At 52.5% G+C, this 66873-nt stretch overlaps 22 protein-coding genes across 22 annotated transcripts in view; 9 read left to right on the top strand and 13 right to left on the bottom strand.

Annotated features, from left to right (window-relative positions):
- AYO20_08823 (hypothetical protein) overlaps nt 1–779 on the bottom strand; it is a gene marked incomplete at both ends in the record, with an annotated part of 1424 nt that extends 645 nt beyond the window's left edge. The window contains 3 exons of the mRNA XM_022647098.1: nt 1–346; nt 404–508; nt 567–779. The exon at nt 1–346 is cut by the window's left edge and continues 37 nt beyond it. Coding sequence (XP_022496923.1) covers nt 1–346; nt 404–508; nt 567–779 — 664 coding nt within the window. The remainder of the gene's footprint in view (nt 347–403; nt 509–566) is intronic.
- Nucleotides 780–3255: 2476 nt separating this feature from the next.
- Nucleotides 3256–5005, top strand: AYO20_08822 (hypothetical protein; the record flags this gene model as incomplete). The annotated part of the gene is made up of 4 exons (XM_022647097.1): nt 3256–3384; nt 3440–3510; nt 3564–4138; nt 4206–5005. The coding sequence occupies 4 exons, from the start codon at nt 3256–3258 to the stop codon at nt 5003–5005; spliced, it is 1575 nt and encodes a 524-aa protein (XP_022496922.1).
- A 1271-nt stretch (nt 5006–6276) lies between these two features.
- On the top strand, nt 6277–7122 carry AYO20_08821 (hypothetical protein; the record flags this gene model as incomplete). Its single annotated transcript, XM_022647096.1, has 1 exon — nt 6277–7122. The coding sequence occupies one exon, from the start codon at nt 6277–6279 to the stop codon at nt 7120–7122; it is 846 nt and encodes a 281-aa protein (XP_022496921.1).
- Nucleotides 7123–7983: 861 nt separating this feature from the next.
- On the bottom strand, nt 7984–10236 carry AYO20_08820 (hypothetical protein; the record flags this gene model as incomplete). Its single annotated transcript, XM_022647095.1, has 1 exon — nt 7984–10236. The coding sequence occupies one exon, from the start codon at nt 10234–10236 to the stop codon at nt 7984–7986; it is 2253 nt and encodes a 750-aa protein (XP_022496920.1).
- A 4051-nt stretch (nt 10237–14287) lies between these two features.
- Nucleotides 14288–15337, top strand: AYO20_08819 (hypothetical protein; the record flags this gene model as incomplete). Its single annotated transcript, XM_022647094.1, has 1 exon — nt 14288–15337. The coding sequence occupies one exon, from the start codon at nt 14288–14290 to the stop codon at nt 15335–15337; it is 1050 nt and encodes a 349-aa protein (XP_022496919.1).
- A 211-nt stretch (nt 15338–15548) lies between these two features.
- Nucleotides 15549–19504, bottom strand: AYO20_08818 (hypothetical protein; the record flags this gene model as incomplete). Its single annotated transcript, XM_022647093.1, has 3 exons — nt 15549–15866; nt 15913–19282; nt 19332–19504. The coding sequence occupies 3 exons, from the start codon at nt 19502–19504 to the stop codon at nt 15549–15551; spliced, it is 3861 nt and encodes a 1286-aa protein (XP_022496918.1).
- Nucleotides 19505–20600: 1096 nt separating this feature from the next.
- AYO20_08817 (hypothetical protein) lies at nt 20601–21722 on the bottom strand (the record flags this gene model as incomplete). Its single annotated transcript, XM_022647092.1, has 1 exon — nt 20601–21722. The coding sequence occupies one exon, from the start codon at nt 21720–21722 to the stop codon at nt 20601–20603; it is 1122 nt and encodes a 373-aa protein (XP_022496917.1).
- A 416-nt stretch (nt 21723–22138) lies between these two features.
- On the bottom strand, nt 22139–23143 carry AYO20_08816 (succinate dehydrogenase [ubiquinone] iron-sulfur subunit, mitochondrial; the record flags this gene model as incomplete). Its single annotated transcript, XM_022647091.1, has 3 exons — nt 22139–22462; nt 22519–22670; nt 22726–23143. The coding sequence occupies 3 exons, from the start codon at nt 23141–23143 to the stop codon at nt 22139–22141; spliced, it is 894 nt and encodes a 297-aa protein (XP_022496916.1).
- Nucleotides 23144–23888: 745 nt separating this feature from the next.
- AYO20_08815 (hypothetical protein) lies at nt 23889–24770 on the top strand (the record flags this gene model as incomplete). Its single annotated transcript, XM_022647090.1, has 1 exon — nt 23889–24770. One exon carries the CDS (start codon nt 23889–23891, stop codon nt 24768–24770), a length of 882 nt encoding a protein of 293 aa, XP_022496915.1.
- Nucleotides 24771–26757: 1987 nt separating this feature from the next.
- On the top strand, nt 26758–31230 carry AYO20_08814 (hypothetical protein; the record flags this gene model as incomplete). The annotated part of the gene is made up of 1 exon (XM_022647089.1): nt 26758–31230. The coding sequence occupies one exon, from the start codon at nt 26758–26760 to the stop codon at nt 31228–31230; it is 4473 nt and encodes a 1490-aa protein (XP_022496914.1).
- An 894-nt stretch (nt 31231–32124) lies between these two features.
- On the bottom strand, nt 32125–36704 carry AYO20_08813 (hypothetical protein; the record flags this gene model as incomplete). Its single annotated transcript, XM_022647088.1, has 9 exons — nt 32125–32266; nt 32333–32430; nt 32497–32532; nt 32672–33223; nt 33278–33456; nt 33602–34016; nt 34076–34632; nt 34690–36410; nt 36469–36704. 9 exons carry the CDS (start codon nt 36702–36704, stop codon nt 32125–32127), a joined length of 3936 nt encoding a protein of 1311 aa, XP_022496913.1.
- A 3057-nt stretch (nt 36705–39761) lies between these two features.
- AYO20_08812 (hypothetical protein) lies at nt 39762–40253 on the top strand (the record flags this gene model as incomplete). The annotated part of the gene is made up of 1 exon (XM_022647087.1): nt 39762–40253. One exon carries the CDS (start codon nt 39762–39764, stop codon nt 40251–40253), a length of 492 nt encoding a protein of 163 aa, XP_022496912.1.
- Nucleotides 40254–40854: 601 nt separating this feature from the next.
- On the bottom strand, nt 40855–42364 carry AYO20_08811 (hypothetical protein; the record flags this gene model as incomplete). The annotated part of the gene is made up of 2 exons (XM_022647086.1): nt 40855–41736; nt 42176–42364. The coding sequence occupies 2 exons, from the start codon at nt 42362–42364 to the stop codon at nt 40855–40857; spliced, it is 1071 nt and encodes a 356-aa protein (XP_022496911.1).
- A 1079-nt stretch (nt 42365–43443) lies between these two features.
- AYO20_08810 (isocitrate dehydrogenase [NAD] subunit 1, mitochondrial) lies at nt 43444–44541 on the bottom strand (the record flags this gene model as incomplete). Its single annotated transcript, XM_022647085.1, has 2 exons — nt 43444–43531; nt 43583–44541. 2 exons carry the CDS (start codon nt 44539–44541, stop codon nt 43444–43446), a joined length of 1047 nt encoding a protein of 348 aa, XP_022496910.1.
- Nucleotides 44542–45346: 805 nt separating this feature from the next.
- On the bottom strand, nt 45347–47164 carry AYO20_08809 (hypothetical protein; the record flags this gene model as incomplete). The annotated part of the gene is made up of 4 exons (XM_022647084.1): nt 45347–45506; nt 45571–46018; nt 46068–46660; nt 46713–47164. The coding sequence occupies 4 exons, from the start codon at nt 47162–47164 to the stop codon at nt 45347–45349; spliced, it is 1653 nt and encodes a 550-aa protein (XP_022496909.1).
- Nucleotides 47165–49465: 2301 nt separating this feature from the next.
- On the bottom strand, nt 49466–53521 carry AYO20_08808 (hypothetical protein; the record flags this gene model as incomplete). The annotated part of the gene is made up of 1 exon (XM_022647083.1): nt 49466–53521. One exon carries the CDS (start codon nt 53519–53521, stop codon nt 49466–49468), a length of 4056 nt encoding a protein of 1351 aa, XP_022496908.1.
- A 1686-nt stretch (nt 53522–55207) lies between these two features.
- On the bottom strand, nt 55208–55954 carry AYO20_08807 (hypothetical protein; the record flags this gene model as incomplete). The annotated part of the gene is made up of 1 exon (XM_022647082.1): nt 55208–55954. One exon carries the CDS (start codon nt 55952–55954, stop codon nt 55208–55210), a length of 747 nt encoding a protein of 248 aa, XP_022496907.1.
- Nucleotides 55955–56257: 303 nt separating this feature from the next.
- Nucleotides 56258–57114, top strand: AYO20_08806 (hypothetical protein; the record flags this gene model as incomplete). Its single annotated transcript, XM_022647081.1, has 2 exons — nt 56258–56373; nt 56427–57114. The coding sequence occupies 2 exons, from the start codon at nt 56258–56260 to the stop codon at nt 57112–57114; spliced, it is 804 nt and encodes a 267-aa protein (XP_022496906.1).
- A 423-nt stretch (nt 57115–57537) lies between these two features.
- On the bottom strand, nt 57538–58362 carry AYO20_08805 (pre-rRNA-processing protein PNO1; the record flags this gene model as incomplete). Its single annotated transcript, XM_022647080.1, has 1 exon — nt 57538–58362. One exon carries the CDS (start codon nt 58360–58362, stop codon nt 57538–57540), a length of 825 nt encoding a protein of 274 aa, XP_022496905.1.
- A 626-nt stretch (nt 58363–58988) lies between these two features.
- Nucleotides 58989–60912, bottom strand: AYO20_08804 (hypothetical protein; the record flags this gene model as incomplete). The annotated part of the gene is made up of 5 exons (XM_022647079.1): nt 58989–59404; nt 59470–59867; nt 59921–60629; nt 60686–60766; nt 60816–60912. The coding sequence occupies 5 exons, from the start codon at nt 60910–60912 to the stop codon at nt 58989–58991; spliced, it is 1701 nt and encodes a 566-aa protein (XP_022496904.1).
- A 1996-nt stretch (nt 60913–62908) lies between these two features.
- On the top strand, nt 62909–64510 carry AYO20_08803 (hypothetical protein; the record flags this gene model as incomplete). The annotated part of the gene is made up of 1 exon (XM_022647078.1): nt 62909–64510. One exon carries the CDS (start codon nt 62909–62911, stop codon nt 64508–64510), a length of 1602 nt encoding a protein of 533 aa, XP_022496903.1.
- An 806-nt stretch (nt 64511–65316) lies between these two features.
- AYO20_08802 (hypothetical protein) lies at nt 65317–66603 on the top strand (the record flags this gene model as incomplete). The annotated part of the gene is made up of 1 exon (XM_022647077.1): nt 65317–66603. The coding sequence occupies one exon, from the start codon at nt 65317–65319 to the stop codon at nt 66601–66603; it is 1287 nt and encodes a 428-aa protein (XP_022496902.1).
- Between the last annotated feature and the right edge of the window lie 270 nt (nt 66604–66873).

Raw genomic sequence — 66873 nt, 5'->3', positions numbered from 1 at the left:
GCTTAGCATTCGGAACTTGTACCGATCGCATCATCAGTGCTGGTAGGAGCACGATTCCTACGTCGATTGCGATATCCACGGCTCGCACTGCCACCTGCATCGCATATTGATCGATGCAAGTCTGTGCGTCGGGGCCTGAGCTGGGGCCGAGTGACCAACGGTTTGGTGAGCATTGAAAGGCAACGACGAAGACGCTGACTACTCCCCAGAGTGCAATGCAGCCGAGCATCCCATAACAGGCAAACATGATGGCTCGTAGCGGCTTGATGGCAATGATAAGCAGAGTCACCGCTGCTTTGGCACAGGCCAACGCCAGGATGAGAAGAATGTTGGAAGCAAAAAACAACTGATGGCACGTCAGCCACTTTCTAACACCACGATTCGCAGCCACAGGAGTGCTTACTTTGCTAAACTCAATGAGATCCGGTTCCTGAATCGCAGTCTGGTGTCGACCCAACCCCTTCTGAGCGGCAAGGGAGAGGGAAATAGTTTGGCCGTATGCCAATGTCTGCAGCAAAGACGAATTAGCAGACTGTCCCAGCACGTTCCAAGGAACATGTTCGTACAATAGCCGCAAACATTGCAATGTCATTCGCACCAAAGTTTCGAGTCGTGGCATATCTCGTCCATAGTTTGACGCCCACAGTCAACGAAGAAATGACGAGCAGGGTCACTGCCGTGGCCAGGGCGATTGGACCACGATCCTTTGGGGTGATGTCTTGTAATGGAGGGAGGAGGGGTTCATAGATACCACCTTGACCAGTATCGCTACCAGACATGATGAGAGTGACCGTCCTGCGTGAATAGACTAGATACACTCTCCTTCGAAAGTCCTGGTAGCAGAGGAGTGGACGACCCCAAGGGGGAGGCGAGGATATGGTATATCTCTGCCGGCCAAGCTGGGCGTCGCTGTTACTTGGGATCTTGGAAACGAAATGCACGGTATACGGAGCAGTCAATGCCTCAAAGACGCCCTAGCCGATGGCCCCCGTTGCCCAAGCCTACTCCGTACAGCAAACACGTGAAGGAAAAAGAACTGGCCAATCCACGACCCTGGCAGGTGTCAGGAACAGCGCTGCTAATGCACAAGGGAAAGGGAAAACAATGCGACGAGCATGGGCCGTTCGCCGGGGGCCGCCACCATTGATTCATTTCCCGGACTAGGTGACCAGGCCAGAAAGATCCCCCGACCCTTCTGACCGACTTTGAAGCGAATGGCTCAAACGGGCTCTGCACAGCAAGGCTCTATGTAAGGGTATGTTCTGGACTCTAGACATGTTCACTCGCATTGCTCGCGGCGAATTCCATGAACTGCCAACGGTGACGAAGGGTTTTCTCGTCCATGTCAAAGTTGTGACAGGGCGATAGTCACAACGTTATCATGGGTCGTAATACTGTTGACTTCCCACTCTGGTGATCCAGCCACTTCAGCCTCTCAGCATCAACAAGGCACTTCACCCATGAGCGGGGGCTCTGGACTGGTCTGCAAGCTGTCTCCATTGCTTGCCAGGCTCGCTTGCGCCAATCCTCCGAGACGACTGGCGAGAAATTGCTGATCATTTAGATCAAGCACGGAAAACCATTGCGGTTCAGGGGCTATTTGAGCTGGAAAAGGCTTGCGAGGCAACGAATGACCAAGTTCACAACCAGACTCATCACACAGCTTTGCCCATCAGCTCACCACAACGGTGGCGATCCCATCGCTCGAGGCAAGGACAGGCAGATAACAACTGTGACTTTCTGTGATTTGAGGGTCAAACATGCAAGGCCCACATGCAGCCAACGCTTCTACCTAGTTCAGGCATGCTGCCCAGAATCTCTAGGAGATTTCAATGAAAGCAGAGTTGTATTTCGCAGTGATGGCATGAGGCTAGCGGGACAAAGCGGGCCGCTTGACACTGTCTTGACCGATGGGAAAACCCCAAGGACGACCGACCCTGGACGCTCGCTACCCTGGTCAATGATAGCGCGGTCGAAAGAGGGAGGCTTGCAGTAAGCCGCAGGATCGCAATACGAAGAAGGCTTGCGGCATATTGGGGGCTCTCACTAGGTGGTATCCCAGATGCCAAGTGCCATCTCCATGACTTTTAGGGACCCCGAGAGCCGAGAACAAAGATTTACAAGTACCGAGTAGTTTGACATGAGTTGCAACACAAAGATAGCGGTGCCATGACCTGAAATTGATGGACAGGCAGCCAATCCCAAGCTTGAACTGGATAAGAGCCTGAGGGGTTGCAAAACTGGTGGTTCTTGGCAGCAGAAAGCCCTAGTCCTAATACGGTATGAACTGGCTGATCGACACAGCCGGGGAACAAGAATCCGTTTCCACTCTTTAAACTACCGCGGCCCGCCCCCTGCTCGATCCTTTGGTTCCCCGCCCCTAGTTTGTCTGTGTCTCGACCTTGTCTGTATCTATCCCGGCTTATGCACCTAATTGGGAGCCATCAAACCACTGACATTCTTGCCGAGAGTCGCCAAACGACGTCTGGACGCAGACTTTCCTGTCAGTGATCCTTATCATGCTTGTCTACCGAGTAGTCCTCTTGCGCTGGCCATACAATTCGCCAACCCATGCTCGGACCATGCATGTCAACTTCCCCTTCGAGTATGTTGTATTTTTCGCGTTTCCGGCAGTGGCCAGTCCCCCGTCGACAGGGTCTACTGTGGTGGTGAAACCCGGAGGCGCAGAAAAGATACCTCTGAGCACGCATCTGGAGTCTGTACTCGGGATATGGGGTGGGGAAAAGTCGTACCCACCTGCACCCTCTACAGCGAAGCAACCCGATCCATCCAGACAATCATGCAGTCGTGCTCCTCAACGGCACCCTGCTTGTGCCACCTGCAGCCAGGGATTCTCTATAGTTCAAGTCGCCGTCTGTTCTGCCTCGAGACACTCTCAGTCCAATTGGTGGGATCTCCCCAGACAATCCATCCCCTCCTCCAAGCGAGCTTTCGTTGTCAACACGAGGTATGAACCGGCCGATGGCTTTTGAATTCCACCTCCCCCTTATCAGCCTACTGCGTACTTTGGTCCATTCAAACGTCTCACCTCTCTACAAGCTACACGCTTGTTCGCTGTTGCGTGGCTTAGGCCCAATCTCGGCAAACTGTCCACGTTTTTCAGGGGACCATCGGCAAGCCATATCCTGCAGGCCATTGAATCTGTCACTCCTTCCATTTCTCTACCTCTCTTCCTTCTTCAACTGCTTCTTCCTCTTTTCTTCTAGGACATTTCGGTAACTATCTGCATCCAAGATGGAGTCCCACGAGATGAGCCCGGTCAAAGGGCCTCAAGTCAACATTGAAGATGAGAAGAGAGAGTTTTCAACGCAGTATCGCGGCCAAAGGACTGACGGGACTAGAAACACGTCGACGAGAGTCCGAGTAGGTTTCCTTCACTCACAAGGACTTGACTGCACAAGGCTAAGACCATTCGCAGAGAATTTTCAGCTTCGCTCAGATTTTCTTCTTCGCCCTCAGTTATATGTCGTCCTGGGAGGCCATTGCGTCGTATGATTGACATCTTCCTCTTCACTGTCTGGATACAAGCTGATCGCAGATAGAAACATTGCATACTTCTTCTGGAATGGCGGTCCTCGTTCCGTCTCCTTTGGCTATTTCGTTGTCATCTCAGGTGTGCTGTGCCAGGTCGCATCCATGGCTGAGATGGCTTCGGTACAGCCAATCGCAGGCGCGCAGTACCATTGGACTCACTACCTCGCGCCTCCATCTCACAGACGATTCATCACCTGGATGCAAGGCTGGATCACCTGGTTCTCGTGGATCTCACTTTTGGCCGGCGTGGCCAACATCGCTGCCCTCATGATTCAGGCACTTGTCATTGCCAACTATCCAACCTACATTCCACACGGATGGCATGTGACCTTGATCATCTACGCCCTGCTTCTTGTCCAGGGATTGATGAATCAGTACGCTTTTTGGACAATTCCCTGGATCGAGTTGCTCTCCGGTCTGCTGCACATCATCATGTGGGTGGTCTTCGTGTCGGTGTTGGTCACACTCGCTCCCCGCCACACGGCAGACTTTGTCTTCTTGGAGAAGTCGGCTCTTTCTGGGTGGAACAACGAATACATCTCATTCAACCTTGGGATGCTTACCGCCACCTGGGGTTTCGTAGGTAAGTTACATGTAGCACACGCCGAGAGATATGTGCCAGTTTCCGGAAGCTGATTGAGTGGCTACAGGTTTCGATGGAGCAGTCCATATGTCTGAAGAAGTGCGAAAGGCGCGACACGCAGTACCGAGAGCCATGTTCTGGAGTATTGTCATGAACGGGGCGCTCGCATACGGGATGGTGCTTGTCTTCCTGTTCTGTGCTGGAGACGTCAACGACCTGCTCTCCTCGGGATATCCCCTATTGCTCATCTGTATCAATGCGACTCAATCCACAAGGGCGGGCTCGGCAATGGTGGGCCTATCGATGATCGTTACTCTCGCCTGCTGTCTCGGCAGCATTGCGTCTGCATCTCGATTGACTTGGGCCTGGTCTCGAGATGGAGCACTCCCCGCCTACTTCTCGTACATCGACCCGAAGCACCGCATCCCCGTCCGCTCGGTCTGGCTACCGGTCTTCATCGTCATGTTGCTGGCGCTCCTCAACGTCGGCAGCAGCGTCGCATTCAACGTCATCGTGGCGCTCTCAACTCTCGGCCTGTACCAATCATACCTCATGGCCATTGCTTGTATGATCTGGGCACGGTACAGAGGGAGGGTCGAGCCCCCTGGATGGTCTCTGGGCCGCTGGGGCATTTACATCAACATCTTTGCGGTCATCTACTCAGCCTACATCATGGTCTTCCTGTGCTTCCCGTCCTTCCTCCCGATCAACGGCTCCGACATGAACTACGCCCTCCCGATCAACGCCTTTGTCCAGCTGGTCGCTCTGGCTCTCTGGTTCCTATGGGGCAAGGCGAACTGGAAAGGTCTCAACAAGGACGTCGTGGACGCCGTCGTGGCCGACTCGGACCGCAACACCAAGGATTAAAATGCACAAAGTCTCCGGCCTCGACGATTGGATTATACATATATACATGCAAAATTTTTTACCCGCCCTTTCTTGCGCAAAGGGGCTCGGTATGAATCGTGGGCTTTGCTCGCCGGCGTAGAATCGAAAATCTCTCCCGCCTAGTCACACTCGTTTTGATACTCACCTGGTGTTACCTATCGACTGGGGGAGTTTTTCTGGGGGCGAAAAGTTTGGAAAGTGGGCGCAACAGCGCATTTTGGGCAAATTTTCGCCAGATTCAGTCAGTTGTGTTCAGCAGCAATAGAAGAAAAGAAAAAGAAAAGAATGACAATTTATGTACATAACATACGTAACGTACATACAATGGACGAAACTGATCGGCTGAAGTCGGTTCTCTCCTGAAATGCTCTTGATCTTTTCAAGTCGACCCCATCAGGCGCCAAACCCCAAATGTCTTGAAGTGCCGGAGGAGGTACTGATGCCTTTTAATCGCTGTCGTACTGTGATCATACCGATTGCCGGTGCTATTGAGATACACGGACACGGTACTTCGATAGACCTCCGAATGACCGCGGTACAAGCGCCGAGAGCAAATCGAAAAAAGAGTGACATTCCAGCCTAGAAACCCTAGATTTTGGGAGGTGTAGGATGACGACGCCAGAGGAGTGAGAGATAATATATGCAAGTAACACTCTGTATCCGGCCCGAGTTATATCTCAAAGCGACGACCATCACTCTATGGACGGCTATGCACGTTGCGGATAGTCAAACAACACTGTTTGGGTGTGTTGCCCGCCTAGCACGAACAGACACAATTCTACGTCGTATAATTGTGGAATATCATCGTTAGAAGAGGTGGACTAGCACGCGAGGCCTCTCTGTCACCAGTTTGTGAGAGCACCTAAGAAAGTTTGTCTCGGTGTGCAACAAGGCTGTGGGAGGGTTTGCGCTTGACGAGGCTGAAGCCTCCCCCAGGACCAAAAAAAGTCCCCACAGAAATAATCCCAGACTGCGCGCACATCATCCATCCACCACTTGCTGCGGAGTCGATTTGGACAATTGACTGGCACAGTTCTCCACCAGAAATTTTAATTTTCGTGCGCCCTCCTACCCACGCAAACCACGACAAACCTACATTGCACAGTATGCATCACCCTTGATCGACCACGTCGTTTGTGCCTGTGGCACTTTAAACAAAAGATTTACAGAAAACGTCCCGGGGAGGGAACAGGGAAAGTCTCGAGAAATTCCCACTTTCTCCGCGTCACCGCCAAAAAAGTATCGCAATCATGTCTCGCCCCGAAGACCTCCTCCCGCCGGACCTGTACTACAACGACACGGCCTCGGCCAAGTACACGACGTCGTCGCGCATCCAGTCGATCCAGGCCTCCATGACGCATCGCGCACTGGAGCTCCTCGACCTCGATTCCCCCTCGTTCATCCTCGACGTCGGCTGCGGGTCGGGCCTGTCGGGCGAGATCCTGTCAGAAGAAGGGCACATTTGGGTGGGCATGGACATATCGCCCAGCATGCTGGACATTGCGCTGCAGAGGGAGGATGTGGAAGGGGATTTGTTCCTGGCGGACATGGGCCAGGGCGTCCCCTTCCGCGCGGGCACGTTTGACGCCGCCATCAGCATCTCCGCGGTGCAGTGGCTGTGTAATGCCGAGACGAGCGGCGTGTCACCCGAGGGCCGGCTGCGGCGGTTCTTCGACGGACTCTACGCGTCGCTGCGCCGCGGCGGCCGCGCCGTCCTGCAGTTCTACCCGAAGAACGACGCGCAGCGGACCATGATCTCCCAGGCGGCCGTGCGCGCCGGGTTCGGCGCCGGCATTCTCGAGGACGACGGCGGCACCAAGAACGTCAAGACGTATCTCGTCCTCAGCGTCGGCGGGGGCGACATCACCGAGCGCGTCAGGAACATGGATAACGTCGACATCGAAGACGGTAGACGCATCCGGGAAGCCAAGATGTCCACGGCGCACAAGGGTGGCGGAGGCCGGCGCGGGGCCCCGGACGACGTCAAGGGCAGTAAGGCGTGGGTGATGAAGAAGAAGGAGAAGATGAGGAATAAAGGCAAGGTAGTCAAGACGGATTCGAAATATACCGCCCGGAGGAGAGGGCCCAAGTTTTAAAGCATCATCACCATCACCACCCCCTCATCTACTATGGCCACGGACCTCTGTCATCGAACAGAACGAACGAACGAAGGAACCAAGCAGGACAGACTTGCACACAGGAGTAAACGAATGACGAAAACCACCTCTTGACGAAATACGACTTTGACGATACCCACCCCCACCTCAACGCGAGGAGGGCGAGGGTGTGGAACGAACTTATGGACCTTGTGTGTCGCGAACGCGGTCCTTTTCTCTCCGCGTAAGCCAGGCCAGGCTAAAGGCTTCCTGAAAATACGGAGTTGAGAGGGTCAAACGCTCCGTGTCTGATGCATGAAAAGGACGGTACTCGATGGATGCTTGGTGCCGGGTTAGAACATCCGTCGAGTCCTTGAATCATACGCATGCTATCGTGGACAAAGGCTCCACAACGGGCGCGATGGCCTTTACTTGCGAATGGCGAAATCATGGCGATCCACAAACACTCGACCAAAACACCAAGAGAAAGCATGAACAATGGTTACTTCAAATCTCCGCTAATGCCCAGAAAACATGATTCGTTCGGGATTCTTCTTTCCAAACGCCTTCTATCCCTTGGCTCGCTTTTTGTCCCAAAATGAAAACCAACCTGCAATGCTCCTGTTTGTTGAGACCCGACATGACGATCCTGACCCAATCGTCCAAAAGCACTATTGCACGCGCAGCCTTGCTTCCATGCAGACACAGCCAGATTTTGGTACAGCGCTCTCGAGTATCAATGTATGCGGACAAGCCAATGCCTCTGGTCAGAAAGTATCCTGATCAAGCAGGAGATGCTACCGATCTTCTGGCTCAAAGATACAATGATCGATTCCTCTTTTCCTCTCCCCAGAGTTCACCTTAATCACTTTCCTGTTTGGCGATATCCACGCCGTTTTCAGGCGACTGGTTTTCCAAGACTGTGCCATCTGAAAGCGCCCGGGCTGACAGGCCTTGAGAAAAATCGTGCTCATTTTCGCCAACAGCAGCTGGGACCTGTTGCTCCCCAACCTCCGCGGGAACCGGGATGCTGTTTCCATTGTCGTCAAAGCGTACACCACTTCCAACACGTATATTTTTGAGCTGCTCAAAGTCATCTTCGACCACACTGCCCTCAGACTTACGCTCAGAAGTCAAGCCTTTGGTCCTGCGCCAGCCTGTTGTAAAGACCTTGCTTCCTGATATGTCAAATTTCGGGAATGGATGGGCTTCCGTGTTGAAAACAACGCTTTCGAGAGGAAAGAAATCGTCATCCGAGAAGAGCAGATAGAAATATTTCAGGGTCTCGGCCAACCAGAAACTTTCCATGTTATCGCGCCGTTTCCTCTCTTTGACAGGGTTTTCCATCACAGTGTCCAGGGAGGTGTAGGCATAAACCTGGCCTGTCAATTCATCGACGACTTTGGTGTGCTCGCGGAAGGCTTCAAACATTTCCCACCCCCACTGCCGGTATTTCCTGTCCTTGGTAATGCGGTACATGTAGAAGAGGGATTCGATTGTCTCAGGTCGTTGAAGATTGTGCACATCGTTTGTGTGAATATCGTAGTCATGACGCCAGTCGGCATCGGCATCGTCGGAGAGCTCGGCAGCATGTGGCGGTCTCCACGCTGAGTCAACATGTCCGCGCCATTGCGGAGCGGGATTGTCGGTATGGAAATAGCAGATCTCGGGGGCGAGGCCAGTCGGAGTGACCTTGTACATGCCCCAGCACGTCTTCATCAATTCCTCTGCGAGCTTAAGGTTCTCGTCATGTTTCTTTGTCCACGTGCTCCCCAGTCTGGCCTTCGCTTGCTCAACCGTCTGTCCTTCGGTCACTGCTAGGGCTATGGTACCAGGCATGAAACATGCTAGATGATCCATCTTGGCTGTCAGAGGGGCGTTGAGTCCACTTTGCCTTTCGGCCAGGATGGTCAAGGATGCGTGTTCGGAATAAGTGATCAAGTGTTTCTTGACGCCTTCGAGTGCCTCTTCCCACATATCCAAGTATACATCCTCCACGCTACCCGTTTGAAGGTACTGTTTAATCAAATACTCGTAATAGCTGTCGCCGCGAGATCCCAGCCGTATATTCACGCCCCGGAATTCGCCCGTGGCAGGGTATATGTAGATTGGTAAGAGACCATCTTCGCGTTTTTGGGATTCGATGACTTCAATAACGTGCTCGGCCTTCGTCCAGTAGATCGGCTCTCCCGTTATTTTTGCAAGGTATTTCATCTCTAGTTGTAGAGTCGCTGCCTCCGCAGTAGAGGAGGCCCCTCCATCCACGTGCGAACCAACCCCCCGGCTGGTGTTTAGGTTCACAGACGCATATGGGATCCCTGAAGGTGAATCGTAGGCCCCAAGGAGACGGTCGGCAAGATCCGTCGCTTTCTCGATGTATAGGTCCTCTCCAGGTTGATTCACGTCGTCGTCCCGCTGTGGTGCAAGATGTGGGAAAGTCGTTGATAGGTAGTATGCTGATAGTAAACCGCCGAGCATGCGGATAGTTGTCTCAAAGGTGTTGACTTCGTGATCGGCAGTGTAAGAAAGCGACGTAGATATCCATTCTCGTGCTTTGGCGACATGCGAGGTCAAATTCATCATCATAGCCGTATCCAATGCGTCCACAATGATCCATCCCATGCCACCTTCAACCATGTTCTTCCCTTTTCTCGAGAGAGGGTGGTATTCATCCATGCCCCAAGCATATTTTTCATACCCTTCCCAGGATGTCTTGAATACCTCTTTTACGGCCTCCCTCTGTTCTGACCAGTCTTCGGCGTGGAAGAAAGAATGTTGGTGGTCGGCTGGATCGTAGTACTGGTGGGAGCTCCATGGTAACCATCCCACCCACCAGAGAAACAGTAGTGATGCGGAACAAATCAATGCCAGCACTCTTTTTGGTCGACAGAAACCTCGTCCGCTCCGACGACTTGAGGGGAAATGCGGTTTATCTTTGTACATGGGCAGACCCCTGTCTTCGCCGAAGATGTCGTTAATCTTGGATGTGATTCCACTAGCGGGTCCTCCTCTTGCATGGCCATTACTGGTTTGCTTCTGCCGCCAGTATGTGTCTTCATGCGTGCGTTGAGTGCTGCTGAACGAAGGAACATTCTGGGGCACCTGGAAGGACATCGGGGGGAGAATCGAACCGGCCGAGTCTGTGCATGTAGTTCGTGGAACAGGTACGGGGGTGACAGGAGCGATGACGGGGTTGTCAGCAGGATCGACGAGCCTAGAAATACATTATAACAATCCAAGAAGACTAGGAAACGGTCTATTATACAAGTTGCACAGGTGCCATGTGGCTCGTTTGGGAGATGATGAAGTGGCTCGCAAAGTCTCCTTGGAAAAGCCTTGGCTGCCCCATGTTTACCTACACCCAGCGGACTGGTATTTACAACACTAATCAAAATCCCAACATCGTTTCCCGCATAGAGAAGAGGATTTCTCAGCGTGACCAGATCTTCCTCCATTCCAAGAAGACGGGAAATGTTCTTCTTTTCGAGTGGCCAATAGGGTCGATCAGTCCGCAGATGACGAAGATGGCGCGTACTTGCTCTTTTAACGGTTGCGGATTCTCTGCATCAACGCCTTTCCTGACTGTCAGAGCAATCGCGTCACTGTCATGGAGAGTGGGAGGATCGTTGAGCTTGATGTCCCCGGCTCTCTCGTTCAAGAACTTGTACGATGCGGTAGAGAGGGAGGTTCGTGCTGTATAGACAAGGCAATCAGAATTCGCGAACGAAGAGACAGTTCTCGTCCACTTTACTTGTACAGGAATCCGCGTGGAGGAGCGTGAGAAAAGAGTTTGGTGGAGTATGTATTGCACTCTGCAAAGGCTGGTATGCCCCCTACCACGTTGAATACATGCCAACCTGGACTGCTGCACCTCTTGGAAACCCGGCCCTCCTGCCCCCCGTAGATTTGTATCTGAATCGGTTGTTCGTAGCGCTTGATGCCCCCATCTCCTGAACCTTCGACAGACGTCCGAACCTTCCAGAGTGAGACCCTGCCGCCATGAATGTGTTGTAATTTTGCTTCCCATTCTGCTTGGCCGAGTGCTGTCTGCAAATGTGCTGGATTACCTGTTCATCCCGCTGCCTTGCCGATTTCCATCTTCTTAATTGCCCAACCAGCATTGTCCTGCTGGCATTTCCGACCATCACATCCGCTACCACCACCGCCATCGTGTTCTTCTCCTCGTCCCCTCCACCCATCCTGAGACCAACAGAATATCAAGTAAAGTCTGGTTGTCGCCTTGCTGTGACTCCTCCTCTTTTCACACTTTCCTGCAATTCCTTGAATAGTCGGACGCGTTCCTCTTGTGTCGTAATATTCCGCTGGAGGGTGAGCGCGGCGTGATTGTTCCGGCCGGTAGGTTTGTTGTCTTTGCCCTTTCCGAGTCTCATTACTTCGCAATATGCCCATCCTCTCTTTTGCACCCGTCGTATGCTCCACATGATCCTCACTAGGCATGCTAGGTGTCTTCGGCCTGACGTCTCAGGCCACGCTCTTTTGCGTTTTGTATTCTCGGTCGGCGAGATGTTTCTGCATCGTTGGAAATCCGGGTTCTTGTTCCGGTCAGGGGCAATATCCCTTCACGGAGGAGGCATCACACGTACATCGTGTTTGATCCCTCTTGCCGATGTACCAAACCATCCCACGTTGTTTGTCTTGCACTTTAGCAGGCGATGAGCTGACGATGGATACTCGAAGGCGGTGAATGTGTATGAGCTTCTGATTCTGTTTGAGTTGGTTCAGTATCTCGACCTTGCTAGCGATGGGACCTGCTCACAGACCCAAAGGAGACGAAGTTGACTGCACAAGACTGTCTGGTAATATGTCGCGGGACAGCACATAGCCATCACAGAGTGTGGATATGCCTGTGACTGAAAGTTAGCAAAATGGGAACACAGTATGGATCTTCAAAGATATCAATGAATATCTGCCTCGAGCCGCCTTGGGGCTATTTGTGATGTGCCATGCGATCCGTATCCGTAGCGGATGTTGCTTCCAGGGATTTCTGATCTTGCTGTCTGCGGTACAATTTTCAGCCCATGGTACTCGGACCGATGTGGAGACAGAGGGGACTTCGTGCTTGTTGCACAGTAGAAGCAGTATGCTTGCCCATTTTGGATTGCTCAGGAAATTTCTGATACAAGAGAAACGCTGTCTTTGGGAGAGCCGGTCCAACGTCAGTTCGCCAGCGCGCAACTGCGTAGCTCACAAGCGTTGTGAGAACTGTCACTGCCGCTACTCGCGGAGACCATATTGTTGGCTTGTGACAGTTCCAGTTGGTTGGGTTCCTGTCGGATAGCAATTTGCAAATGACGAACGCGATCTTCGCAACATAAATGCATTGGCCCGTACGGGAATGGTAAGAGATGCTCTTACTCACCAGCAATATGAGGGATTTATTTGTTTTGCATTCGGTCGCTTGGACCCTTGGCTTTGAGTAGGACGGTTCGCCTCATATATGCTGGTGGCCATTTAGGGAGACGGAACTCCTGATCTCATCTCCTCTTGGATTAGTCCTCTTGGACTTGACCCTGGTGCCTTTGATCGGCTTTCAATGTCCATCGGAATAGGGAACTTTCTGTGGTCCCCATATGGGATTCACCAGGACGGCCAGACACGCGCTAGAAGGCGGTGCAACGGGAGTGGCGCAATATGTTGCTGCCAGACGGGGAATTTTCGATCTCACGAAAATGGTTTCCACGCAGACGCACGGCATAATAAGTTGCCGGCCAGTGTTGAGGTGCTTCAAACTTCTGCGCCCAGCCATCTTGATCCTCTGACATGAGAATTATGTGTTTCCAAATCCACATTGGCTTGGCTCCCTTTTGGTGGTAAGTGCTTTTGGCCGCACAGTACCATCGATTCCTTGCTAAGATCACCAATAGTGGAATCAAGACACTTGTCGTCTTTTATCTAGACAATCTGACAGTGCTGCTTGGGCAGACAGCTCGTTTGAGACTCTGTTGGTCTTCCCGAGGGGTTGTGTCGTCCCGTTTTGGGCTCCGTTGGAATTTGGAGCTCTCCAGGTAATGATTGTCCATCTTGCTGGGCCGTTCTGGCTTCAGTGCAAGCAATGGCATTTCCTTGGGAGGTAGGCCGATGGTTTGAATCTCTCACCGGCAATTTGAGGGATTTGTTAGGTTTGCATTCGGTCGCTTTGACCCCTGGCTTGGAAGAGACGATTCACCTCAAATTGCTGGCGGAGTTCAATCAGAACTAGCAGGGATTTCAAAATCTTCCGGGCATCAAATTGTAGTATTTGGTCGGGAGCTGCTCTGGCCTCTGAGTTGAGAGAAGTTCTGTGGTATCCATCGCTACGGTTGAGACGCAATACATCTTCAGTACCGTTCTATCGCGGGTCGCAGGGTCAAGAGAGGACAAGGAGGAATATAGCGATGAGAGATTGTGAGAAGGAGAGAAAGGTGAAATCAAAGTGCAGGTACAAGTAAACCATGCCTTAGCAATATCCGCACTAGTAAGTTGCCAAGCTCTGCTTAGAATAGTAGCGTGGATATTGAACACGCTAGTACGCGACAGAGCTTGGCTAAAGCTTAAACAGTATGCTAAACCAATCTGAGGGGCGGTGACGTCACAGCCTCTTCTACCCTTTTCCTGAAATCCCTGCACAGCGGATTGACTGATTACGTGGCTCTGAGATCGCGTATGAGTATACGGCATCTTTGGAGAGATACTTGCATCTACTTCCGAGTTTGAAAATGACTACGGCACCCTGGGGACCTCAGCTCGAGAAATGTGGGGGCGTCGTGGACGCTGATATTTCCATGTCCCAGTCGTGTAACATACTTCAAAAGTGCTTCCCTCCCTTCGTTCGGGCCCCTTTCTCGGACTCCTTTTTCCTCCTTTTTGTTTTATCCAAACGCCTTCGGCGTAGCCCCGTCGCTTATACATAAGTAGCTGGAATCTTGTTGTCATGTTGCCTCCTCTCCGCTCTGCCTGAGATATCTACCGTGCTCGACGGAAATAACATTCATACAAGACCGGCCATTCGTTTTCTTGTCTATATGAGGACGTTGTTCGGATAGAAACCGATCTCTTCACAGTCAACTAGAGGGCCTGGTACCGAGAAGGAAAAACAGTATATAAAGAAAGAAATACCTTATTCGGTGGGATTCAAGCCAAGGGAACAACAGAGTATAGATACAACATGTGTCGGTGGTTCGCCTACATCTCGCCTGATGAAGAGTGCCTACTGGAGGACGTGCTCATCACCCCCGAACACGGCATTGCCAAACAGGTCCATGACCACTACTTACCAAAACTCTTCTCGCACGCCCCTGGCGAGCAGACGTCGAAGCTCGAGATCACCTTGCGCAACCGCCTCAACAACGTCGACGGCTTCGGCTTGGTGTGGTACACGCCCGTACGCTCCTCGTTCATCAACAGCGTCGAAGGCATCCGGCCGGCCACGTACAAGAATGCGCAACCGCCGAACAATGACGCAAACTTCCACAGCATCTGCGCCGGCACGTCCACGACGGCCGCGTTCGCGCACATCCGCGCCGCAACGGGCGCCTCGGTGGCGGCGATCAACAACCACCCCTTCGTGTTTGGGCGGCACACGATCATGCACAACGGTCTGATCTCGCACTTCACCGACATCCACCGGCCGCTGCTCACGCTGCTGGAGAAGTCGGCGTACGAAAACATCCACGGCACTACCGACTCGGAGCACCTCGCGGCCTTGTACATGACCAACCTGACCCGGTCGGCCGGCGGCGGCCCGCAGAGCTGGGAGCGGCAGTACACGCCGCAAGAAATGCTGCGCGCGCTGGTCGAGGCCTTCCACGCCATCATCCGCCTGCAACAGGAGACGCTGGGTGCCGAGAACGTCCAGGCGTGTTCCATGAACGTGTGCTGCACCGACGGCGAGCAGCTGATCGCTGTGCGTCTGCGCAACCACGCGGTCGAGAACCCGCCCAGCCTGTACTACAGCACCACCGCCGGCGTCACCCTCAACAGGAAGTACCCGGACAATGCCTCGGGCGCGAAGAACCCCAATGCCACCCTGAAGCCCGAGGACCACGGCAAGCACGTCATCGTGGCCAGTGAGCCCACGACGTACAAGATCGTGGAGTGGAAGGTGATTGAGAAGAATCACGGCGTCGTGGTCGACAAGGATGGAAATTGTACCGAGGAGGCGATCGAAATGCCCAAGGATCTTCTCGCCCAGGCGGCTACGGGACGGCATTTCTGAAACATTGACCAAGAGAGTGGTACTCTTTAATATAAAAAGCTCGCGTTGTGTCTGGCGAAATACTGCTCTTCAGTTAACATACATTGAGACTATACCTTGTCCATGTATCAGTCCATGGTCGGAAAAAGCCGAGTCTATCAGAATACAGAGAGCTACTTCTTCTTCCCTCCAGGAACCCGGCCGTATGACCTCCACTTTTGCTCAATATTGCTCAGCCTCTCTTCTTCAAGTTCTCGATCTTCTGCGCAAGGCCATCGCCTTTGTCCTGTACTTTCCTTGTCAACTCCTGATTATAAATGGTCTCTCTCCAGTTTCCACCCAACTGGTCCGTACATTGTACAAGTTGCAGCGCCGTTGTCAGAACCTCTTTCTCCTCCTTCAAGATATCCTCGAGGAGGTGTCGCTCATGTTCCAGACGTTGAGTCCACGTGTCGGTTAGAGTCTGGATAATTACTCCCCCTCCACGATCGTATCCGCTGACCTTCGATCTAATGGCGTCTTCTTCTGCGCCGAATCGGAATAGGACATCCTGGGCACATATCAGTCAGGCCAAGGGGTACAAGGGATTGGCTTACGTTAGTTATGTTGATGATCGCATCAAGCATACCCCGTTGAGACTCACGGGCAGATGGAAATGCCATCATCGAGTCGCCTCGTCTGGAGTCTCCTCCAGGTTTGTTGGAAGGAGATGCAGTCATCGAGCCATCATGTTCCGAGTCAGATTGTTGTCTCCGCCCTCGCTTGAGCCCACGGCCTAGACGATCTCCATAGACTGTTTCGTCCCCATTTACAAAAGTCAAGCTGTCATTACCAACGTTCTGCCACGTGTCTACTCCTGTCGTGTTCGGGCCTCCATTGTCTGGCACTTCATTAATTGAGAAGCGGTCATGCAGGTGAAGACGCGTAGAGAACGAGTCTGGCGTTGCTGGAGGTAATTCGGGCTCAAGCTCAGGCTCAATAACGAGAGGCAGGCTCGTACTCTTTTTCACCCTGATAGGCCCTGTGATGACCGGCTGACTCATTGCTTTCAGAGGTAGAGCTGTTTGCCTAGCCTGTGCTGCGGGTCGTATTCTGCGAAGAGAACTTGGCTGCTTGACCGAGTCGGCTGGTGGTGGAGGCGGAGCCATTGAATCGGGTGCAATATGCGGGAGCAACGCGCAAGAATCACGCATGCCATGCGGGCCCGTCACCGGGTTGTCCTGCGTTAATGACACAATATCACGGTGAATCTTGGGTACAGCACTGACTCTGCGGGACAGACCCGTGTTGTTCAACTCTCGAGTCGGCTCTGGATTTTCAGATTGTATGATTTCCTCAGAAGTTGAACGGAGCGCATGCGACACAGCACTCCGTGTGCTGGATTCTTTCGTTGCGGGTGTTTGATGACCTGCATGATTCTTGCTGTTTCCAACGGGTTTTCTGGTTTGCGTATATCCCTGATGAGATGCGGAATTGGTCTTTATGGACTGGGTTATCGACTCTCCAGTAATTTGCGTTCCTTTGGCTCTAGAAGCGTAATAATGAGACGCATCATTAGCAAGGAACGGTCTTTGTAGCCTGGTTTGGTGTACACCGGTCTTGTGCGAGCGAGGAGGGCTAGAAAGCTGGGAGGCGTTCCCACTGGCCGTTTTCTCAGTTCTGGAGATAACATGCCTGGAAGTTTCTGGTTCGTTGATGATACACGTCTGTTCATCAGAAGCTGAGACGATTTGCTCGCCCATGTTGTCAGCATGTGCATGAACATCCAGCCCTTGGCTTTCACCAGGCTCCTTCGGTATATCATCCCCATCGTGTGCAAATAGAATCCGGGTTTCCTCGATTTCTGGCGGGCTCGGTGAAGACTCGTCGCAGTAGTCCGGAACAAGCTCGTCGATGTCTTCAACAAGTTCATCTTGCCTAACCCTTACACGTTTGGGGGCTGGACTGATCTCCTTTATCGATTCGCAATCGCTAAGCGTCACTGGAGACTTGATCGGCACTGCCTGGTTACCAGGGCCTTGAGGTCCAAAGTGTACGATTTTAGTCTTTCGCAGTAGCTTTTCGCTCACTGGAGGTATCGAACTTTCACTCAGTCGCTTCGAGTCGCCTTGGTAAGTAGATTTCTGCTGATCATTACCCTTTGAACCAGGAATAGTTTTGGAGACGGCATTTTCGCCCGAATGTTTTGATGTGTGTTTCTCGTTGCTCGCTACAGCCTGCTCAGGGCTGGGCTGCCGGGCGACAGAGCCGTGCATTGATGTAAGTTGCTCGTCCGGAGGGCAGCATGCCAGTGGGCCTCGTGCTAGTCCATCCTCCCTATCATCCTCCCTATCGATGCTGTCCCCGTCAAGGATCTCTTGCATGTCCGATGCAAAACCGCGTTGGGAAGCTTTCAGACCCGTTTTTGTTGCCCCTTTGCTGAGGGGAAGGGAGCCCCGAACAGCCTCCGCGGCTTTGTCGTGCGTTTCATGCTTCTCCCTCTCTTTTTCTTCGACTTCTTCCTCTGTGGTGTCCTCATAGCTCTCATCAGCTTCCTCGATATACGTTGGTGTTTTTTTGGCAGCTCGCCTGGACCTCGTTGAGGCAGCCGTCCTCTGGGACTTTTGCCCTGCTGGCTTGATCATCTTCTTCTCGATTTGCTTTTTCTTGTGCCGTTTTGGTGAAACTGCGATCTGAACAGTCCCCTTTTTCATGCTTGTGGAATCCTTCAGCGGTGACTTGGTCGGTGTCTTAGAAGTTTTCGTCTTTGCTTTCTTTATGGGACGAATTTCCTCATCACTGGAAGGCGGGAGGTCAAAGTCAGCTGCCTCTGATGTGGCTTCGAGTGGTTTCTGCATCTGTTCGTTCTGAAGAGCTGTGGCGTCTTTGACTGTTCTGCGCTTAAGGCCCATTTTGGCTGGTCCTCCTTCAGCCTGAGAGTCGCTTTGTGCATCAGGTTGGGGAACCACCACTTTCGCCATAGCGATCTTTTGTCTGGGTGTTTTGCGGGCAAAGTCAACTACGATGATACTTTGGCATTCGTTTCCCGAAACAGGAGATGACTTGTTGGCCGGCTCGGTGTCATGACGTGGTTTTGAGATGCCGGACGTAGTAAAGGATCGATCTGGGTCATGAGACAGGTCAAGATCAACACCATCTGAAGGCGATTGGGATGCTGGTTCTTTCTCAATAGCGTCTTCCGCACCTTCCGCACCTTCCGCAACATCCACTTCCATATTTCTGTGACCCAGCTGCACCCGTCCTGAGGTCATCCTAGCCCTTAACCGCACACGCTTGTGGCTACTCTGAGATGTATGTGGCAGTCCAATCAAGGATTCGTCCTCTAGGGAGAGCTTCGGCCCCGATGCACCCTTAGACAATTCATTGCTTGATCTTTCGGCAAGCTGAACCGTGGAGGCATGAATCTGCAGCGTAGATGTAGCTGTCGAATCTTGTTTGTGCCGCTTACGCGATGAAATGTTGTGAAGAGGGGAAGAAGGATCAGCATCGATTTTCGCTGTAGAATTCGATCTTGTTCCCTTTCCGCGGTTGTCATCTACTGAAGCTGAATCGAATTCCATAAAGGCAATGGAGTGCTTTCTAGGAGTTCCTGGAGCACCTAGCACTCTGTCTCGTATATTCTCATGCTGCCGCTCCTCAACCATCTGAATGAAGGTTTTCACTGCATCCTGATCATCAAAGGTTATCGCGAGGCTGTTTATGGCGCCTTTGGCTCCATTTATAAATCGATCCCCTTCAACCCCGGGATATCGGATTTCAAGGATTGTCGATAATTCGGGATCCAGGGCCTGCTGATTGAGGGACATGTTCTTCGACACAGGGACAGAAAATAATGTGAGCATATCCCCGCCATTGGGTATTAAAAAGGCAACCTCGCTTGACACCGTCGCAAAAAATGGTGAAGAGCCTGCAAAGTATTCGTTTCCGTCACATTCGAGGCGCTGTACTCTGAAGATACGCTCGGCCCTGCAGGATTTTAGCCTCAGCCTTGGAGACCGTGCCACGAACCTCATACTGTCCAGCAGACGCTATTGCGAGATCATTTACACTGAGGTGCTCGACAACCTTGCTCATCCACGTGGCGTCGCCGTTCTTTGAGACGGGAAGGCTATCCACAATGCTGGGCTTGCTGGACGACTTCTTCAGAGCTTCCCTGTCTGCCCCATTAAAGAGAAGCTCTCGCAGCATATCGGCGGTCAGTATGCGAAGGAAATAGCTCTGTTCTCTTTCGAGGATGGATGTCAAGTGCTGGCTGGCTTCGAGTCAGTGAAGGTATACATATCGGACATCTGAATACCTTTCATCAGTATCCATTATCTGATTTGTCACAATCGAGCTGGAGCGCAGCAGGACCGAGAGGAATTGCGCTAGCTGTGCAGCGTCAGCCTGGTGCAATGTTCCTGCAACTGAGGTCGAGGTTGCGGGAGATGCAATACCCTCCAACGATGTTGTGGTCTTTTCTCACTGCTGACCAGATGGCGCAGTACGCAAGGCCCCAGCTTCCTCCCGATGTAGTCGCCATGCTCTTGGATTTCTGCGGGAGAAACCGCGGTCCCTTGTATCCGGGACAAGACTGGAGCCAACGTATTCTCATCTTGGTATTGTCGGACGGTTTCCTAATTGAATGAGCCCAATTTAGCTAAACACAAGGAGGCACCGACTATGAAAAGATATAGCAGCTTGTTCTGTGTCTCCGAGTAAGGGAAGTGAAGAATAACCGACGCGACGATGTAGAAGGACTGTGAGTCGAGACGGACGATATTCTTGGGTCGGCCATCATCCAACAGCTTCTGGAGACTGCGAAGGAGGACGCTTTGGGTGGGATTGAAGGGTTTCCTGAACGGCTTGACGATCTCGTCCGGTAGTCTGCATAGAAGAGCCCAGATCAGTCTTCCATTTTGTGGTACTCAATGGCGCAGACTTGCCTCACGACTCCTTCTGCTCGGAATCCTTGCTGGAGATATCTCACAAGAGCTGAAAATGAGGTCTGGAAATGAGACTGTGTATCCATTATAGGGAGATGGCGAAGGATCAGAAGCAATGAAAGCGTGGTAGGAGTGGTGCGTCGACTGAGACCGCAGTGAAGCAAGAAGAATAGATGAAAGAGTTTAAAGGATCGTTGTAGATGGCCACCCATATAAGAGAGCACAAACTCCTTGTTCAACTCACCGAGTGTTCAACACATCTGCCATGTTTCAAAGTAAGCAGAAGGCAATTCAAAGCCGTCTCTAATTGTAATACCCAAACCGTCCATGTATCTCTCTTGAAATTGTCATAGACTCATTCATACAATTCGTTCCACCACACTCACTGCTCCATATTTATGCTGCGTCCGTTCAATCAATGGCTCTTTCTCGTCCAGAGCAGAACCAATCTTGTCGCCAGCGTCACCTTCACGGTCTGCATTCTTGTCCCCCATAGTCCGTTCGCCATCTCCAAAAATCTCCTTGAAGAAGTTGTCGTAACTCGCCCAACATGCCGCAAACATAGCATTCAAGAACTTTGCAAACCACTTTGGATAGGTTCCGTCTGGTCTCAAAAATATCGCAGCAGCCCCACCCATGAAGAACAAGAACAAGGGAGACCATACACTCAGAAAGATGAAGGAGCCCAGCCTCTGCTTTATAGTTGTGAGGTGGAATGTACGGATCTGATGGAGGAAGGCTTGATATTCGAGGGGCAATCCATGCTCTTCGGCACCGTCTGTGATCAACTTTAGGTATCTTGGGCTTGGTTGTGCATAGGATGGATCAGGTCGAGTTGTCTTTGTGGGTGCAAACAGGGTGTGCGCTTTAAAAGGTTGTCCCGAGGGCATGATTGGGACATCCTCCATTGGGCCTCCATTGAGGGCGTAGCAATCAACAAGCACATCTTGATATCCTGCGCCACCACCCTCTGTAGCGATGATGTGCACAAAATCGGACTTTGTCACTTCGTAGACCACCCCGACCATACCCTTTTTCCAACGATCTTTGTGGTAGTCCTTCGTGGTCGTGGTGTCTCCGTCTCCGTAGGGTGTTACATCTCTGTAGCGAACATTGCCAAAGCACGGCTCGAAATATGGTATTCCCGGTAGATCAAAGGTCAAGGATAGGCTCGGGACAAGGACGTTGACCTGTGATATCGGGCGTATGCCTCTTTTCCCTCTGAATGTCTCAGCACTCAAGTTGGATCCATATCCCAAATACAAGACCGTCTCATTGTCGCCATCGTCCGCAGCCGAAACCTTGTTGAGGGGATGTAGCTGATCAAAGGGCCGATCGGTAAGGGACTGTTGTTGTCTTGCCTGCGACGTGGTCGGGACGCATTCCGTCGAACGCGTCCTCCGACTGGTGGTGGATGGTCTTAGGGAATCAAGCCACAGCTGTAGGCTGCCGAGAGCTGGACCTGAGCATGAGCTCTCCATTGTATATGTATGTGTACGCTCTTAGCCCTGCCGGAGGGAGAATCGCAATACCTGGGCTCAATTGCGCGATTGTTATGGGGTTTTAATAGTAATAATATCTGCCTGGCCCGCATGCAAGCATTCGGCCGAGTGAGATTAGTGCATTTCCAATCCTGATAAGGTAGGAGAGTGCCCGCCAATAATGATGACGATACCGGCAGCGCTGTGTGAAGGGCTCCGGGTGCCCATTCCGTGTCACGAGTATGAACGTGAAATGCCTTGATAATGTCAAATCGTCAAGTATCATGCATTGCATTTACATATACAGCATTTTTGCTATCTGACCGGACCAAATTGTGTGATTTGAGGTCTGAGTCGTACTGAACAGATACTGTACTCCACGCCCAACCCGAACTCTGGTTCCTCGCACCCAAAAACTAAGCAAAAGACAAGCTCTTCTTGATTTCTGCAATTGCCTTTGCAGGATTGAGCCCCTTAGGGCAAGTCCTCGAGCAGTTCAAAATTGTGTGGCAACGGTATAAGCTCATGCTGTTGTCCAGCGCTTCCTTGCGTTCGGCCTTGCGTTCGTCCCGAGAATCAGCTAGCCAGCGGTAAGATTGGAGGAGGATGGCAGGGCCCAGATATTGGTCACTATTCCACCAATAAGATGGGCATGAAGTCGAGCAACAGGCGCAGAGAATGCATTCGTATAACCCATCCAACTTCTTGCGGTCGGCTGGTGACTGTCGGTTTTCCTTGCCCTGTAAACGTGTCAGTAAACGTCTGTTCTTTCTCTGCATATAGTCAGAGAACCTACATCGGGTGATTTTGTGTCTCGTTGCAGGAACGGCTTGATTGATTTGTATTGCTTGTAGAATTGCGTGAGGTCAGGAACCAAGTCTTTGACGACGTAGGTATGCGGCAGGGGGTAGATCCGGGACTCCTTCGCTGTATCGGTGGGAATTCTGCCTGTGAAGGATTGTCAATTTGAGGCACATGGACGGAGATGAGTCGCAAATCTTACAGAGACAGGCAAGAGTGTTCACTCCGTCAATGTTCATGGCGCAGCTGCCACAAATACCCTCTCGACAGCTTCGACGGAAGGTCAGCGTCGGGTCTACCTCGTTCTTGATTCGGATCAGCGCATCCAGCATCATGGGCCCAGTCTTGTTCAAGTCCAGAGTGTATGTTTGCATCCTCGGCTTCGACGTTGGCTCGTCGGGGTTCCATCTGTAGATGTGGAATGTCTTGATCTTTGCATCCTTGTCCGGTCGTGGCTCTTGCACCGTGCTGGTCTTTGAGGGAGAAATTGGCGGTCGGCTGGCAGACAGATCGTACGCACTGTCCTTGGTGACGGTGGCGTATGATCTCGCAGCGTAAGAGGATCGGATGGTAGCTCGGGCGGGCGCCACCAAGCGCGATGCTGTGCGTAGAGCTGCCATGTCCGACGTCGAAGCTTGCCAGGAACAGCACTTATGGCACAGGACCGGGAATATTGTGATGGATTGGAGCGGAGAGTAGCTGTTGAAGGTGATTGAGATTGGATTGAAAGTCGAGGGCAAGTGGCGTGCGATGCTCCCAATTTCAGAGCCAATCACATTGCAGCTAAATAATACTGCACGTTTTCTGCATCCGATCACATTCCGAGGCACTGCCGGGTCTTCCTGAAAACCTTGTACCTCGCAGACCTCATAGGTTTATATGTGTCAGTGTCGTTCCCATGCAAAGTTGAAGACTTCAACAATTCCTATACAAATGCTCTCAAACCCTGTATGAAAGGGTCTAGCAGACCCTGAATATTGCCAGATATCTCCCTTTCCCCCTCGATTCAACTTTATTCAGGCACCTTCAGCTTTCCATGTCGAGTCAGCCACTTACAGATATAGCAAAGACAACATCCGCTGCGCAGCGGTTGTGATGTAAAGTCGTAGAACTCATTGGGCATGCAGCTGACAAGAACACAGCATCTTCTCCTGTCGGAGAACACCAGCGTACCAGCAACTTGCCAATCGCCGACTGACCTGCAAAATCCGTTCGTATGTCCGAAAACTTTCAGTCACTCGTCCTCGAATCTTCATAGAGTACAAGAACTGCAATGGTGGACGTCTTCGCTCAACTCTGAACGTGGAATAGAATTCTCTCCTTTGTTGAATAGTGACCCTCTATCATTGCGCTCCTCGTATGGAAATGTCTAGCACATCAGCAGCACCAGTCTGGTTCATCACCGGCTCATCATCTGGCTTAGGTCTTGCTTTGACTCGCTACGCTATCGCCAAGGGCCATCTTGTCGTCGCCTCGTCACGCAGCCCTTCAAAAACGCCAGAATTGGTATCGGAAGTTGAAGGTAGTGGCGGGAAATGGATCACGTTCGATACGACACAGTCAGAAGAAGCAGTCAAAAAGACAATACAATTTGCAGAATCCCTCTTCGGTGGCATTGACATACTCGTCAACAATGCCGGCATAAGTGTTCTAGGCGCTTTGGAGGATATACCTGATGCCGATACTGTTTTCCAGATGCAAGTCAATTTTCTCGGGCCACTGAGGATCATGCAGGCTGTGCTTCCTGGGATGAGAAAACGAAGATCGGGGGTCATCATGAATGTCTCCAGCACGCAGGGCGTCGCTCCGGGTCTTGCGTGCGGCGTCTATGCGGCAAGCAAAGCTGCCCTGGAAGCTGCATCCGAGTCATGCAGTCAGGAAGTTGCACAGTTTGGAATCAGGGTGCTCATCATTGTGCCAGGTGCATACAGGACCGAATTCGGCAATTCGAGCACAGGTCGACACATTCAGCCGTCAGTCGAATATAGCGGCGACCATCCGGTGAACCAAAGGCTTCAGCTCATTTCAAATTTGCCCAAGATAGCAATGGGAGACCCGGGCAAGGCTGCTCAGGTGATGTTTGAAGCTGCAACAGGAGAAGGCGAAGCTGGAAGGCTTATCAAGACAGAAAATTTGTTGAGAGTGATCATCGGCCCAGATTCCTGGAAAGGGGTTGATAAGAAGGTCACTGAACTGCGCAGGACCACAGACCTTCTTGGGGGAGTCGCTGCAAGTACAAACTTTTAGGAGGTTTTGTGCATTGCATTTTGCAGGCGAGGCATCAAAAGACACGTCCTCGAGGAGCTTGAAAGCGACTCCGCCTGTTTCAAAGTCTGCTTTCAGTATAGGACTCCAGTGGCCGAACAAGCTGCCGACTGAGGCAAGGACTGCCCCCTATACCTCCTAGCCATACCTCCTAGCCATACCTCCTAGCCAGTCAATCAATCGATGGTAATGACAATGAGGCCATGGAATGCAATGCTGCGCCTGCTGCATAAAGTGTTTATAGAAAGAATAATGCATCTGCTTTAGCGTCTCAAGTTCTTCGTATCAGGCTCCTGTCCCGAATGTCAGCCCGATACTCCAGTTCTGGAGGTTGTCCAGACGGGGTGGTGGAAAAGGGAGAAGTGCAGAATAGTTCGTTGACGGGTAAGCTACAGCCACTGTCAAGCATGTACAAGTATTGAGTACGTGTTGGTAAGATCAGGTGGGCTCTAAGGCTGGAACCCTAACCTACTCAATATTCCGTTCCTATAGACCTAGCGAGCTAATCATAGGTACAGTACGTTGTATGCAGCCGCGGGCGTGCGCCAGCTGGACCGACCCTGCTTTCTGGGCCTATTCAGCAGCATCTGTAAGCAGACTTCTCTCAATGCCCGACTCGCCTCCTCTTTCCTTCGGGCCATGCTCAAGTTTACGCTACAATAGCGCTTTGTTTCCACCTCATGTTCATAGCGGGACGCAGATAACTCGATTGAATGGTGCGTTGGTTGTCTGCTATCCATTCTCAGTTGGGTAGCGGATCGCGCAATTGTTGCCTCCACGTCCGATCGGAAAGTTTAGAAAAAATCTCGGGCCCGAGATTTTGGTTTCTACCGGCACGTCTTACCCGGCTTGGTAAATGTAGCGAGGTTCAAAGAATCAATTGCCGGGGCAAAAAAGATCCCCTTCTTTGCGATTTCACGGTGGTGGGGTTAGCGGCCGGGATTCAGGCAGTCATGCATAATGTCCGGGGGTTCCTTGTGATTTGTCTTTGCCGCTGTAATACCGCTTGTAGCACAACAAAAGGGATCACTCGGAGAGTGAAAAGCGGTCTCTGGTGAAACGCAAGAATGGTGTTGAGCAGTTGCGCAGAACTCAGCCTAGGGAAACGCAGGGAGCTCAGAGCGAGCTTTGAGGACTCGAGCCGAGGGGAGGGTGCGTTCAGGCAGCCAAGAACTGTTGAGTCTGGATGGTGAAATCACGCAAGTATGAAGAATAGACGGTCTGCCATGACCCCATGATGATGTTCACTTTGGATGCCTGCGACTGCGGAGGCGAAAAACAAGCCATCCACCTTTTCGATCCCTTCCAACCCCTCCCCACATCCCATAAACAGCGGGAACAGTCAATATTGCAATCATTAGAGGCAAGCCATGATTCATTTGCTCAAATAAATTTTGCGGAGATCTCAGATTGGCCGCTTCAGGACTTTTGGATTGCTAAGCTCCTCGCCAGTATCGCCATTATCGTTCCACTTGGCCCTGTTGGGGCAAACGGCCAAATACAAGCTTCGCATCACTTACGCCAATAGGGCGAAGTTCAGATTTTCAACAACCCATGCATCCAGGCCGAAAGCCTGCGAGCCAAAAGCCGTCCAATCGACATGGCTCGACTTACCGGTTCTCGTGTCCACCCCTCTGCATCACGAGAGGCCTGCCCGGTCAAGTCCCTCTACCTCCGATTAGCCCTAGGACCGTGGAATGTCTCCGTCCCAGTCAACACTTATTTCTTCTCGCTTGTGGCCGCTTTGCCTTCCATTACGCCAGCACCGAGGATGTTTTGCGCCTGATCCTGGTTCCCCTCCTAGGCATCACTTCCCGGCCCTCGTTCCTCCCGTCACCGATTCTTCGGAATTGATACTACATATTCTCTGACCCTCCCCACCTGGACAGTCTTTTCGTCATGGACTGTTCGACAGATTCCATCAACCTTGAATCGTTGTTGACCGTTCCCTAAGCCGGACCCAACTGCTATGGCGCACACTGACGGCGACGAGAGAGAAGTTGAGCGTGCCATTTCCCGGAATGACGTCGAGGAGCAGGATCTGGAAAAGAGAGATGAGCGAGCACAATACCTGGAAGTCCCGAGAGACACGAGAAGAGGAGGACGAGGCAGGAGTCAAGACAGTACACGGTTGGAAAAGGTCGAGTCGACAGTGACCGAAGCGACTGAAGCCAGTTCTGCTGCCTTTGCATATCAGACCGAACCTGAAAAGGTACCATGGCGTCACAGAATAAATCCGTTCCGTCGGAATCCTCCGCCTATACCGGAAGAAAGGACAGTGTGTCGAGAATACAACGCGAGTTTTCTCAGCCTACTCCTCTTCCAATGGATGAATCCTCTCATGATCACGGGCTACAAGCGGCCGATTGAGCTGAACGACATCTGGCTCGTCAATCCTGACCGAAGCGCCACCACCATGAGAGACAAGCTGTCGGCCTCTTTCAAACGTCGTGTTGCACGAGGGGAACGTAATCCTCTCATGTATGCCCTTTTCGACACTTTCCGAGGCGAATTTCTACTTGGCGCCATGTGTGCTCTATTTTCTGCCCTGTTCCAAGTGTTTTCCCCCTTCACCACTCGCTACCTGATCCAGTTTGCCACAGATGCCTGGGTCGCAGATAAGTTCGGCGGCAAATCTCCCAGCATTGGTCATGGCATCGGCCTGGTCATTGGCATCACATTTATGCAAATATGCCAGTCCATGGCGACTAATCATTTCATCTACCGTGGCATGATGGTTGGAGGAGAGTGCAGAGCGGTGCTGATCAACGCCATTTTCGAGAAATCTCTGGTAATTTCCGGCAGGGCAAAGGCTGGCGGAAAGGCGATCAAGGCTGATGGGGTACTGGAGACGGTAGAACAGACCGAAGATGAGAAGCACGAAGCTAGGTCGACTCTTGCTCGCGTCCTATCAAAGCGACTCACTCCCAAAGGTGGCCCGAAAGTTACACCTGACAAAGCCGCTGGGATTTCCGGAGACGGGGTCGGCTGGAACAATGGCAGAATTGTTAATTTGATGAGCGTCGACACTTATCGTATTGACCAAGCCTCCGGCCTATTCCATATCCTGTGGACGTCGCCCATTCAAATCATTGTCGTCTTGATTGTGCTGTGTATCAACATTGGATATAGTGCTTTGTCAGGCTATGCCCTTCTGGTCATCATGCTTCCCGTCCTGACCAAGGCCATCAAGTCGCTCTTAGCCCGGAGGAAGAAGATCAACAAAGTTACGGATCAGCGCGTGGGTCTCACGCAGGAAATTCTCGGCTCTGTGCGATTTGTCAAGTTTTTCGGATGGGAGACGAGCTTCCTGGACCGATTGAAGGAACTTCGCAAGAGGGAGATCAGGGCTGTCCAGATCTTGCTCTCCATCAGAAATGCCATCAACGCGGTCGCCATGTCAATGCCAGTGTTTGCGGCCATGCTGGCTTTCATCACATACTCATTGTCCGACCACAGTCTTGCTCCGGCACGCATATTTTCGTCTTTGGCCCTCTTCAATTCCTTACGGATGCCCTTGAATCTTCTTCCTTTGGTTCTTGGTCAAGTTACCGACGCCCAGACGGCGGTTCAGCGTATTCAGGAGTTTCTGTTGTCTGAAGAGCAGGAAGACGAGATCGTGTGGGATGAAGAAATGGAGCCTGCAGTCGAAGTGCAACATGCCTCCTTCACTTGGGAAAGGACCGCTAACCAAGATATGGAGAGGGCAGCCACATTCCAGACGAAAGGCGAGCTTATGGCTGCCAAAAAGGCCGAGAAGGACAGGAAGAAGGCTCAGAAGAAGGCTGAAAAAGCAGCGAAGAAGAACAAGAAATCTCCTGGGGCATCGAACGATGACATCGCAAGTGAGACTACGGAGGTGGAACCCTTCAAGTTACACGACGTGGACTTCACCGTGGGCCGAAATGAATTGATCGCTGTCATTGGCACGGTCGGCTCGGGTAAGACTTCACTTCTGGCCGCTCTGGCGGGAGACATGCGCAAAACGGATGGCAAGGTCAAGATGGCATCCTCTCGAGCGTTTTGTCCACAATATGCTTGGATCCAGAATGCCACTTTGAAGGACAACATAATGTTCGGGAAGCCGTACAAATCCAAATGGTACAGGGACGTCATCGATGCCTGCGCCTTGAAACCCGACTTGGAAATCCTCCCGGCAGGAGACCAGACCGAGATCGGCGAGCGAGGCATCACTCTCTCGGGCGGGCAGAAACAAAGGTTGAACATTGCGCGGGCGATTTATTTTGATGCAGACATCATCTTGATGGATGATCCGCTCTCTGCTGTGGATGCCCATGTTGGACGTCATATCATGGACAAGGCAATCTGCGGTTTGATGAAGGACAAATGCAGAATCCTAGCGACCCATCAACTCCATGTTCTTTCCCGATGTGACCGAATCATCTGGATGGAGGACGGTCATATTCAGGCCATCGATACCTTTGACAACTTGATGAACACGAGTGTGGATTTTCAAAAATTGATGGCCACGACTGCTCAAGAGGACGAAAGTGCAATGGCGAAAGCAAAGGATGAAGATGCGAATGAGCAGAAGCCGGGAAAGAAGACCAAGAAGACCAAGCCCACGGGCCTGATGCAGCAAGAAGAGCGTGCTGTCAAATCGGTGAGCTGGTCCGTCTGGGGAGCATACATCCGTGCATCAGGGTCTCCAATCCTCTGGCCACTCATATTCATCTCCCTCGTCTTATCCCAAGGAGCCAACATAGTGACCAGCCTGTGGCTCAGTTGGTGGACGAGTGACAAGTTTGGATTTTCCGAAGGCGTCTACATTGCCGCATACGCCTGTCTAGGACTGTCCCAAGCGGTGCTCATGTTCACATTCGCGACTCTTCTCTCCACAAGCGGCACCAACGCTAGCAGGGTCATGCTGCAAAAGGCCATGACTCGAGTTTTACGCGCACCCATGTCCTTCTTCGACACTACTCCTCTCGGCCGCATCACCAACCGGTTCTCCAAGGATGTCGACTCGATGGACAACAGTTTGACCGACGCCATGAGGATGTACTTTCTTACCCTGGCCATGATCACTTCGGTCTTTGCCCTCATCATCGCATACTTTCACTATTTTGCTGTGGCCTTAGGGCCTCTATTCGTCTTGTTCCTGTTTGCGTCAAGTTATTACAGAGCATCAGCACGGGAAATCAAACGGCACGAAGCGGTTTTGCGGTCGACAGTCTTTGCACGATTTTCCGAGTCTATTTCAGGAGTGGCATCTATTCGGGCATATGGGCTACAAAGCTTTTTCGCGACACGCTTGCGGGATGCCATCGATCAGATGAACTCGGCATATTATCTGACGTTCGCGAACCAACGCTGGCTATCTACGCGACTCGATGCGATTGGAAATATGCTTGTCTTTGTCACTGGCATTTTGGTGGTGACGGATCGTTTCAATGTGAATCCCAGCATAGCGGGTTTGGTTTTGTCCTACGTTTTGGCTATTGTTCAAATGATCCAGTTCACTGTGCGGCAATTAGCAGAAGTGGAAAACAACATGAACGCCACGGAACGCCTGCACTTCTACGGCACGCAGTTGGAGGAGGAAGCACCACTGAAAGGCGCGGAAGTGCCAGAAAACTGGCCTCAAACGGGAGCAATCACGTTCAACAAGGTCGAGATGAGATATCGAGCGGGGCTGCCGCTCGTTCTGCATGGCTTGGATTTCCACATCCGAGGTGGAGAGAGAATCGGCATTGTCGGTCGTACCGGAGCTGGCAAGTCGTCCATCATGGCGGCGCTTTTCCGGTTGACCGAACTCACGTCGGGACAGATCAAAATTGACGACATCGACATTTCGACTGTAGGCCTTTACGATTTGCGGTCACGTCTCGCAATCATCCCACAGGATCCAACTCTGTTCCGAGGCACTATCCGCTCCAACCTGGATCCGTTCAATGAACACTCCGACTTGGAACTCTGGGCTGCGCTACGAAAAGCTGATCTCGTGGGGGAGGAGATGGCGACATCGGAGAAGGTTGATCGCCCCGACACTGCACGAACTGCAGCCACATCGACGTCGAACGTTAACGCACCCACTGGAGCTAGTCGGTTACATCTCGACAGTCCTGTGGACGAAGAAGGGTTGAACTACTCACTAGGCCAGCGGCAATTGATGGCATTAGCTCGAGCCCTAGTTCGCAATTCACAGATCATCGTTTGTGACGAAGCGACTTCATCGGTCGACTTTGAAACTGACGAGAAGATTCAGCGGACTATGCGGACTGGGTTCGCCGGAAAGACGGTGTTGTGCATTGCTCACCGACTGAAGACTATTATCAACTACGACCGCATTTGCGTGATGGACCAAGGACGCATTGCGGAACTGGACACTCCTATCAATCTTTTTGAGGCCGGTGGCATTTTCCGGAGCATGTGCGACAAAAGCCATATCGTGCGAGAAGATTTCTTCAGAGAGTCATAGCATCGGGGTTAACATTGGATGATTTTACGGTGCATACATCACTTGATACCTCGATAGATTGGGCGCTCTCTCAGCCGTTGTCTGTTTTTTTCCTTTTCAATAAAAGCAAGCTAGTTTAATCACAAACTTTGGATCCGGCAATCAGAGGAATTCCACTTCGTCTTTCAACAGTAGTGTACTCGTACGACGAGGTACATTCGTTGCATTTCGACCAGATAGATGATACCCGAGCATTGCCGAGGGATTCGACACCTAGGCTGATGATGAGCAGGATGGACTTTGAGCTGTCTACCTAGCGTGCTAGCCAACTGGCTTGCCGTCTGCCTCGGACGGCTTGTTCGGGGTCAACTTTGCAAATAGATCAGGGCGTAGGATAATGCAGGACATCAAGTAATGTACTGTGGAGGGAATGAACAATGGATAATGGTGTGACAGCCTTGCCCTCCTATTGCTGACAAAGACACTTTGTTAAAGGGGCGCAGGCGGCCTCTCAAGCTTGGCACCTGCAGGCATTGAGTCGATGATTGGGATGTTGATACTGAGAGACACACTTCCACTCAGATGACACGGCTTTGGCCAGCGACACAACATCCATCCAAGTCTCACTCATAAAGACACGATCAAATAAAGACGGTATCTCTGCTGCGTCAGTCAATTCCTCCCTACACTAGCCGACACATATATGGGCGGTGAATTCCCGAATTTCATCAATGACATCCTTTAAGCCTTTGCTCTGTCGACACGCCCTTCACTATTTCCAGCGTCTCACGGTCCATAGCGGCACCCGGGGGGCAAGTGGATCAGTGCAGGAGAAAAATATGCATGATGTCGCGACCAGATGATCTCTGTTAATCGGCGACACCCATGTCCACCGTGTCGGGCTCCGCATCATCTCTACGACATCCCCTTCAGATATCTTCGATCTTGATACAGCGCCTGAGTTGACATCAGGCATTCAATCTCCACCGTCTTGTCTGGGCCTTTTTCCAGCTCGTTGACCGTCCAAACGGCTGCCAACTCTAGCCCTGAGCGCTCCCTGGATTACGTGCAGGATGGTCTTTGCCACAAGCTGGCTAATTACCGGCGGTATAGCGGTCCATACATCTTGATATTGCACAGTTGTGGACTGGTAAAAAACAAAATCATCGGAGAAACCTTGGAGCCGAGCCATCTCCCGCACAGTGAGGAGGTCTTGCCGTCCTGTGAGATGCATCGTCAGCTTATACAATCGGTAACGAGCAGGAGCTATCTTCTGAAACCACCTACTTGGATGCTGCCAGGGTAAGGGATTGCAGGAGAGTGCTACAAGTCCGTCAGAATCCCACTGCAGAGGAACCTTCCAATTCGGCAACTGCTGCCCCGTTTGGTGATTGTAAATATGACTTGGACATGCGCGTCGGCCTTGCCCTTCTTGCATGCCTTCGAGAGGAGGAGAACACACAAATGCTCGATCTGGTCCCGCCCCAGTGCGAGGATTGTCAAAGTCGAGATCGCCAATCAGGTCGCGGAGCGTGATCGTTTCTGGTCTGCTGGAAGAGGCTGGCCAGTGCAGATACCAGGGGAGCGGCGCGCAAAATGGAGAAGCCACCAAGAGCAGCAGGTTCCTTTCTTGCGGAAGCCCATGCTCTCTGAGGCGGCAGAGCCTCATGTGGACGGACCGCCTATGCTTGAGAAAATTGACTATGGTTGCCAAAAACCGTGGCACTATTGATGCGTGGAGCACGGCCGGCGAGCTCAGCACTACCAAAAAGTCAGGCTTGCTAGGGCCCTCAAGAGCCATATTGACAAGGTCGAGCTGAGTGACAAAATTCTCTGCTGATGACATCTTTTGATTCGTTTCATTCAGGCGAAAAGGAGCGTTTGCCCCTGCGACCAGCGCAATGTTTGGTGGTGCCGGATTTGGCGTTGACAGGGGGTGGAGCTGTTCGGAACAGATGTCGTCGAGGACTTTCCTCGGTGGGCCATCATACACTTGACTCTGCGCGTGTCGGATCTGTATCGGTCAACAAGGGGGCTTTCAAAGGTCTCAGCGATGCGTCATCCATACCTTCCAAGACAAATGGCGCTCTTGGTCAAAACCAAGAGCAGCCCGAATGTCGAAGCCAGCTTGCGAAAATCCTTCCGCAGGCCCAAGTATGCCGGGCGTGAAGTCCACAACAGACGGCCTGGAAGTGGTGTCAAACTGAGGTGCCGGCCACCGGTCACGGCGTTGAAGGAGATGAGAGGCTATTGGTGTCCAGCAAGCGACTTGCTCATCCGACGCCGGCCCTCGTATTGCAAAACGACAGAACATGGTCTCATCCTCCGAGGCTTGAAGGTTTCGTGCTGTCAGCTCATTATTGGCGTCATGACTGGAGTATCCCCTGCTTACCTGGAGGGGGTTGAAGGACATGGTCGACACCAGTGACGACAGTGTTGGAGCCAGCCATCAGATCCGCCGCAGAGACAATATCACCTAGCTGAATGACTTCAGCGTCATCTCGCAAACCCATTTTGTCGAAGTCTTCGAAATGAAGCAACAGTTCTAGTTGATTGGCGACCACATCGTTGTTGTCAACCCCGAGGGGCTTGGAATCAGGAAAACACGACCAGAGTCTTGAATACTTGGTGACCAATAAATATGCCGTGGAAGCCTCATCTTCCTCCCCACAATAAGAGATATCGTGGATGAAGATGACATTCTCCGAGGAACTGTCACTGCCGAGGCGGACGAGTGCATATTCATCTTTCACAAAGTGGAAGTCCAGGTGTGCGCACTCAAGGCTGGCCACGGGGTGAAACGTCGGCTGTCACCAGTCAATATCAGTCGGTTATTCAGCGTGCGCTTGCAGAAAGTCCAACGTACTGTATGATGTTTTTCCCGACGTGCCACCAATTTAGCAAATGCTCCTGGCAACTCCTCAGCATGCCACCGCTGCCATTCACTGTCGTCTTTCTCGAACCCGGGCTGATCATCCACCTTCTCGAAAGAAATCTCGACTCCTTCGCGGCGGATGGCCTTTCTCATCTGCTGGTTTGCTGCTGAAGATCCGTTGTCGGCAACTTCAGGACTGTTATCCACGACATCTCCATTGGTTCCATCAAGCTCCGGTTTGGACACGCACATGTCCTGACCCCCTACGACCTCTTCGTTACCGTTGACTTCACTGATATCCATTTCTGTGTCAACTAGAGACAACGATAACCCGCGTGGTGCCACGGGTGCTGGCGGAGCAGCCAAAAAGGAACCGTTTTCCACTCGCGCGACCATGGGGAAATAAAATTCATGCGGGTCTAACCCGGTGAAAATTGCGATCGAGTCGGTCCTAGGGACAATTTGAAAGGCGCAGTGGCAGTCCATGGTGGATTCTGCGCACAAGGGCTGCTTAGACCGCGAGGGGCGACCGTTGGACGTGCGCCTGTCTGTTCACACATGAGCATTGGGCCAGGGGATTCAAAGCAAGATATACCAATACGCACCGCGGCGATCGACATGAACTACATCGTTTCGTTTCACTTCGCACGTGCTCACCCGGTGCAGAGTGACGTGATAGCAGATATTTTTGTTGCAGATGGCTGACACAAGTCCGCTTTCGTTGCCAATCCAGCGAACCTCGAGTTCTCTGATCGCGTCGGTACGTGCAACACGGACCAGTCGAGGCATGAGCGCGAGCTGATCACGCATCCTGCGTCGCAATCGACGACGCAAGCTCGGGCTCGAAATACCTAGATCGCTCCCCGACTTGGAGAGGAGGGCATCAAACAAGTCTTCCACCACATGGTCACAGAAAAACGCCTCTCCGCGAATGTACCCAGGCGCTGTCAACCGCAAAACCTCACACAGGCCATGTTCGTGGACCTTCTGGAAACTTAACCACTTGCCGTGGATTTGAATTCGTTTAACATCCTTGCTGTAGGCCAGGTCGAGATCCGTGCCTCCGCCTTGCACGAACTTAAAGCGCAAGTCGCGCAGTTTTGGATGCAAAGCTAACGAAGCTAGGAGAGCACGGAGGACATTGGTACTGAAAGGTGTCCTGTCGGCGTCTATTGGTTCAGAGTGCATGAATAACCGGGTGCGTTCTTCCTGAGGAGTTCGAACAAGCGAGAACTTGCTCAATAGGCGCCACAGCGCACGCGAGACTGCAACAGGTCTTCTGTGAAGCTCGGCTGGGATCAAATCAACCTGATCAACGGCGACGGGTTGAGAAGGGTCACGTTCGCAGTAAAAGAAGGCGTCAGGATCATTGGTTTTCAGCCGCTCCCAAATCAAGTGCACGGATTCCTGTGATAACTTGTCACTGGTCACAGCAACGTCGGGGCAATCTTCCTTATCACGCAGCAGTTTGATGTAGGCGTCGATCAAATCAGGCCTCTGAGTTTGAATGGCTTGGTCCCAAATATTGGCGAGGATTTCCGTCTCTTCCAACTGGTGTCGCAGGTGAGTTCGATCGCGGCCAATAGAGCCACAGGCAAAGTTGTACCCGAACATATAACCAGTGCTATGTCCTTCAATCCGCAACCCCTTGAGATAGATCCTCCCTGCGAATTTGGTGTCGAGGATCAGATCGCCTGAGAGGGTTTGGACGACATTGTCGGAGGAGGGCGAATCGAGATCGACCGAAACCGTCAGCCACGAACGAAACTCGTCTTCAGAGACCTCGAGCCCATAATCCCCCTTGGCCTTGCCGATTTTGACCGACACGTCTTCCCAGATATGTGATTTGAGGGTCCTCTTGAATTTCGGTTTGGTACGGTCAAGTGCATACTTTGCCTTCATTTTCTCAACCTTTTCCGGTTTGGCTGGCGACAAGTGGCAATAGAGATTTGTACGGTACAGTCCGCGCAGTCCAAAGTTCCAATAGAACTCGCTGGCTGCAAATTTGACCGAGTGGCCCAGGCGGCGCAGAACCAGGGCGGCCAACTTGAAGCCCTCGCCGTGACACCCTGCAAGCTCATCATTGCCGACTTTGGTCGAGTTGCCCAGCCCTAGATTGCTGCGTCGAAGCTCTGCCTGAAAGTTGGCCAATTCCACCGTCCCAGCCCTGCGGATGAAGCGAATGTATCCCAGAAGTTCGCCGGTTGGTCGATTTGCTTGGGTCACGCTGCTGTGGACCGTGATTTGGATCTGCGCACGCGTTTCTTTGAAGACTGGTCGAAAGGCTCTTGGGTCAAGATGGAACGATGATATTATGGCGTCCTTCCTGGGTGTGACATTAACATAGGCGCCAAACAGGACCGGAAGTATTATGGAGCAGTTACCAGTTCTGATAGAGTTCTCGGAACGCCTCCCGGCCTTCCCATGACTGGACATACCACGTGGTCAGTCCCGTAGCCACATCGCCCTTACTCAGATGCTCTTCGTCGTCATTGTAAAAGTTCTGGTCGAGGTCGGGCGGTTCATCGTCTGAACTGTCGTCGCTGAGGGTAAGCACATCAAACACGGGGTCGTCCCTCCCATGTTGAAGCAGGGAAATGGGACACGGATGGCTATTCATTCTGATACGGAAACGGCCTCAAATGTGTACCCTTGGAGGAAATCTGCTACACCACTTCAGCCCCAATACACACATGCGTAGGACATGCGAGGAACTCCGAGGAAGGGGGCGCGAGTTTCTCACGTCACGAGATGGCGAATTGTGTACGATGTGTAAGTGATATAAGATTTCAGTCGACATGTGAGCTGAGGGGAAAGAAGCATCGATACCAGGTCAAAGGCCAGAAGAGTGATCAATTCTGGGTAAAATCAGGCGGGTGGAAAGAAAGGTGCCAGAATCACCAGCCATATAGCATCCAGGCCAGCCAGCAGCCAGCCAGCTAGCCTCAAGTCTACACCACAGATTCCCTCTTGCTTGGGGAAAAGGAGAGCCCGAAGAAAAAGGAACCGCTAATGGGCTTCTCTCTTTGTTTTCCCTCTCCCCCTCCTCCACGGAGGAACAAAGGACTACTAGCCACCAGACAAGAAACCCTGCAAGTGCAGTGACAAGGTGATAACCCTGGGAATGAGTGCATGCTAGCCATGGCATGCCAACGGGACAACCAGTTACGCGCTACGAACCAGATCACATTGGCGACGCCGTGGCGGCCAGCCATGCCACATAAACCCTGCAGCAATCCGTTCACCGCAATGAGGCGAGGGCCGGATCTCAATCCGCGGCCCGCTAGCCGCGCCCAGAGAGGAAGGATGCATAGGTACATGTACCATCACGAAGCAAGCCAGACAGCAGGCCTCTCCAGACCTACCTATACTTGTTGAGCAGCTGTTTGTTATTCGTCGAGAGTGCTGGCTCAACCTCCTTGACAACCTCAAAACCGCCCATACCATTATTATCCACCCAATGACTTGCCCCGCAGAACCTCGTATTCGGTACTACGACTACGGAGGAGGTACTTGCATCCTTGCCTCGCCTTTACCATGTCCAGCCATGCACATACTTCGTTACTACGATCCAACCCTGTCATGGGAATTCCCGCTGCGGATTTAAACTCTTTCCGCTAGGCGTCTGTGTGCTGTGCTGTCCCAGGCGGACGGGTCCCATCCGGCAGGAAGAAGAGACAAACCGGGGTTTTAAGGCGCTGTTGCCTGCCTGCTCGCTCAAACTTTAGGTCCCTTTCATGCTTTCCCACCTCTCAAAAAATGGAGACAGTCCCTCCTCAAGGAAGCACGTTGGCCTCGAAAGGTGATTGTTCTAGATATTTAGAATAGGAGTGGAGTGGATCTCACATATTTGCTTTTGCTACGAGAGTTATCTTTCACCTCTGGCATACGGCGGCGAAGGGTTACATCTCTTCTTTACTTTGAAGATACAAGTATGTACCTCGTACATGATGAATGAGTCACAGACAAGGCTGAGGCTGGGGAATGGAGGGGGGGAATAGTGGATGGTCCCACCATCCTACAGTACTCCGTTGTCCGTACGGACAACAGGCTGCAGCAACAGTGGCACCACTTAAGCACCAGAAGAAAACGCTGATCACCAATAGTACCGCGAGTCGCCTCTGGCTTGATCAAACGCATCCGACCCCATCTACTCGGTACAAGCAAGGCGCTCTTTTCTCGCAAAAGAGCATCCTCCAAGAGAGGCCTTTGCGGAATGTGCCGCTCACAAAGCTAGCTTTGGCGATTGTCGCCTACCAGTACTCGGTACCGAGTACCTAGACCACGGCACCTAATAGCCTACCTACCCACCACGATTCAGTCAGTCTCGTACCTAATAGCGACATATTCATGTTCTTCTAATACCATCCTCAAAACAGCTAATGTCAAGGACCTTGCGCGTTGCGCACTGCCCGTGACGCCGAGTATGTTTTACAATCGTGTCGTCTACAGACTTGCTCACTGGCGACTGTGTTGGAGTCCAAATTGAGGAGAGAAAAAACAAGGAAGGATGGTTTATTGGAGAAAGAATCGAGGTTTCTTGGTGGAGGTTCCCGTTATCAACCTTGGCAGATGCCGCCAAATAACAGCCTCGCTGATGCCATCGCCCAGCTCTGCGAGGAACGCGGTCATTTGAGAATAGTTCTGTCGACATAGAAAGAAAACTCGTTGGTCAACTCTGTGCGATAACTCGGTAGTCGTATGCAAGTCTCACAAATCCAAGTTTCTGTGGTTCCATCCTCCAGCAAATCTGTTTCATCCTTTACTGTACGAGGCTTCGGGTAATTAGGAACACGAAGCAGGCCAAAATAGACTCCACTAAAAGGTGCAAATTTGGGTCAAAAACATGTCATCTCAGCCCAGTGGATTCCTTGATATGGTTAGTGTGAGACATGATAGTGCGCACTAGCAAATTAGAGGCGCCTCTAGCGTCAACGGGGAATAACTGGTGGCGTTCGTTTGTTGATCTCCAGCACGAGCTTTTCCCCATCTTTTCCCCTTTGTCGCCTTGTCGCGTCCAGTCACGCCAATCTGTGCCAGTCAAAGCTGCACACAGGACCTGGTCACTTTTGATTGCACTTCGGATTCAGCTCCAATCGGTGGCTGACGAAGCAAACACATCTCATCTGACGACGAGAGTCATGGGTCATGGCATTCCCAATCCAATATATTGACCCGTAGGTTCCCCCCTGCGGCCATGGCGGACAGTGGAAAGTGAAAGTGAAACTCAGCTGAAAAGGGAGTCTCTGCTGGACATCGCCTTGGTTTCTTGTACTCCATCCGCCTCCTTGAACGGTGCAATCTTGACATCACCAGCCAACGCTCCTGCCTTGGCTCGAGCAGCCACTTTAACAGTTGACAGGAGCTGCAGGTGCCAACCGTCAACCTGCCCGCCACCTGAACCTGCCTCAATCACGAAACGACCAAAACTAGATTCCCTCCCCGTCAACATCCTTTTGTCCACGCACACAACTCGCACACAGCAATATTCGCCCTCGTTACCCGAGATCCATCCTCACCGACTTGACAACTTTCGGGTCAAAATGGGCTTTTGAAATCCCTCCACCGCTCTTAAGCACCATTACAGATATTTTCCTTTCGGAAGCATTGGCTTCAAAGGCCATATCTCTACCTCGCCTGCACCTCTTCAGGCTTGTATTGGCAGCACACCCCAGCCATGGCCGTCGCCGTTGAAGCTACTGAACTTACTGAACAACCACCACCGACCTCAATCCATCGATCCAAATCAGAGTTCGACCCCTGCTGCAATGCCAAAATCACCTCCCCCTTCTACCTCTACAACCATGATTCCCCCCGAACGTCGGTGGACTTGAAAAAGCTGGGCAGTCCCGTGGAAGTGGCTGTTCAAGATCTCGAGTCTGGCACATTCAATCTCTCGCCGTCAATCACTCAAGAGAAAAAGGACGCTCAGAACTCGGCGGGCAAAGTTGGGTTCAAGTTCTGGAAGAGAGAGAAGCAGTGCATGACAAAGCCAAAGCAGAGTGGGTGCGTGTGGTTTAGTCAGTTGTCTGCACGGCAACGCCTGCTGTTCAAGATCCTCATCGGGTTCCTAATCATTGGAGCCGCGGTGGGAATTGCTGTTGGAATCAGTGTCAGGGTCCATGGCACCGTGTACAAGGGCAACAACACGACTTCGGAGATTGGTTGATTATCTTGGGCCAGACCCAGATATTTTGTAACACCACGGCGACATGTCCAGACGAAAAGCGACGAAAACGATCCATCTTTACCAGGAACAGTCAATCGCTGTGTTCAAATTGTATACAGTATCCAAAGCATAGTTTACGGGGGCATGGGACTACAAAAGGCGCGTCGGAGACCGACAAGATCCCGGCAAGGTGTTATTTCGACAGCATTACAGGTGACCATGACGGCGTACATAGGGATTGTAAAGGATTCGGCGAGTGTACCAGTACTGATTGGTAGCTAATACCCATGAAGCGGTTTTCCCTTTGCACGAACGATTGACCTCTGTTAGTGATTGGTGACGCTTTTGTGAGAGTCCTCCATCAATCTCTGCCATCCAGACCATTGCCCTACCGAGGGAGAAGTTGGTGTGTGATTCGTTCGGCAGATGGACACGAGAATGCTTCTTCACAATGATTCTTTGTCGCTACGAGTACATCAACCTAGATCGCGGCAAGATAACCCACCCACTCCCCAAAATAGTGACCACGCTCGCACACACTCTTTTTTCTGTTTCTCCCTATCTCTCTCCCTCTCGTTCGTGGTCACAAGTGACCAGGCAATCACAATCGACTTCTTGGACCGCCAGCTTCGATGTAGGTGCTGCCCAGTTTGAGCATGTCGACGGCCTGGGAGACCATGTCCTCGACGATCTGGCGGGCGGGCTTGATGTCGGAGATGATGCCGCTGACCTGGCCCATGAGGAAGGGGGTGTCGACGTCGTTGTCGTGCTCCATGTCGTAGGCGAGGGGCACGATGCCCTTGTCGGTGAGTTCCTTGATGCGCTCGGGCTGGGCCTCCCACTTGGCGACGTAGTCGTTGAGGCGGACGCGGAGGGGCCGGCCCGACACGACCAGCGTGCGCAGCGTGTCGGTGAAGCCCGCGCTGACGACGGCCTCCTTGTGCAGACGACTGGCGCCGCTCTCTTCCGCGGCGACGAAGCGGGTCCCGACCCAGACGCCCACGGCGCCCTGCATCAGCGACGACGCCAGGCTGCGGCCGTCGTAGATGCCCCCCGCGGCGACGACGAGCGCGGGCTCCCCCGTCAGCGGCGAGCGGTACTTGCGCGCGACGTCGCACACGGCGGGGATGAGGATGCTGTTTGCGATGTCGCCCGTGTGTCCACCGCCCTCGGTGCCCTGGGCGCAGACGATGTCGACGCCCGCCCGCAGCGCCTTCTCGGCGTGCTTGGGCGCCCCGACCATGTTCATGACCAGCACGCCCGCCTCGTGGAGCCGCTTGATGGTCCGCTCGGGCGGCACCCCGACGGCGCTCACGAAGATCTTGGCCCCGTTCCGGATCGTCACCTCGATCAGCTCGTCCAGCTGTCCGTGCGTGTAGTCGTGGTTGGTCTTGCGCGCGGAGCCCCCGACTTGTGGGAGGGCCAGATCCACGCCGAACGGGAGCGATGGGTCCGTCAGGTTGGCTTTGAGTTCGTCGATGATCTGGAACGCCCGTTATCAGAGGTTTTGGGGAGACGTCGGGGGATGGGGGATTTGAAGCACAAATGATAAGGGGGGAAATGAGGAACGAGGGATGGATGGGTGTTCTTGGGTCTTGGGTCTGGGTGAACCCCCCTGTACTCGAACCTCCATGCTCTCTTCCTCCTCCACCCAGACTCCGTCCTTCCTTTATACACACTCGGTTTTCATTCTTGATACCCCTGACCCGTGTTCCACACGACATGGCATGGAACAGCAATAGTATGGAATACCATAGCATATCAAAGCATTATGAAATGCAAAGCATGACAATAAACCCAACCCAACCCAACCCAACCCGATCCACTCACCTCCCTTCCCCCCCAAAAAACCCACGTCCCATAGGAAAAATAAAAACCACTCGACAGAGGTAAAGACAAGAGAAAGAGAGGGAGAGACATACCTCCTGCAACTGCTTCGGCGTGTACCCCAACCCGCCGATCGTCCCGATGCCGCCGGCGTTGGACACGGCCGCGGCGAGCGGACCGCCCGAAGTGCGCGCCATGCCGGCCAGCATGATCGGGTACTTGATGCCCAGGAGTTTGGTGAGTGGGGTGGAGAGGGAGGGGACGGACGACGACGACGACGACATGGTTGAAATTGGACTTTTGGGGAGGTGTTTTGGTGGTAGATAGGTAGGTAGGTGGGTGGAAGGAATGGGTGGAATGGGTGAAGTAGAGAGGTGAGGAGGTGAGGTAGATTCCACTACCTAGGTACACTCCCTAGGATATGATCCGGTGCAAGTGGTGAATTGTCGAATACTAGAGAAGGAGCTGAAGTGAGTGAGTGAGTGAGTGAGATGGAATCGAGAATAATGATATGTACGTATGTATGTATGCAAGTAGTCCCTCGTTACCTTTTTGTAGTAGTACTAGTGATTGATGATCAATGACCTCGGCCGTGAATACCCCAGGGTTCTTAGGTTCTTATATATATACCAAAAACTCAGAACTGACACACCCACCTTCATTCCCTGGTATGATCGAACCAATCTGAATCGGTCTTGCGAGTTGCCCGTTTCCAGTTGCCAGTACCAGTGCCAGACCAGGTATCAAGTGAAAGTGTTGACTGGGACCTTCTGACATCGCTTCTCCCCTCAAAGAGTGTGAGAGAGAGTGGGGTTTCAAGCCACCAGGATTTGTTGAATCGCTGAGCCGAGGCTTAAGCAGTATGTGTTGTATCAGTGGATGGCCTTTTGGGAAGGGTTTTTTTGGCTTTACCGAGCTTAACTTTACATGTACCTCGCAGAATCCAATCTACAGGCAAGACAGGCTCCATGGGGCAGGGCATGGTATGGTATGGTATGGGCATGTCGTATGGTGCGCGTTGGACTTGTATACTGCTCGGTCCGGTCGGTAATGATATCCGATTGTGTCGTTTGTCACATGTACTCGTTGTGTATATTGTGCGAAGAGAATACTCGGTATATTCGCACATTGAGGAATTGCATCCTGCATATCGCACATTGCACATAACATATTGCACATTGCAGACTCCCGAAATCAAGATCAAAATCAGGAATCCATGTCTAAACATCAATGCTGGGCTATCAATGTCAAGAAAAAACCAGTCAACGTCGCATTGCTTCTGTCACCATCCAAACAAACACTCTCTGCATTGACATCTGCGTCTCACGCTTCATGCTTGAACCATCTCTCAGACTTGCAGTTCTTACAGCTCGGCCTCCATCTTGTCCAGAATCGTCCTGACAAATTCATGCGTCGTAGCCGAGCCGCCCATGTCTCGAGTTCGTACCTTGCTGGAAACCAGTTAGCCCGACTTCTTACTCATATGGCAAAAACAAACTTACCCATCCGCAATCACATCATACACCGCTCGTGAGATGCGGTTAGCGTGGTCGTCAAGACCCAGGTGTCTGAGGAGCATGGTGCCCGAAAGAAGAAGGGCAGTGGGGTTGGCTTGGTCCTTGCCCTGAATGTCGAGACCAACGTGTCGGCACCCTGGCTCGAATACAGCCACTTCCCGACCCATGTTGCAACCCGGAACCACTCCAGGTCCTCCGACAAGCGCCGCAGCAATGTTTGTGAGAATACCCCCGTACAGATTGGGCATGACCATAACATCAAACTGTTGAGGGCGCGACACGGCCTGCATCGACGCATTGTCGACAATCATGTCATTCACCTCCAGGCTGGGGTAGTCCTCCCCAACCTTCTTGACCGTGTTGCGGAACAGACCGTCCGCCAGTTTCATAATGTTGGCCTTGTGGATGCACGTCACCTTCTTGCGGTTGTTGGCCAGGGCAAACGAAAAGGCAAATTTGGCGATTCGCTCCGACTTGGCCCGCGTGATGATCTTCAACGACTCGACCACGCCTTGCACCGACTGGTGCTCCAGCCCCGAGTACTCGCCCTCGGTGTTCTCACGCACGATGCACAGATCGACGTTCTTGTGCCGAGTCTCCAAGCCAGGAATGTTCTTGACCAAAACCACCGAGGCGTAGATGTCGAGTTCTTGCCGCAGCGCCACGTTGAACGACTGGTGGCCCGACCGCTCGATGGGCGTGTGCAGGATACCTTTCAACCCGAGCTTGTTCCGCCTCAATGACGCTATCGACTCCTTGAACAGATCCTCCGAGTGTTTGTCTCCGGAGTCGACGCCCGACACGTCGACTTGCTCCCACTCAATGGGGACATTGTCGGCCTTGAAGATCGTCTTGACTGCTTCGGCGACTTCGGCACCGATACCGTCACCTGTTGCCGGGTTCCACGAGTGAGCACAACTCACGCTGTAGGGCTCGAGGGCCATATCGTACCAGGAATCAATGTCACCGTGTATTTTCCACCATATTTTGTAGGCTTGAAGATGTCCGATTCGACCGTTGCGTAGGCTAGAGGGAGCGAGACGAGTATATTAGTTTCGACCTGAGGTGCGGCACGCGTAGGAGAAGCTGCTCACATCTTGCGAGAAAGGGCGAAGTTGCGTGTGGCCTGGTTGCCCGCTGGGCAGCACGGAGCAGCGCCTGCGGAAGAGCAATGAAAAACATGTGCGATTAGATCTCCAGTACTCGACGCAATTTTGGGGGAGGGTTGAGCTTTTCTTACCTGAGCGCTACGAGACGACCTGGCCAGCGACATTTCGGAGGAGCATCAATCGAGTTTTGGGTTCGGGGGTGATCCTTATCGTGGTGCGCAGAGTTGTAAAGGCAGAGAAAACTTATCAAACAGGTGGAGGAGCTTTTGGTTTTGCTTCTGATGCAAAGAGCAGCACGAAGCTCCATCCTGGCCAATCACAATCGACGCCGCGGGCAGCAAATCAGGATGACGTCGACGGGCCAATCCGGCATCGCCGGCTGATTAAGCGAGGCTGCATGGCTGCGAGGCATTTATTCCCCTTTTGTGCCCCTTCATTCACCTGTTTCAATGCCTCACAAAGATGCCAGCAGAGGTTGGAATGCATTCAGTAAATCTGTCGCTAATCCCATCTAAACACTACTGCAAAGCTAAAATGTATCGTCTCTGCTATCCTTCCGTCTTTTCCAACGTCCTGGTCGCAAGACTATCCATTCGGAATCCCCACGACCAACTCCTGACTAGTTCCGCGTCTCCCGGACCTAGTAAGTCTTGAAGTTCAACGGTCCTTGTGCGTGCCTCAATTTGGCTCCGAAGAATTGCAGGAACACGACCACGAAGAATGCGGCGCCCATGATACCACTTTGGATGCCATATTCTGTCTGTGTACCAGCTTTGGTGGCCCAGTTGATCTGGATATATCTGGATGGACAAGGAATGTTAGCTCGTGGAAGAAGAACAAGACAAGGCAGGTATTGTCACGTACCCGATGATGAATCCACCCAGTGTTCGAGCAAAGTTGAGCAAGGCCGCACATTCACCAGCTGCCTCCGGGTACGCGTCCAGCAAGTACGCGCCCACCGCCGAGGTGGTGACAATTGTGGCGAAGTTGTGCATTCCCCACCCCACCACCAGAACCCAGTAAGACCAGGCGGGAGCATGATGCAAGGTCGTGCCGATCAGGTTGTAGCCGATGAGCTTGAACGGCAGCACGAGCCACAAGATGACCAGTCTGTTTTCGGGTGCGATGATTCCGTTGTGGCGCTTCGCCCACAGTTTGGCAATGAAATCGAACATGAAGTGACCAATGACAAGTCCCAGGATCGCGCCGACGACGGGAGCCGTGTAGACGGCCGCGAGGTTACGGAAGTCAAAGTTATACGCAGGAATGATGAAGACGGAGATGGTGGTATTGTTTCCAATCGTCCATGGGACTGGAAGAGGTCAGCTTGGCCTTGCAGCACTCGAGGTAAGCCCACTTACAGTCAAAGAAGTAGAAGAGGCAAGTCAGGAACACCGGCAGCTTGAGCACTGTGTATCCTAATCGGCTTCCAGCTTCCAGGAAAGTGTTGGTGGTGTACTTGGTCTTGTACTGTTCAACACCGACGACTCGGAGAAGACGATTCTTGCGCTTGGGGACTCGATCTGGCATCAGATGTCTTGGGTAGAATGTCTCGTCCCCAAGAATAACCGTCAAAGCCAATCCCAATGTGATGATGCCGAAGTTTAACCACATTCCTGTCCTCCATGTGCTCACACTGAGGATGGCGGCCATGAACTGCGGACCTAGGAAGGGGGACAAGATAATGGCAGTACTCCAGATATTGATCTTTCTGGCATGCTCGTGGAAGAACCAGACGTCCTTGATCCACATCAGACCACCACCTGCGCCTGCAACAGCAAACATGCCGTTCAAGATACGGGACGCCATGTATGATTCGAAGGACTTGGCAGCGGCAGACCAGGCAGCGGTACCGGCAGACAGACATCCAAACCAGAAGAGGACGGGAAGGCGACCAATCCAGGCAGACAGCCAGACAGTCAGAATACCGCCGACGCCCAGCATGAATGTGTTACTTGTGACATGTTAGCTCAAACCAGGTATTGACTAGCGCCATCGCGACATACCCAGCTGTGGCATGGTTGACTTCATTGGGATCTATGCGCCATTGCGTCGCCTGGGGAATGAGAGCACTTGCGCCGGTGGCGGCAGAGTAATCCGAAGTTGCAGCGTTGACCGCAATCACCACCAAGATGGCTGCTTTTTTCCAGCTCGACCAATTTAACGGGTCTTCAGGGTCCGCGGTGGGCTGGGGAATCAAGACCTTGCCGTCGCTCGATTTCTTGAGGGGAACATCGGGCGCAAGTCCCAGCTTTTCGCGAATGCGAGCTTCATCGAGCACGTAGCCATCCGTCTCACCAACACGGTCGAGGTCGACCGTGGTGGCCGTGTGAGCTGCGGCCTTCTCATTGTTGTTCTCCCCACTAGAGACGGAAGGTGGTGCTGAAGTCTCGGCCTTGGGAGCTTCGGTGGCCATGACCTGGGGAACGTCCTTGGGTGAACTTGGCTCGTCTGCCATGTCTGGGAGCGCGGTGCGGAGAGAAGGACAGAGTCGAAGGGAAAAAGGAACAACAGAACGCGACCCACGAAAAAACTGTTGGAAGGAGGTGGTGAAGAGGAAGGCGCAAGTGAAGATGGAAGGACACAGACCAGAGTGAAGGGAGAGGAAGGCAGGGGCGCGGGTGTCTTGAAATATTTTCGTTGCTCGTGTCACTTTGTCACTGCAGTCGAGCAGACAACGACCAGGATCCGGGCCAGGCCAAAAAGGTGAGGGGCTTGACTACTGCTTTCAGTAATGAGTGTCAATCCCATAGCCATTGGCTTTCCCTTGTTGCTCGATACTTCCGTAGCGTGACGTGAACATGCAATCGAAGTATAACAGAGCGGCCCCTGGGCAAGGCTACCAGTAGATTCGCTTACAACAGGCGGAGCCAGCGGTTGCTAGTCTCCTAACCCGCACCCCATGCACCAAGGATGATCAAACTAAACCCGGTTCTTGTTTTGGGCACTTTCTTCAACAGGTATTATTGGGCCATTGTGTTCAAAAAAAGGCCGAGAGAGAGTGAGAGAGTGAGAGAGGGAGCGCGCGAATTGGATCCTCCAACAACGCAGATCTACCCGTTGAGAGTCTACGAGCACTCGGTAGGGTTTGTCAAGTCTCAAATCCCTTGCACAGCGGCTCAATGAGTCGGACAGACTGTTCAATGGGCTTGATTTCTCCCCTCTTGACTCATACCCTGGAGCTAAGAGACCGGATCGTGATCTTCAGCTCCCACAACCACTCGGCCACGAGTTTTTAGGACGTAAGAGTGGCGGAAAAGGAAGCGCGTCATTCGACGGCGGACTCAAGCTCAGGCTACGAAGCAGGAGACAGAAAAAAGATAATTTAAGGGAGGGGGGGTTGCTTGTCCAGACGACCAAGAGTCAGAGCGACAAAGACAAGCTGTTTAGTTGGACAACGGGAGGGTGACTTGGCTAATGGCTTTGCTGGAGGCTTGTTGTAGCGAAACGAACGAGGCACCACAGCACGCGGCTGACTGGTCTGTCTTGTCTGTGGCAGCTGCGGGCAACGGACCCCGGCATCCACAAAGTACTATATTTGGACTAGCTCCGGCCGCGCGATGGAGTCTAACCTTCAGACCTCCAGCTCGGCCAATCGGAGGTTGCAACGGAGTCCTAAAGGGGTCAGGCCTTAATGCATAAGGCTGGTGAGGCTGACGGAGCCTGTTGATTTTCAGGGGAATCAGATGTGCAAGGGGGTTGGGTCGTTCAATTGATTGGGAATCCTGTCCTCCCAACGTTGGTGACGTGTCAAATAGAGGATGTGTGTTCAGTTACGGATGACAGGGAGAGCCATGTCATCTGAGAAGTAATAATGAGCCTGCTACTCACCTAGGCATCTACGGAGACGACAATGTCTTGAGCGGTTGAGCATTCAATTACGAGGACATAAGTGATAAACTTTGTGAGGCCCGACGTTGGTATCTTTAGCATCGGGTGCCTTATCCGAGTCTTCGCCTCTCAAGGGCCTCCTTTTCCGCTGCCGTTCGCTTCAACAAGTTACATGCACTCCGGGATTGCTGACTTTGTTACCCCGGACCAATTTCAACTGACTAAGCCCTTGCCCGAGGGGAAGAGCTAAAACACCATCAGGATGCTGAATGAGGCCAGGATTATCATTGTTAGGGACAGATCCTGCAAGGAGCATCATATGGGGCGCGTGACTACTTGGTCACCGTCGTGAGGACGACTCGTGGCCTGTACCTGGTACGGCGGCGTCGCTCACTCAGCTGATCGACCGTCGGCGACAAGGATCAATGTTACCAGGATACGAGATTCACAAGCAGAGGCAAAGTTATCGGTAGACCAGGTCAATTGATCGATTGACCGTTCATCCTTCAACCTCATGAGCTGAATCCCGCCGCTACTGGTCCAAATTCGCTAGCTAAGTTGATTATCATCTTTGACCATCTAATAAACAATCTTCACATTCGTATCCTTTCGTTCGTCCCATCACTCATGCCCCCAAAATTTCATATGGACTCAAAAGGCTTTCATTAAGTGATTGACATGCTGGCGAAGAAGGTCCCCGCCCCGCTTCCACTCTTTGGAGATAGTACAAAACAGCTAGATTCACTCAGATGCTTGCCCTGGGACAAAATGATTTTCCTGCGAGAGGAAAGGAAACCGCACGAAGATAAACCCGCCTGCAAAATGGGGTATTTGGAAATGAAAGACAACAATAACAATCCAGCAATGGTGTGAGAGATGTGCATCACCTCTCCGTCTCTCTGAACTCGTCAGGACGAGACGTGGTCATTCACATGAACAACATCGAGCTCTCGCGGCGTCGTGCTCTGGCACTGGCTGCGTTTTCTGGAGCCATCATATTGTTTGAGCCTCCGTACTGACTGCTTCCCCCATATTGCTGGGGAGGCTGTGGTGGCGGGTATCTGGGTGCGCTCATCGGCATCTCGTGTGGAATCGATACATATTGGCGAGACTCGTACGATGGTTGGATCGGTGCAAATCCCAGGTCATGCGAGGGATCAAGTTGATACTCAGCTCGTGCACTTGCGTGGGTAACTCGGGCATTGTGAGCAAAACTGTCTTGATTGTACATGGGCGTCGGCAAGTCAGTGAACATCTGCCGTCGCGGAGATCGGATGTCTTCTGGCGTAAGTGCCCCCTCCCCACGCTCAATCTCGGTCGACCGAACAGACTCCCCGTCGGTGGGTTTGTCGAATATCGCCTCAAAATCCGTCAGGAACAAGGCGAACAAGGGCGCCGGGATGTTGAGGGTCGGAGAAAACACGATTCCAACATTCTTGATGGTCATCTTGTTCCGTTCCGAATTCTGCACCACCTCAAGCAGATACTGTGAAAGCGTGCGCAACAGGGAGAAATTCGCACTCGGGAGTTGATGTACCAGAACGTTGAATGTCGCAATCTTTTGTGACTTCTCTGGCAATTCCAGCCCTTTCAGAAATTCAAGATGTAATTCGCGGGTCAAAATCGTCGACGGTAGTTCGCGTAGATATGTTTTGAACAGCGAGGCTACAGCGTGCACATCGTAGTCCTCATCTTCAGCCAGGAGATCAACATCACCTTCTGTATTGAACCGATCTTTGAGCAGCCGGATCACAATGTTCGACCCGCTAAGTCTGAACAGGCCTTCTTCATTGGCAGCATTCTTGGTGCGAAGGAACTCGATGCAGCGATACACCACGGCTGGAAGATAGACCTCCGCGTCCACCGGTGAGTAGTACTCTACTGCCTCCTGGAGTTGCATTCCGAACACCGGTCTAACGTGCCCACCTCGGTGAGCATTGAGCTCCGACCTCTTGGGATGAGCCGGTTGCGCCGTGGCTAGTTGCTCGTATGACGGCTTCCGGAAATGGAACAGGTTGCGCTTCTTCTGCTCACGCTCTTTGCTCCCACTATTGTTACTCGCAGATTTGTTGCCCCAGCTTCCAGCATCCGAAATGACAGCGCCGTTCATGGGGCCCGAGATATTGTACGGTTTGGAGGTTTGCGCAGTTTCCTGGAGGAGTTCCGGGGTTTGGCTAGACGCGATCGAGGGTGAAGGCGTGTTGCTATGGGTGTGTGGACTTCCATTTGATTTAGACTCTGCGTCTTCATAGCCCAATCTTTGAGGCCCTTTCACCTCCTTGGCGTGCGAAGACTGGATGCCCGCCCCATATTGCGGTCTTGGCTCCACGGGTCTCTCGTCGATGTAGTGCAACAACGTCTCCACCCATTCGTCCCGCTCAGCATCGCTTTCGGCGCAAAGCACATGACGAACATGGCTATTCATGTCCTTGCGCTTGGGTTCGAGGATAAGAAAAGCGTGACGGTATTGGTTTTCTGAGTCCACCTCTGCATTAGAGGAGGGCTCGGATTGTGATTGTCGGCCAATGCGGGCGTTCAATAACTTGATTGTACCGAGGTGTGCACCACCAGGTGCTTCGAAATATCTCAGCTCTGGACTGTCGAGAACAAAGTATCGGGACTTCCATCCTCCAAAATTCTTTCCCTTTTTGGTCAAGTATCCGGATTTGGTTGGAATGCCCGAGTGCGATTGTGGTGCCTGCTTGCTTTGTGCATCCTCTTTTTCATGTGAGATGCTGGTGAGTTGGCGTTCCATGACATCTGCCGACAAAAATCGGCAGACGATCGCAGCTGCCTGTTCATCCATAGGGGTATCCAGCAAGTCTTCAAAGTAGTCATTAATCGCATTTCTTCTCGAGTCAACAACAGCGGGTGAGTGACCTGAAAAGAGTTTTCGGTCGGGAAGTTTTGGTAGATCGGAACAATGAGATCTCAGTTGTTGTTCTAGATTTGGAAGTGAAGTGGGAATTTTTTCCACGCGCCAAAGCTCAGATGATGTAGCACGCTCAAAGACCGATAGGCTGAAAACAGCGTTTTCCTCTGGCATCCTCAGTCCCAGCATGCTGTTTCTCGAGGGTCGCAATCGAGAAGAAGCGACTTTCACTTGGATCGAGGGTAAGGCGTTTGGTGGCAGTAGCAGGTCAGGCCAACTCGGATCAACAAGCCCACGACTCACTACCGGCACGTCACCCGGACTCAGGGGAGACTCATGGATCTGACCTCGATCCAACTCAGCACCAGCGGTAGTGTTCATCTTCGACAGGGACGAAGGACCTGTCTTCTTATGAGAATCAGAAGCAGCCGCTTGTGCTTGTGCCAACATCTGGGGGTTAGGTGCTTGTTGACCAGGTGTCGTTGGCATAGGTAAAGGCATCTTTGGCGCGCGAGGTGAAAGTGGAAAGTTACCTCCAGGAGCACGTGGCGACATGGGAAGCACAGATCCCATCATAGGACGAGGGCTCATTGGAAGACCGGGACTTCGTAAAGGTAGCGATAGTTGAGCAGAAGATCCTGTTGAGCCTGACGTGATCGAGGCAGGGGAAAGGTGATCTTGTCTCAAAGGTAAGGGTTGGCTAACTTCAGCGACAGCCGCTGGATGAGGCATCTGATCCGGGGCAGTGGTTTGTTCTCCTTCAGGCTTTGCCTTTTTCTCCTTTTTAGACCGACTTCTCGCTTCCTGCTCTTTCAGGGCAAGAAGTTCGCGGTCTCGGTCATCTTCCTCACGAGTTTTCCTTCGCCCTCTCTGGACATGTTCCCGCTCTTCCTCGTCTTCGTCCCCACTGACAATCGCCTCGTTCGGGACTATGACTTGGTGAGCTTGCAAGTCCTCTTTTGCTGGGCGCAGGTCAAGCGGTTTGGGCGGTGCTTTCCTGGATGCCTGGAAAGATTTCGCTGGCTTCTCTGCGAGCGGAGTTGCCTCGGTGAGCGCAAACGAGGGTTGTGCCAGCTGAGTGGCCAAGCTCTGCATTTTTGGTCCCTGCTGCTGTAGGTGAAGGGGTGATGGCATCATGGCAGCATCGATGGGTGAGCTCTGCATCTGGATAGTGCCAACGCTATTGCTCAGAGTGTGCCCTTCTGCCCTAAAGCTTGTTCCCTGTCCAGAATCCTTGGGGACGATCGATATTTCCCCCTCGGACTGAGGCGAGTTTCCTTCTTCATGCCGGAGACGGTCCGCCTGCGACGCAGAGGGCTGAGGCTGCAGTTCCTTGATTTTCTTCCTGTATCTGTCCCTCTCTTTCGTCAACCGCTCGAGGTCTTTGTTCAGACCCAACAAGAGTGCCCTCTGCTTGTCAACGAGTTTCCACAGTTGGGCATTTTGAGCCGCAGCGTGACTTTTATCCTTGAGGAGGTGTTGGATTAGATTCTCCGCAGACCCAGCCGTGGCAATGAGATTGTGCACTTCATCTCTTGTGGGTTCCTTGACGTCCCCAGGATGTCTTTGGGCGTGCGAAGGGTTGGAGATATTAGATATGGCAGAGTCGATGGAGGATGTCCGCGGCATGTTATTTGGTGGGTGCACACTGGTCGAGGAAGAAGCGTACGACTTTGGGGATTCAGAGAGAGCTGTAACCCCTTGGTCCTTTTGGCCCTGAGAACCAGATGATACGCTTGACTCCTGCTCGTTAAACGGCGCAGTGCTGTCGTTGCTCTTCTCCCGTGTCAGGGCAGCCTCACCCTCCGGTGTGTGTTTAACGAGTCTCTTTCCAAAATCATGAGGTGTAGGCGCCTTCCCATACAAGTCGTCGTCGTCGTCGTCCTCGATCTTACTCTGCTGTGCTGGCGTCGGCTTCGAGCTGGATAACGAGCTCAAGTAGTCTCGGGGGATTAAACTACCCTGTAGCACGGCGGAACTCTGTGGTTTGCGGGAGGCTAGAACGTACGAATGAGGTGTGGCCAGCGAGGAGGTTGAAACAGCAGCTGTTGTTTGAGCCAAACGATTCTGGGGGGACTGAGGGGGGAGTGTGTCGGCGGTCGACTGGGACATTTCAGGCAACTCGATCAGGCTGCATAGGGAATGGGGGGGTTGTTTCTTAGACTTTGGGCCATTACTGGCAATAGTAACAGGGGGAAACACTTGGAGACCGCTGACAGGCCAGCTGTGCGAAGCGGCGCAAGGACGAGTTGACAAAGTTCCTAGAGGCTCGGAGGGCGCAGAAGAGCCTAATGGAGACAGTGTCGAAGTCGGTGTCGATTTGCTCGTGCGTCCTCACAAAAGAACGAGTGACAATTGCAGCGGAGGGCAAGCTTCAGGTGGTGGCCGTAAGCGCCGAGGGCACACCCAGATGTCAGGCGATTGGCCGTCAGAGGCCAACGTGGACGAGTGTTGGACAATACGAAGAACAAGACGTGGAGGTGGAGAGAAGTTGGAAAATGGAACATTTGCCTGCCAATCTTCCCTCTGCGATGCCACTGGCTGTCACCTGCCCCCCGTTCCCACGGGTTCCCATTTGTTTGGCAGCACGACAAGCCCAAACCAGCGCCAAAGCCACTACCAAAGACGCAATCATGCACCAAAAGATTGTACCTCTCTCCACCTTCGCCTAATGAACATCTCCGTCAGGTCAGAGATAGAGGAATCTCTCCAGCAGGAACGCTGAGCCGGCTGACCTCCATCCGTTTGTCTATCGTCCTTCTCTTTGACGCCCGTGCGCCAATCAACTTTTCAATACCTCCGTGCAAAGGACTCGTACCTGAGCATTTTGCAACGACAGAAATCTGCGCAAATTGGTTTTAAAACACTCGCGGGAAACGCTTGAAACAAACGTGCCTGGCCCGCTTTTTGGAGACCAAACCTCTGACCAAGCTTTACAGAGATGTAACCGACGCGACCCTCCTCTTTGACAGAACTACTCCGTACCTCTAAATTAACGGTCCAACGCTGCACCCCTCTCGTATCCTCAAGTATCTGGAGCTCCTTGTTGGTCATTCTCCCGGCGCCGATTAGATTCTGGACCCTGAAAATCCGAGAAGCGAAGCGAAGGTTACCGGCCCCCCTGGCAAAGGCACAAAGCCATCGAGAAATTCCTCGTCCTTTCCCCTGCTTCAATACTCGTATTGCAAAGAAGAGGGGGGTGAGCTTTCGCATAGGGGTGGGAAAGGGGACATCTTTTCTCTCTCCAGACACCGCCAGAGTCAACCTCCCACCTCGAGCCGACGCTCGGATCGTTTCAGCTGCAGGAACCCGAGCACACCTAGTCCATTCGTATGATTGGCCTGCCCTAGGCTTAGCATCAGTCCAATCATGTCCGCCTTTTCAGGGTTGGATATGCATCACCAACACCCTTTCACACCGACCAGATCCTTTGATCACCACTGAGCGGTCTGTAGTGGGCGTTTCCCGTATTCTTGAGGGAACTCTCTACTCTTGCTGACCTTCCTTCCGGGTTGGGCACATGCACAGCCTCGAGATATGATATCAGACTGACGTCTATTGGCCCTTTGTCCCTCTTCTACAACCTCGAGGCACAGGGCTCATGACCACACCTGTTGGGAAAGATCCTTTGGCTTGACAAATGCTCCGCACACACCAGCATTTTATGCCTGCAGTGATGAGGGATGCCTTTAGGAGGGTTGCATTGAGGGCAACTCGCTTCTCGGTATCCTTGCAAAGTCGATCCCGCTCTGGTCAGCCCTGGTAGCATTTCTCAAAGATGCGAAATCGGGAAACATGTCATCCAGGCCGTTTTCGTTTGGTAGCCGTTCCTGGCGTCGATTCCCTGCTGGAAGTTCCAGATATTTTGCCTGAGGTGAACTCGATGGTTCTTTTTCCAGTAGCTGACAGGGTTTTCTTGAGGTTTGAGTCTTGCTCCCGTAGGGTTTGCTGATTTCGATGCAATTCCTCCTTGTAGCCCGACGGAGGAAACCCCAACGGATCCCAGACTTCCTGTGGTAGAGTAGTTCTGTATTGGTCGTCGCCGTCCACTCCTGCCCGAGCCATCATAGTAGCTAACAACGCAGGATTGCGAAAGGTAGACTTCTTCGCGAGGTCTTCGTTGAAATGAACTCCTTTAGCTTTAAGCTCCACAAACCGCTTCAATTTAGCGTCCAGTGCGGGATCAGGAGAACCTGGGGGAGAGGGTGGAATGGCCGTCATGGGATGGGTCGCCTGTGTAAGCACATGTATAGTTTCCCGCTCGGACATGTGTCGCTGTGACGTTTCTGTAGAGCTCTGTTGCTCGACAACATCGTCGTCGCTGTGTATTTGAACCGGCATGAGGGGACCTAGGATTGGCCCATTGCCGATGCTTGTGTTGGTGCCAGTCTCTGTCGCTGGTAACCTTTGGTTGTCGCTACTGTTCTCGATGCCGGAGTTGGCTGGCACAGCTGGTTTTCCCTTAGTTGATATGCTGGATGCGGCCTCTGGGGTGCGCAGCCCTTCTTCATCGCTGCTACTCTCATAGCTGACAAGTCCACTCATTTCTTGAACGTTCTTCCCGTCCTTTAGACGGACTGAACGCAAGGGAATGGTTAATGGGACGATAAGCTCAAAGCCCAGTGCTGATCCTGTTCAAAGATCAACGCCAAATGTGGCTGCTCGTGTCTGCTTGGCGTGACGAGCCACAGGTGTGGCGGTGCAACTAGGCGGAGAGAGCAGTTGCGTACTCGGGACAATCATTTGGGCGTAAAGGCCATTGATGAATGAAAGATTCAGCACCTTGATCTCCCTTCCTCTCTTCTTCTACTCTATCTACCCTCAAACATACAAAACCTATCCGCACCCATGGCGTCCCTAATGAACTCAGAGCGCATACCCTCAGATCAACCGGGCTATTCCTTTGCAAACCACACCGCAACAGCACAAGAGGCCTCAGGAGCCAAACAACATGCCTTCTATCCGTTCGTTCACCATCGTCCTCTGAACTTCAGTAACCTTACTGACCTGGGAATAGATACACCGACAATGGTGGCTCCACACTAGGCATCACAGGTGCAGACTTTGCCATCCTCGCCGGCGACACGCGGTCTACCTCTGGTTACAACATCAACTCTCGCTACGTGCCCAAATTGTTCCGCATTGGAGAGGACGGGTCCGACGAACAGTCATCACGGATCGTACTGGCGGTTGTGGGCTTCGCAGCCGACGGCAATGCCTTGAAAGAACGCCTCGATGCTATCGTCAAGATGTACAAATACCAACACAACAAACCCATGAGCGTCAAGGCGTGCGCGCAACGTCTTTCTACAATCCTGTATCAGAAAAGATTCTTCCCATACTACGTGCACGCGATTCTGGGCGGATTGGACGAGGATGGTAAGGGGGCGTTATACTCGTACGATCCTGTGGGGAGCTACGAGCGAGAACAGTGCCGGGCCGCGGGCGCAGCGGCGAGCTTGATCATGCCGTTTCTGGACAACCAGGTCAACTACAAGAATCAGTACATACCGGCGTCAGGTGTAGGACTTGACTTGAAGCAAAGACCGGTCGAAAGTCTGCCGAAGGATGTGGTTGTAGGATTGGTCAAGGATGCATTTACCAGTGCGACAGAACGACATATTGAGGTGGGCGATGGTTTGCAGATGTTGGTCATCACCAAGGACGGAATAGAGGAGACATTCACACCTCTCAAGAGGGATTAGAACCACACTGAAGACTCAGCTTCTAAGGAGGCTTTGTTGCTGTATGCATAGCTCGGCGCGAAATGGGATCAGGCTGGAAATCCGAAGCCACATCGGTTAGGCTAATCTAGTTTTACCAGGGGCAGTCATCAGTTGGTTTCTATCTCTGTTCCTTTTCCATTGTACCGATATGCCTGAGCTTCCATGAGTAGAGGCGGCAGATCACTCACACCTTTGTCCCCCTTACTGTTTTCGTGCAAACCGATCCATCATCCCGAACGCCCCCTCCGTTCCATTTTATCATTGCTTCATATCATATGCGCTCGTGAAAAAAATGAGGCTTTTTGATGCATCGCGCCATGGGTAATAGTGAAGAAAAAGTCCTGGTGGGTGAGGGAGGGGGAGGCAAAAGAAACCACTCTATGCTGAGAGAGTGTGTGTGTCTCAAAACCTCTCTTTCATCCTCGACGCCACGGTCCGCAGATTCCCATAAACCTTGCCGGGCGGGGCGCCCAGGATCAGGCTGACGACGGCCTCGCGGGCGATGCGGATGTTTTGGAAGCCGCCGAGGATGTGGATCTTTGTGTCGGCGAGGACGACGCGGGTCTTTGAGGTGTTTTCGATGGCGAACTTGGTCTTGCCATCCTTGCCTGCGATGCGGCCAATGGCGCGGCCGAGGTGCTCGCCATGCAGGGTTTTGACGTCCTTGATCTCAAAGGTCTCGATGTACAGGTCGTCGAGGCGCAGCAGGGCGATGGCGTCGTCGACGTCGAACCCCAGCGTGAAGGCCCGCACAAAGTCCTCGCCCTTCTGCAGCGCCCCCGTGTCCGTCGTGAACCGCGACGTCCGCAGCTCCACCGCCTTTGACTTGACGTTCATCCGCACCTGCAGCTTCAGGTGCTCTACCAGCGGCGGGTAGATCTTTCCCCAGCTCTGCTTCAGCGGCGACATGCGGTGCGGCGGCACTGGCACCTTGCGAGATTGTATTCTTAGGACCGGCGTCGTCGTTGTCGTTGCGGTCTCAAATCCCACTTGTGATGTCGAGGCGGGTGCGAAGCGAGGCCGGCCTTCTTCGTCCATCTCCATCGCCGTGTCTGTTTCTTCTTCTTCTTCTTGTGTCTGCGGTACAATGCTCTCCGGTTGCGGTGCTGTTATTATGTCCACATCGATATTTTCTTCGGCGGGAGGATGTATGTCGTGGGGTTCTTGGGATGCGGATTCTGCCATGGTCTCTGGAGGCACGCGCTGAAGCGCCGTCGGAGCAGGCATTGTGGATCTTCTGGATAGTAGACTTATTGTTTTCGTCTCGACCTTAATGTCGTACACACTGTAGTCGCCTGCGCTGTTGTCGAGTTCTCGAGATTCCAGTCGACGACTGATTTTCTGTAGCGCGGTTGATGTTCGGTAAAAGAAATGTGAAATACAGCCAAGGCGCTAGCTAATAATGGCGAATATAATCGAAGCGGCCCAGTTGATAGATCTATTATGTAGCTAGTTCCAATACCCTTTGACACGATCATTCACAGAAATAATTTTCTCCGCAACGCTGGCACATTTCATATCGCATTGTGGGGACAGTGAACTCAGGCTGACTTCTCCACCAGCAAATTGTGACACCATAGCAACTACTAGCCAGGTTATTCTTTATTGTGACGATATAGAGACAAAATGGGATGATTTGATTACCGTTTGACTAAAATTCTATACACTGAAAAGTCGTGGGTGGCTGCTGTGCTAACCAATCATTCAAATCATCAAGCTCATTCACAAAGCCACACTATGACACCTCTAAACCGAGAAAAAAACCAGCTCAAAGGCCCTGAATGAGCACCCAGCTTTGGCTTGCGGACTTTATACATACTATACCAACCCCTGTATAGCTCCGTCTTCATATGTTATCTTTGTCCCGGCCCAAAGTTCCCATAATAGCCCGGCAATTCGGCTACTTGCCGAGTCTCGCCTTCAAGTTCACTTGGTTCAAAGACTTGCGCTTGAGTAAACTCTGGTGATGGTTTTTGGCCCGACGACGGACTGTTGGGTATTTGCGAAGACTTTGGCTCGGATGGTGGAGGGACGGGTTCTCTTGTGGCGCTTGTTTTGCGGTGACGACGGGTCCCTAAGAAATATGCGAGGCCAGCAATCAGGCCTAAGCCTACAACACCGCCGACGACGCCGCCAGCAATGGCACCGGTATGAGACTTAGGACCAGGAGGCGATGTTGACGTGTCAGCAGGGTGCACTGGGCTTGTCTCCTCCGGCGTCGTCGGCGTTGATGGTGTGGTGGTAGTGGCGTTAGTCGGGCCGGCAAATGCTGTGTTTGTTGTCACTGAAACTGTCCCTCTATCCCTGCGCCTGGAGATGCATAGGAACACTTACCAAATTGTGCTGCCAATACAGGATCACTCCACGCGGGCTTAACATAACTCTGGTTGTAGTAGTTGTCGATTACCTGCGCTCGCTTGTATGGTGCACCTGCAGCGTCATAGTGGTCCTTCCACTGCAATTCAGTCATGTCCATAATCCCTATGCCACTAGCCCACTCGTCGTAATCGGCGCCGAACTGGTTCAACGTGCTAGGCGGACGACCACCTATAGAGATCATCTGCCTGTTGCCGATGATGGAGCACGTGTGGCTGCACCGCCGCGTCGTCGTTGAGGCAGGGGTTTGAAACCATCTGAACGCAGGCAGGGAGAGGACATAAACATTCAAGTACCCAGGCTCATTAGGATAGTTGAGGTCGTTTGTTGTATTCGTCATGCCGCCGTATACAAATCTAACACGGTCACGTCAGTCTGAATCTCCCGGTACGGAAGGGACATTCTTTACAGCTCGTATGTCTTCCCGTCGGATGAAGCCTTTCCTACCGTACAGAACTGTGTTCTTGGTGGAGGGATATCTCCGGTCGCTCGCTGGACATACCACTCCTCTGTGGATACGTCGTATAAGATAATATCTGCCATGTCGCGTAATGATGTCTCTTGCTGGAACTCGAAGGCTTGTCGGCTTGGATTAGCACCTCCGACAACAACCACGAAACCTTCCTGCCCAAAGTTTGACGCAAACTCAGCTTTTGCCTGGGTGAAGTATGGCGAGCTGTCTGGAATGTTGGTTGTAGAGTTACTCCAGCGCCCACTCGACGAGTCACGCGTCACCAAGCCAGGGACGATGAAATTTGGGTCGCGTATTGCCCCATTAGAGATGGCGCCTCCCAAGCTGTACAACTTTGAGTTGCCGACTGTCCAGGCTGATGAAAAGGGTGCATTAGATCCGAACGACAGCCCATTTGTTACAGGTGAGACTTCTTGGGACCAGTAGATGGTGCGTCCGCCGGGTTTATAAGACCAAAGATCGGTTGTCCAGTCCGTGCTATTGTATCCCCAACCCCCATATCTGTACACTTTGCCCGTTGTATCATCATACCAAGTCGCGGGCCATCTGCGGTGTGGCATGTCCGGGTCCGGCTCCGAGTTGTTTGCAATATAGACCGTGACATTGGTCCATGACTGGGAGAGGTCGACCGAAATGGTGGGCCAGACTGCGACAGTCAGTCTCGTCGAGGTCTCGTTTGACGGGAAGTGGTGGTAACGTAACGATAGAAGGACCTCAGTGTCCCGTTAGTCCACTCCCACGCTTCTCCATCCGAAATGTAAAGCCAATTGCCCACGACAGTAGCTGAAACATTAGTGATAGCCCAACCCAGTGCGGGGAGACTGCATATTACAGGATTGCCAGAACCACTGAGTGATGGAGGATCGCAATAGTCCACCTTGGACGCTGGAGACGGCTAGCAAGATCGCCGTGAAAGTTGTCCAGAACATCGTGTATGAGGTGAATGGGGAGCACTGTTTGAGAACCGTGTTCCTGAGAAAGAGCAAACTGACAGCCGAACCACCTCGTACTGGAACTCTAGAAAGCTTTATCCCCAGTCGCTAGACACTCGGCTGCCGCGGCTGAGAGGCAGTGAGTGAAGTCCGCCTCCGCCAACATCGCACCCATCGCAAAGACATGGTGATAGCGTATTGGGTAACGCTTGCGCCACATGATGTTTGTATCTTTTTGGCCCCTAAGTACACCCGTGCTTGTTCACTTGGGCAGAAAGTAATAGTCGTGCAAGAATATGTAGGCGTCGGTTGTCATTGGTCTCTGACATTTGGCTTGATGTTGGTGCTGGAGCCGCGTCCTGGCATTCTGTTCTAGACCTGCTGCTATTTGGCACTTGTAGGTGGCTTAGTCCTATCTTGGGGACTGGCAAAGTCAGACGATGCAAACTCAATGCCCGTTTTGTCTGGAGGCCAAGTGCCCAGACCGTCTTCTTTTTGAGCCCAGAGGTTGGCAAAGCGTGCCGAATGCCGTAGCATTCTTTTTGGTGTGCAAGCCTTCTTCGTACGGTACGGGTGAGTTATATGCAGGTAAAGAAAACTCGTTTCCCAATTTTCAGATCGCTTAGCTGGAGATTGGTTTCCGGCTTTCCACTGGTCCGGCTATCCGATCGCTTACGGAGCCAGGACCTTTACAAAATCGAAGAGCCAGCCTTGCCCTGGGACTCGGAGGCATGCTTGTAATACTATGATCGTTATCGGAACCAATAGATCGCAAAGAGAGACGTAGAAGATCTCGTTCGCGAACGAGAGCATGAAATGTGAGGTTTCGGCGAAGACGCATCGATGAGAAGAGTAGTACGCGCATGTGAATCTACTGGACGGTGGCCTTGAGACGCTCCTTCCCTTCTTGTTAGTCCATTCTACCTCCGGCTCACAGGGGATATTTCCAGCGTTCAGTCTGAGTCGTGGAATGCGAAGGCATGTTGACCAGACGTTATCAGGCACGTTAGGGTAGGTTTAGGGTCTGCGTTCATTCTCGGACGATCGGGGCCTAACAACGAGGATGTTATCTCACGACAGCGCATTGAAGGAGTCTGTGCTGTGGTATGGGATGTGAATAGCAGTGAACTGTACAACAATGACAAGAAGAGCACTCGCTTGCGCTTGCCCTTTGACGTGTTCAACCCTCTTTTGTGAGGCGACAAGGCGACAAGGCGACAGCCATGCTGAGCTCGTGAGGTGCAAGTTTTCTCCGCACCTGAAGAAATGATTGTGGATCTCCGCATAAACTTGCATCATCTCTTGCACATGCATTTTGTCTCTCTGCACTACTCGCCATCCTCGACCACACCATCTCCCAACGACGACCTTTTCTGCTCAACCAGGATTGTGTTCATCCATCGGCCGATATGGTCTTTCAATCATGACAGAGGCCTTCGTCCAAGGCATGCGCCATGTCTCGAGGATTGCTGCTTGTGCGCCAGCGCGGTCGACAAAAGCCGTCGAAAGGTTACCTGGGTCCTCCGACCGAAGCTTCAGATACCACGTACCCAGACGAATATCAAGCCTAACGACGCCGAACAACACCGCGCGCCGACTGTGGCAGCCCAACAAGCTTCCTGTCAAGACTCGATCATTTCCGACTGAAATTTTCGTTGGGCAAGGCACACAATCCGCGTTGAGATCAAGTCTACCTTGGCTGCGCGCGTATTCCAGAAAAGATGGACACATACCAGATCCTGGACGGTTGGGTCTTGGGCAGGGCTTGAAGTGCGTCCGGAGTAGCCAAAGCAGAATACCACACTTGGTCCGGCGGCGAGATTTTCATACGACACACTTCCGAAGGCAAAAGTCAGAGAATGGAGGCGAGGGACGCACAAAACCAGAGAGAGCAGAAAATGCACCTGAATCTGGCTCAACAAAACCAGCTGACTCGCAGCCTGGCTCGGGACAGCCCCATTTCTACCAAAGTCGTTTCTACGATAGACTGCACATGCCGCAGTTCCACCGTCCTACAAAGGAAGAACTACTGGCTGCGGCCACAGGATTCTGGTCTCGCCTCAAGGTGCATTTTAAATGGTTCACAATCAAGAGTACGAGGCCGTTCAATCTAGATGAGATTGTTGGATTCATCTCGTGGATCGCGTTAGGTCATGTCATCTGGATTGTTGTCGGTACGACGACATTTGTCTCGTTGGCCATTCTAGCCATCAACACTGTCTTTGCACAAGAAACTCTTGCTGGCTGGATTGGGAATTATTTGACAAAGTCGTCTGGCCTCCAGGTCGTTTTCGAGTCTGCCATTGTCCCTAAGTGGGGTGATGGGGTCATCACATTCAAGAACGTCTTTGTCTCCAGGAGACCCGGCCGAGTCCGATCCCGAGTTACCAAAGGATCCCCCGAAGCAGCTGCCCAAGCATCCTCAGCAGAAGATCCCGTGCCTCCAGAAGAGCAGAACTATACACAGTTCGACATCACGATTGGGGAAGTCAACGTCACCCTCTCATTTAGCAAATGGTGGAACTCCAAGGGCCTCTTACAAAATGTGGAAGTTAAACACGTGAGAGGGGTTGTCGATCGAACTCATGTTTTTGCAACAGGCGAAGAGATTGATCCAAAGTCGCTGAGACATGAACACAACCCTGGAGATTTCGAGATCGAATCCTTCAAAATTGAAGATCTTCTGCTCACAATCCTCCAGCCTGAGGGATTCCGGCCATTCCCTGTCAGTATCTACAACGCCGACTTGCCTAGGCTGCGGAAGCAGTGGTTGTTCTATGATTTCCTCTGTGCGAACAACATCACGGGCGAGTTCGACAAATCCCTCTTCACTATTCATCCTCGACAGACGCACTCGTACACTGGTACAGTACTTTACGATCCCGAAGATCCGTCCAACGAACCTTGGAAGAAACAATCGCGCATTCGCATTGATGGCATAAACATCGACCACATCAACCGTGGGGTGGTCGGTCCCTTATCTTGGATTCATGAAGGCAACGTTGATATTGTGGCGGACATTATGATTCCCAACGACAGCGAGGAATCTGTTATAAAGGTCGTGACTGATTTCTATGAACGAATGGAAGCTACACTGACCTCGAGGAAACATCTTGAGCAACAGCGATACGGCGAGAGTTCCCAACAAGACGAGCCCGTTGCCTCTGGTGGAGTTGTGTTGTCGAACCCCAACTCTCAACCGGTGAGAGAAGAGGATAAGCGATTCATAGTCATGGATCTCCGCATTCACTTGAACGACGTTCGCGCCGTCGTCCCCATCTTCACCCGCGACCTATCATATATCAACAACGCACTGATCCGTCCCATTGTCGCCTACATCAATTCCCGGCGGACATTCATTCCAATCAACTGTCGGGTTGTCAAACGACTCTCAGACTTTGATGGCAGTTGGACTGTTTTTGATTCCGGATTGATGGATGACTTGTCAGCCGAAGTGTACGACGCATTCGCAAGAGATGTGACAGATGAGCAGGCACGGTTGAGACGGTTTAAGAAAGTGGGATTATGGAGTTTGCAGCTTGCAGTGCAGGCCATATTCCTGGTAAGTCCAGTCTGCCTGCTTGTCGCCACTTGAGCTGGCTCAGCTTGTTGTCCGCCCGCCGGTGATCCGTCGACTAATTCAGCACTAGGGAATGGCTGGTAATATTGCTTGATTCTATACGACAGTCACGAATGGTTTCCGCTCCATATTACATGTCTCGAGGTTACGTGCGTTGTAACAAAAGTGAATAATTGCGTTAAGAGGTTGCTTTAATGAAAGGTTCCGAGAGGTCAGGTCGCCTCTGGGATGGTGAATGGCGTCAAAAATGTGTACATATTTACATCCTCCTCTGGCAGATGAATCAGAACAATAGGCAAGAGTTGTCGTTCAAAAGGCTCTGGGAACTACCGAGCCGTGTATGCGATCACAAAACAAACAGTTAGACGGGAAGCATATCGTGCCCATGGGTTTGGAACATTCTTGTTTTGTGATCCGGCACTGGTGCTTTCTCTCGATGCTCCGAGACATTGGGAAATAGATGGGCCAAAGCCGTTGGAATCTCGTCCCCGTACACCCTTTTGTGAAACACCCTGCTTGAACGAGGCCCAGGCCCCCCCAGAGATGGATGTTCCCATCTATATCAACATATCAATACCTACTGTAGGTATGAAAAGGGGCCCCACATGGTGTCATTGGCAACAAGTCCCCCTCATGTGGGCTGCAATATAAAATCCAAAAGGTCCGAAGTCGCTGCCCCACGCGATAGTGTATTGAAACGACGTCTTTTTGTCTTGCGAAAAGGACCCGAGAACAAGGATTGACGCTGTATCCGGCGAGCTCGAATCGTGAGTATTCCCAGGTTTTTTGTTTTTTCACCACAATCCACGAGTGGTTTCGTCATGGCACCGCCCTTTCGAGCCGATCAGGTCGGGTCGCTGCTCCGGCCGAAGAGTCTGGTGGATGCGAGGACCAACACGAGTCTCCAGGGGGCGCGGCTCAGAAACGGCCCTGGTGATCAGGAGGACGTTGCTGCCGCCGGCGATGCCACTGCGGCTTCCTCGTCCGGCGATGTCGATCTGATGGAGGTCCTGCGGACCGAGCAGGCAAAGGCGATCAAGGACGTCGTGGGCGAGCAGCTCGCGCGACACGTCCTGCCCATCACGACGGGCGAGTACGAGCGGGGGATCTTCTACGGCAACTTCTTCGAGTCGCTCTCGGGCTTCGCGGTGCGCTACACGCCCATGTCCGAGTTCAAGGTCGGGTTCCCCACGAACCGGCCCCTGATCAAATGGGGCCTCCCCGGCCGCGATGCGGGGTTCCCGACCTCGAACAAGGTCACCCTCGAAAAGTCGGCGTACCTGGACGACTGGCTGTACTTCCGCAGCCTCCTGCCAGAGGACCGATGGAGGGACGCCAAGATGACGGTCCCACCGCCCGGCTGGTGGCACATCCAGCTCAAGCAACCCTTTGACCGCGACCTGTACGAGAGCGACGAGGCGTTGCTGCGGGATCTGAGTGCCGCGCTCAGGAAGGAGATCTTGACCCTGTACGAGCACGGCCTGAGGGTCGTGCAGGTCGACGACCCCAACCTGTCGTTCTTCTGCGACGAGGAGTGGATCCAGACGTGCCGCGACGAAGGCGTCGACCTCGACCGGCTGCTCGAGCTGTACGTGCGGTCCCACAACGACGCCATCACGGACCTACCCCCGGACCTCCACGTGGGCGTCCACATCTGTCGCGGGAACTTCCCCAACGGCGTGGGCCTCGCCAGCGGGAGTTACGAGCGGATCGCGAGGAAGCTGTTCAACGAGACCGCGTACAAACTGTTCTATCTCGAATTCGACAGTCCACGGGCCGGCGACTTCACTCCCCTCAAGTACCTGCCGGCGGACAAGGCGGTGGTCCTGGGCGTGGTGACGACCAAGTCCGCCGAGATGGAGGACCTGGACGAGTTGAAGAACCGAGTCTACCAGGCGGCCGACGTGGTGGCCGAGGGACAGGGCAACGGGAGGACCAGGGAGGACGCGCTCCGCGACAACCTCGCCGTGTCACCCCAGTGTGGCTTTGCGAGTGACCACTCCGAAGGCGGAGTCGGCATGACCAGGGACCTCATGTGGGCAAAGCTGGACCTGGTCAACAAGCTGTCCCAGGAGATCTGGCCGGGATGGGATAAAGACCGGAGATAGGTGTTTGTAGATGACGTCTCTGCAACCAACAAAGCCCTGCTGAGGCGTCTGCCAAAAACAAAATACATGTTTGGCTGTCATTTTCTTTGGTCGGCATGGTCGAAGCGAATCAGCACCTCCCTTATTTTATCTTAAGAAAAGAAACCAGATACAGCTGTTCTCTCCCTCTTCGAAAGAAAGTCTGTCAGTCGATGACGGCATCAAGAGGCTCTGTTAATCTCTCAACTATGTAGAATAGATGAGCTGAACCCGGGGGGGGGGGGGGGGGAG

The sequence above is a fragment of the Fonsecaea nubica genome (assembly GCF_001646965.1).
Source record: "Fonsecaea nubica strain CBS 269.64 chromosome Unknown Scaff74, whole genome shotgun sequence".
In the NCBI taxonomy this organism is placed as follows: Eukaryota; Fungi; Ascomycota; class Eurotiomycetes; order Chaetothyriales; family Herpotrichiellaceae; genus Fonsecaea; species Fonsecaea nubica.
The sequence above is the reverse complement of the archived record's forward strand: the minus strand, read 5'-3'. Positions and strand labels throughout refer to the sequence as shown.